The sequence below is a fragment of the Trachurus trachurus genome, assembly GCF_905171665.1.
Source record: "Trachurus trachurus genome assembly, chromosome: 14".
Taxonomy (NCBI): Eukaryota; Metazoa; Chordata; class Actinopteri; order Carangiformes; family Carangidae; genus Trachurus; species Trachurus trachurus.
In genome coordinates, this window is record NC_139903.1 from 30487783 (window position 1) to 30540069 (window position 52287).

The 52287-nt window shown below is 43.3% G+C and overlaps 6 protein-coding genes across 6 annotated transcripts; all 6 read right to left on the minus strand.

Moving 5' to 3' along the window:
* Window positions 1–775: 775 nt before the first annotated feature.
* On the minus strand, window positions 776–1723 carry LOC310997264 (olfactory receptor 52N5-like; the record flags this gene model as incomplete). The annotated part of the gene is made up of 1 exon (XM_083986940.1): window positions 776–1723. One exon carries the CDS (start codon window positions 1721–1723, stop codon window positions 776–778), a length of 948 nt encoding a protein of 315 aa, XP_083843066.1.
* A 2558-nt stretch (window positions 1724–4281) lies between these two features.
* On the minus strand, window positions 4282–5232 carry LOC310997266 (olfactory receptor 1500-like; the record flags this gene model as incomplete). The annotated part of the gene is made up of 1 exon (XM_083986944.1): window positions 4282–5232. One exon carries the CDS (start codon window positions 5230–5232, stop codon window positions 4282–4284), a length of 951 nt encoding a protein of 316 aa, XP_083843070.1.
* Window positions 5233–14465: 9233 nt separating this feature from the next.
* Window positions 14466–15416, minus strand: LOC310997267 (olfactory receptor 10H1-like; the record flags this gene model as incomplete). Its single annotated transcript, XM_083986945.1, has 1 exon — window positions 14466–15416. The coding sequence occupies one exon, from the start codon at window positions 15414–15416 to the stop codon at window positions 14466–14468; it is 951 nt and encodes a 316-aa protein (XP_083843071.1).
* Window positions 15417–22379: 6963 nt separating this feature from the next.
* On the minus strand, window positions 22380–23330 carry LOC310997268 (olfactory receptor 1500-like; the record flags this gene model as incomplete). The annotated part of the gene is made up of 1 exon (XM_083986946.1): window positions 22380–23330. The coding sequence occupies one exon, from the start codon at window positions 23328–23330 to the stop codon at window positions 22380–22382; it is 951 nt and encodes a 316-aa protein (XP_083843072.1).
* Window positions 23331–32022: 8692 nt separating this feature from the next.
* LOC310996579 (olfactory receptor 52N5-like) lies at window positions 32023–32970 on the minus strand (the record flags this gene model as incomplete). Its single annotated transcript, XM_083986001.1, has 1 exon — window positions 32023–32970. One exon carries the CDS (start codon window positions 32968–32970, stop codon window positions 32023–32025), a length of 948 nt encoding a protein of 315 aa, XP_083842127.1.
* A 5505-nt stretch (window positions 32971–38475) lies between these two features.
* or70b1 (olfactory receptor, family 70, subfamily B, member 1) lies at window positions 38476–39429 on the minus strand (the record flags this gene model as incomplete). The annotated part of the gene is made up of 1 exon (XM_083986793.1): window positions 38476–39429. Exon 1 carries the CDS (start codon window positions 39415–39417, stop codon window positions 38476–38478), a length of 942 nt encoding a protein of 313 aa, XP_083842919.1. The 5' UTR covers window positions 39418–39429.
* Window positions 39430–52287: the final 12858 nt, after the last annotated feature.

Genomic DNA, 52287 nt, shown 5'->3' on the forward strand with positions numbered 1-52287 from the left:
CCTTTAGAAAAATAAATATACCATTCATACCATTTGGGAAAACACCATGTTGAAATGATTGGTTACATACATATATAATTTATCATTTGTTTTATATTTTAGTTTTCTTATTGTTTCAGTGACATCAATTACATTAACCCTACAAAGGAACATAGAAATAATATTGCCGTTACAGTAATTAAGTGTTCAAACATATCCTGTTTGTCATCTGTCACAATTATTTTGCTGGACAGTGTAGGACCAACATTCACCAATTAATTGTCGAGATTGTTCACAATGTTTTTTTTAAATTGTCCACTGCAATATCAGATTTGTTCCAAAAATAACAGGGAATGTCTGATTTGTAATTCCCCTTAATTCTCTCTCTATATATATATATGTATATATACTGTATATATACACACACACATACATATATATACACTATTACTTGTAATTACTTCCCAAGTTGTTTTAATATTATTTTTAATGTCCTCTAATATTTTATAATAATAATAATAAGTCACTTCTAAATGAGTAATTTTTTTTTTTAACCCTAACCCTTAAATATAATACATATAAATAATAAAATAAAATAACATAAAAAACATTTCGTATACAAATAATTATAGTGCACTAAAAGGCATTAATATTCACCAATGAGAATGAGTTGTAGTGTCATTTTTGTGAACTTTCTATTGTGTGGACTACTTTCACTGAAACAAATTGATTTTGTTTGAATATCTCATTTTCACAGTTGTGGAAATCTTCCTCAGCTCTCTGATCTAAAAATGCATCATTTGAAAAGCATCAATACAGCTTTATTTTGAAACATGGCCATAATTCTGTGCCTGATCTCTTTGATCTGCAGCCCGTAGATCACAACATTCAGAGTGGGAAGAATCACTTCTCCAAGAATGGCCGCCACTTTCCTGTGGTCCGTCAACTGAGGGAAACGGTGCATGATGATGATGATGAAGGCTGACATAATCAGGAGGATGTACACGGTCAAGTGTGTGGCGCAGGTCTGCAGCGCTTTTCTGTTCAGTGCCTTGTTTTTACTGCGCAGACACACGGCGGCGATCTTCAGGTAGGTGAGCGTGACACTGCCGATGGAGGAGCCCAGCAGCACCACGGTGTAGCCGAGGCCGTAGATCTGGTTGATGAGGACGCTCTCACAGGAGAGCTTGAACAAGGAGGCATTGTCACAGAATGGGTTGGATATGACCGACCTGCAGCGGGACAGGCGGATAGTGAGGCCCAACAGGATCGACACCATGACAAAAGCCACCATCCAGGCAGCAAGCGACAGGTTCAGCACCATCCTGTTGGTCATGATGGTGGCATAACGCAGTGGGTTGCAGATTGCCAAATATCGGTCAAAGGCCATGATCATAAGCACAGTGTAGGATGTGCTTCCATAGAGGTGATTACAGAAGGCCTGAGTGACACAGCTGATGTAATGGATGTACCGCTCCGAGCTTGACGACAGCAAATCTTTGAGGACGTGAGGGATAATTATTGTGGCTCCAAATGCATCATTAATACTCATGTTGCAGTAGAGTAGGTACATTGGCTGGTGGAGGGTCCTGCTGCTGAAGATCAGGACCACCAGGCCCAGGTTGGACACCATGATGAAGACGTACATGAAGAGGAGGAGGATGAAGGCAGGGCTGGAGAACTGAGGGGTGACTTTTAAACCCTCCAGCATTAAAATATCTGTAATGAAAGTAAGATTTTCCATAATTAAACTGTAATGAACAGTGATGATAAGAGCTGCTAGGACCTGTTACACAGCTCTAGTTACATACAAGCAACAACATTATTTCATGATACCACAAATCAAAAACAACTCATAACTTGACAACAGTCAAAATTATTTGGGCTGATTATAACTTCTCATTGTTTCATTTAAAGATTTTAAAAGGACGTCAGAGTTATTTTGTCACAGTTGTTTTTCAGCATAATTAAGAAGAGGAACTTAAATAGAAGCTGTTAAACATTTACACATAGTGATCAGTCTTATAGTCTGGTTTCTGAAAAAGCTTAGACATCACAGGGTATGACTCAGCTTTGTTTGTGACCATCACTTTGTGCAGCACATGCCGCACTCCACCCCAGACCAGACATGAAGCAGCACAGTCTTTTATTTAGTTCCTCTGTGGCTGTGAGCTGCAGTGTCTCATGCTGGCGGGTCAAATGTTGCTTAGCAACCTGTTTCCCAGCATCTTACATGGGTCTCTCTTACAGGTTCAATCATAATTTGCCAATGCTTATACACACCGGTTACATGCTGTCATTCCGACATCCCACCAATTGGACATCCCACCATTTAGACATACCACCATGTAGACATATCGCTATTCCGATATGCCATCGTCCCACCATTCCGACAAGGCTTTCAATATAAGGAAATGTGCATGTCAACAGGTGACTCCCTCCTACTTATCTGGATTCTCTACTGTACTTCTGGACTCTTTCTGGCCTGTCGAGCCCCTACCTGGTCTTTTTACTAAACTTAACCAACTCCTTTCATCATTGCCTGAGCCCAACCAGTGCAAAATATTTTGGGGACTGGGCAAATCTGTCCCACTTGCTCCGCTCGAGCGCAGCTGAACCCGTATTCCTCCACACAGGCAGGCTCCATGTCGCATTGTATCACTCCGCCTACCAGCTGTTTAGATCAGCGGCGTGCGGGAGAGGCAGAGTGATACAGTGCATCAAAGAGCCTGTCTGTGTGGAGGAATACCATTACTAACTCTGTTACTTTTTGGGGAAAGTAACTAGTAACTATAACTAATTACTTTTTCAAAGTAACGTGCCCAGCACTGATTCACACATTATGTCACAGCATTATTTCTTGTAAATTCTCAAATAAAAGTCGAGTCTTGAATATACATGGGGTCTATTTCTATTTTAAATGGTTGATGAGCTGATAGACAAATGAATTTCCCTTTGTGGATTAATAAAGTAATTTGCATTCGTATTCATATTCGTATTTTCTGTGCAGTTCTTGTAACTGTACAAAGCCCACTAGATTGCCCATTTAAGCAGTTTCGAAGTTGCTTCATTCGTGCATACAATAGTTAGATGGCACTTAAATTGCGCTTTTTCCCTCTGAATAACTTGTCAATGGGCTTAATACACATCATTTGATCGCTTAGATTCTCCACAGTTCAGTCGTTCAGTTAAGTGTAAAGAAACAAACTGGTCCTTTCTGAAGACTCTTCAGTTTAGTCCAAATAGCATTCCATTTATTTAGAAGTTTAATCAGCATCGACTAAACTTCTTCTAAATAAATACGTGTTCCAGCTCTTTCCATGGGTCAGTCATTTTGAATGGTACAGCGCAAGTGTTGTTTAATGTACTTCAGGAGTAATATTATTACCTTTTAATACAATCAATTTGATAGTATTTTCCCATCTTTGCTGAGCAAAATATAGACGCCTCAAAATATTGTCTCAAATATAAGCATGTTTAGTTGACAGAAACACAATGGCTGTGATTATTGAATCACAGCCATTATTTATATATATATATATATATATATATATATATATATATATATATATATATATATATATATATATTGTTGTCATCTTCCTGTGGTCTGAGGGAACTGAGGGAAACAGTGCAGGATGACAATTTGTGGTGTTAATACATGCGCACTTACATTCTAAAGTTTTGTTTGTGACACTCAATGTTTCAGCATTGATTCATTTCTCAAAGGTCTATGGAATCCATTTATCCATTTAGCCTTACAACTTTTACATTTACATTTACATTTATGGAAGGCCAGGACGACCATTAATAAAACATACGTATTTGAGGGGGTGTGATCATTTTTCAAGTTTTCCAGAGCATTCAGCATTGATTCATTACTGTGGCTCCACATGGTGCTGGAACAAAAGAAAAAACTGGCGCCTGAGAAATGCAGAGGAGTGTGGTGACACAGGGGAACGGAATATGAAGAAACCAATTATTTATATCAGCAACTTGTTGTACTGTGCTGAACAAATAAATTATTATTAATTAATTATTTTATAACATCTATTACCCATGATTGAACACTTCAAGGGGAAACATCTGCATTATTCAACAACAAAACCACAAAGAGCTTAAGTTTATAAACTTTTATGTCAAATTGAAAAAAGGCTGCTATACTGACAGTCATTAATATTTACAGCCTGACAAGTCATTGTGATGTCATCTCACAGAACTCACTCCATAGGTCTAAATATAACATAATAGATCAAAATATAATGTGTGCAAAGGATTTTAAGAGTTTGATTGTGAATTGTTTCATTTCTGTTGAATTGCTTTGGTGCAGTGAAACAATGCAACAATTCTCTGCTTGATCTCTTTGATCTGCAGCCCATAGATCACAGCATTCAGAGCTGGAAGAACCACAACACGCTGAATGGCCACCATCTTCTTTTGGTCTGTTACCTGAGGGAAACGGTGCAGAATAACAATAATAAAACCTGAACCCAGCAGTAGGACATACACAGTCAGGTGTGTGGCACAGGTCTGCAGCGCTTTCCTGTTCAGTGCCTTGTTTTTACTGCCTAGACACACAACAGCGATCTTCAGGTAGGTGAGCATGACACTGCCGATGGAGAAGCCCAGCAGCACCACGGTGTAGCCGAGGCCATAGATGTGGTTGATGAGGAGGCTCTCACAGGAGAGCTTGAACAAGGAAGCATTGTCACAGAATGGGTGGGATATGACCGACCTGCAGTGCGACAGGCGGATAGTGAGGCCCAACAGGATTGACACCAGCACCAGGATGCTTCCCCAGGCAGCAAGCGAGAGGTTCACCACCATCCTTTTGGTCATGATGGTGTTGTAACGCAGTGGACTGCAGATGGCCACGTAGCGGTCAAAGGCCATGATCATCAGTACGGTGTGGGAAGCACCTGCATACATGTGAACCAAGAAGGCCTGAGTCACACAGCTGATGTAGTGGATGTACCGATGTTCCGAGTGGGTAGAAAGTAACAGATTTCCAAGCAAACTAGGGATAATTACTGTGGCTCCGATCAAATCATTTATATTCAGGTTGCAGAGGAGTAGGTACATTGGCTGGTGGAGGCTCCTGTTGCTGAGGATCAGGACCACCAGGCAGATGTTGGATGTTATGGTGAAGGTGTAGATGAGGAGGATGAGGATGAAGGTGGGAAAGAAGAACTGGGAAGAGACCTTTAACCCCTCTATGAGCAGCATGTCATCTCTGACAGTCTGGTTTCCCATATCTGTATAAAACTGCATACATGCAATACATTAGGAAAAGATACAGCTGCAAACATCTGTGATCTTGTGAAAAAACGAAATGTCCAACAGGTGTGACGGACCTATGATAAATACAATATAGTGTGTCACATACTGTATCAGTGTCCCCAGTTATTTACATACAGTGAAATACAGGTTTATGCTCCTGTAAGATAAGAGCTCAATATCAAACATGCACTAAGTTTAGGCATCAGAGTCAAAGAAAAGAGACAAGTTCAGAAACACTTGGGGACTTTTTCAACTTTTCGACGTGATAAAAGTCAAAGATTTGATTAAATGGGAGCAGGCTTTAACCTGAGAACTGTGTGATATGATGGGGTAAAGAAAGTGTAATATTAAGTATAATTACACAGAGAACCAAATCAAAAAACCAAAATCACATGAACTCAAACACATTTCCCAGCTGCCGATGGTGTGTGTGTGTGTGTGTGTGTGTGTGTGTGTGTGTGTGTGTGTGTGTGTGTGTGTGTGTGTGTGTGTGTGTGTGTGTGTGTGTGTGTGTGTGTGTGTGTGCTTCAGAATTACCTAGTGCAACTCCAAACCAACCTCCACCCTAGACATCAGCCAACAACTCATACTTTTATGTGTTGACCATGAGCTGCATGTCACATGCTGACAGGTCAGCTGACTCAGCATCAGCCATGCTCTCCAAATCCCCTGATCACAGAGAAAGCCTAACATATCAATGGTGAAACTTTACCTCTGAAATATCATGATGTCATTCATTGGCATCTACAGGTTAGGCAAGGCAAGGGCAAGGCAATTTTATTTGTATTGCCCGTTTTTACAAACAGTTTGTCTCAAAGGGCTTTTCATGTCATCACAACAACATCCTCTGCCCTTAGACCCTCACATCGACTGAGGAAAAACTCCATGGAAAACGCTTTTAACAGGGAAAAATTGGAGAAACCTCAGGGTGAGCAACAGAGGAGGGATCCCTCACCCAGGACGGGCAGACGTGCAATAGATGTTGTTTTATACAAGAAAACAGTTTATAGTTTATGACACAGAATGTGGGAAACATGGAAATGTTAACAAGAGTTGATGAAGGAAGCTTCTGGTGGAGGGGGCAGGGAGAACTGGCCAGCTTAATGGGGGGACTGGGTGGCAGACTGGTTCATGGGAAGGAAGGGCAGGCCGGTCTAACAGCAGGGGAAAGGGCAGGAGGGGGGGCAATGCAGGCGGCGGCTGGTGCAGAGAGACGGAGCTCCGGTGGATCTGTGGAAACACAGAGAGAGTGCGAGACACCAAGGCCAAACTACAAAGTACAACAGAAAATGACAGTTCAAAAATGTACTGAGAGGAGAGGAGAGGAGAGGAGAGGAGAGGAGGAGGGGGGGGGGGGGGGGGGGGGAGGGCTCTGTGTAACCAGATGTGTCCCCCAGCAGTCTAAGCCTATAGCAGCATAGCTATAAAATGGTTCAGAGCTACCTGAACCAGCCCTAACTAAAAGCCCTGTCATAAAGGAAGGTCTTAAGCCTATTAAATGTAGCTAGAGTGTCTGCCTCTTTGACCCATGGAGAGAGCTGGTTCCACAGTAAAGGAGCCCGGTAACTGAAGGCTCTACCTCCCAGTCTGTTTCTAGAGATACTGGGAGTCACTAACAGACCTGCATTCTGGGAGCGGAGTGCTCTGGTAGGACAGTAAGGAATGATTAGTTCTTTCAGATAGGACGGAGCTTTATCATTAAAAGCCTTATAAGTCAGCAGAAGGATTTTGAAGTCTATTCTAAATCCTACAGGAAGCCAGTGGAGAGAAGCTAAAGTGGGAGATATGTGCTCTCTCTTCCTAACTCCTGTCAAAACCCTCGCTGCGGCATTCTGGACCAGCTGGAGACTCTTTAGAGAGTTTTTCGGACAGCCTGACAGGAGAGAGTTGCAGTAATCCAGCCTAGAAGTGATAAATGCATGCACCAGTTTCTCAGCATCACTCTGGGAGAGGATATTCCTAATCTTAAGGTGTGTTCACACCGGACCTTTTGTTTTTGTCGCTGCCGCTCGTATCGCTCCGAAAAAAACGCTCCGTCGCTCAGGTGCAGACGCTCGTCAATTTGACACAGAGCCAGCAGACTCGCATTTTCGCTTCGATGACGTCATGCCCACTGCCATGTGTCTCTGTTTACACCGGCACCGACGGGACGGCAGCCAATCAGAGCTGAGCGACGAGCGACTGACGGCCGGAGAGTTGGGATTTCTCATCTCGAGCGACGGGAGCGACTCGAGCGAAAAAACGCTCCGACGCTCCGTCGCTGTCGCTCCGAGCCCCAGCGTTTTTTCGCCTGGGCGATTAAACGCTCCACCGCTCGTTTGCATTGACTTAACATGTAAACTCGTCGCTCGTTCTAAAAACAAAAGGTCCGGTGTGAACGCAGCTTTAGCGATATTGCGCAGATGGAAGAAGGTGGTCCTAGTCACATGTTTTATGTGGGAGCTGAAGGAAAGGTCCTGGTCAAAAATGACTCCAAGGTTCCTCGCAGTTGTACTCGGGGTCAGGGTGATGCCATCTAGAGTAGCGATCTGATTAGAGAACGAGTCCCTGAGGTGTTTAGGTCCAAACACGATGACCTCAGTTTTATCTGAATTCAGTAGCAAGAAGTTAGAGGACATCCAGGATCTAATGTTTTCCAGGCAGTCTTGCAGATTGATGAGGCGGCTTCTGTCATCTGGCTCCATGGACAAGTAGAGTTCCGCATAACAGTGAAAATTGATTGAGTGCTTCCGGATGATGTCACCTAATGGGAGCATGTAAAGAATGAAGAGGATTGGCCCTAAGACTGAACCCTGTGGTACACCATACGTAACTCTGCTGTACTCTGAATGGTCGTTATTAACATTAACAAATTGAAACCTGTCAGATAAGTATGACTTAAACCATTTTAGGGCAGGTCCTTTAATCCAAATTTCATGGTCCAGTCTCTGCAGCAGGATTCTGTGGTCGATGGTGTCGAATGCAGCACTGAGGTCCAAAAGTACAAGTACAGAGACGAGACCTCTGTCTGAAGCTATAAGAAGATCATTGGAGACTTTGACCAGTGCTGTTTCAGTGCTATGGTGTTCTCTGAATCCAGATTGGAAAGCTTCAAAGAGCTCGTTGCTGTGCAGATGTTCGTGTAGCTGATCCAGGACAACCTTCTCGAGGATCTTAGAGATGTAGGGGAGGTTGGACATAGGCCTATAGTTGGCTAGGACATCTGGGTCAAGAGAAGGTTTTTTAAGTAAAGGGTTAATGACAGCCACCTTAAAGGCCTGTGGCACATAGCCTGTGACTAAGGAAAGATTGATTTGGTTCAGAAAAGAAATGTTAATTAAGGGGAAGACATCCTTAAGTAGTCTTGTCGGGACTGGATCCAGCAGACATGTGGCTGACTTGGAAGAAGTAATTGCAGAAGTTAAGTCTGACAGGTCGATGGGAGAGAAGCTGTCCAAGTGTGCACTAAGTCTGGGAGGTGCTTCTATGTGTACCGTAATCTGTGCTCCATTTACTGGCAATCTTCGTTCTAATATTAACAATCTTTTAGAAAGAAAGTTAGGAAATCATTACTGCTGAGAGTTGGAGGGATGGATGGCTCAACGATACAATGGTTCTTGGTCAGCCTGGCCACAGTGTTGAAGAGGAACCTGGGGTTGTTCTTATTCTTTTCTATTAAAGATGAATAGTAATTGCTTCTAGCGTTATGGAGTTCTTTTTTATATATTAATAAACTATCCTTCCAGGCTTGACGGTCTTCCTCATGTTGGCTGGAATGTGTTTTCCTTTCCAGCTGTCTGGTCTTCTGTTTCAAAGCGCGCAGGTTTGGGCTGTACCAGGGAGCTATTCTTTTCTGGTTGATATCTTTCTTTTTCAGGGGAGCTACTAGCCTCGTAAACCAGCCTCTCGCTGAAATGCATTTCATTTCATTTCTCGGGAGAGTCTGGCCTCATCCCCCCTGTAAGCGTTTGGGGTGGGCGGGAGCTGGGCGGGAGTAGTAGCAAAGACGGTTTAATATCTTTGGTAGTAGCGTTGACAGACAACCCCATTCAGCCAATCAGCAAGTTGGTGTAGTGACGGGGCGTTGCACCAGTCGGTCCCTGATTGGCCAACGTGCTGTGTCAATCACAGCGGCGACGCTGATTGGCTCGGCCTTCTGAGGGTTTCAGGCCAAACGCTTACAGCGGCAATGAGGCCAGACTCTCCCTCGGAATGAAATGAAATGTTCCTTGTTCGGTCGGTGTACGACGTCCTCCCGAGCCCATCCAACCTCTTCCGCTGGGGCTTGGCTGAGACTCCACTGTGTCCTCTCTGCCAGAAAGGTGGATCGCTGGAGCACATCCTGAGCTGTTGCCCCAGGGCGCTGGGAGATGGGCGCTACCGCTGGCGACATGACCAAGTGCTGCGGGTCATCGCAGAGGTCATCAGCACAGCGATCTCCACCAGCAAACACCAACAACCAGCAAAGCAGTCCATCACCTTTGTTAGGGCTGGGGAGAAGCCACAGCAGTGCCGGAGTCAAACAGGGGGGCTGCTGGCAACAGCTCGGGACTGGCAGCTGGAAGTCGACCTAGGGAAACAGCTGAAATTCCCGGAGAACATCGCAGTGACCACACTTAGGCCAGACATGGTCCTGGTGTCAGCAACAACAAGGCAAGTGGTCCTGCTGGAATTGACTGTCCCCTGGGAAGACCGGATGGAAGAGGCCTTTGAGAGGAAGAGAGCCAAGTACGAGGAGCTGGCAGGAGAATGTCGAAGCAGGGGATGGAGGACCCGGTGCAACCCCATCGAGGTCGGATGCAGAGGATTCGCCGGCCAGTCTCTCATCAGGGCACTCAAGATGTTGGGAGTGAAGGGACTGCAAATAAGGAAAGCCATCAAGAACATCACGGACGCGGCAGAAAAGGCGTCGAGATGGCTGTGGATCAAGCGGGGAGATCCGTGGGCTACACATGCTACTTAGACACAAGCTGGGGCTTGATCAACCCCGGCTGGGTCGCCTGGGTGAGGGTGTATGATGTTGCGAGACCCGAAACACCCAGTGAACCCAGGTTACATCACTGATGATGTGTCTAAGTTGCACCGAATGTGTATATTAGAACAAATGCATTTCCGCGAGAGGCTGGTTTACGAGGCTAGGGAGCTACAGCATCAAGTGTCCCAAGGAGTGCTGCTTCAGTGCTATCCACAAGATAGTCCACCTATGTGGGGGTGAAATCAGCGTAACTGCCCATATATTGTTACAAGATCTGGCAGCAAGCTCTGCTGGAATAAGCTCTTCAAATCTAGAAACAGCAGTGTCAGATAAACATCTACTGTAGCGGGATTTTTTCCCAGGTAGGATATAATTTGTTAAAGTAAATTCAAACATTATTAAAGAATGGTCAGACAAGACGGGGTTCTGAGGAAGAACTGTGACATGGTCGGCTTCTATTCCATAAGTAAGTACTAAATTAAGGATATGATTAAAAGTGTGAGTGGGTTTGTTTACCCTCTGAGAGAAGCCGACTGAATCCAAAAGTGACTTGAATGCAGTAGCCAGACAATCATCATCAACGTCCACATGAATGTTAAAGTCACCTACTATAATGACTTTGTCTGAGCTCATTGCTAAATTTGACAGAAAGTCAGGGAATTCTTCTAAGAACTCAGAATAAGGTGCAGGAGGACGATACACAACAGAGTGGTTTTTCTGCTTTCCAGTCTGGGTGAGAGAGGCTGACAGTAAGGCTTTCAAATGTATTATATGAACTATTAGGTCGAGGGTTGATAAGCAGAATTGACTGATAAATAGCAGCCACTCCTCCTCCTCTGCCAGTGTTACGAGGCACATGACAGTTAATGTAACTAGGAGGGGTAGATTCATTTAAACTAACATATTCATCTTGCTGCAACCAGGTCTCAGTGAGTGTTAATATATCAATATGGTGACTTGTAATTAAGTCATTCACTAGGAGAGACTTGGACTTCTCATTGTATCATTTCAGATTTTAAAAGGACATCAGAGTTATTTTGTCACTGTTGTTTTTCAGCAGAAGAGGGACTTAAATAGAAGCTGTTAAACATTTACACATAGTGATCAGTCTTATAGTCTGGTTTCTGAAAAAAGCTTAGACATCAGTCACATTCACATGATCACAGGGTATGACTCAGCTTTGTTTGTGACCATCACTTTGTGCAGCACAAACCGCACTCCACCCCAGACCAGACATGAAGCAGCACAGTCTTTTATTTAGTTCCTCTGTGGCTGTGAGCTGCAGTGTCTCATGCTGGCAGGTCAAATGTTGCTTAGCAACCTGTTGCCCAGCATCTTACATGGGTCTCTCTTACAGGTTCAATCATAATTTGCCAATGTCTATTCATGGGTTGCAGTGACGTCACGTCGAAGGGACCGCCGCCATATTTGTGTCCGATTTGACGTCTCCTCATATGTCAGCATGCAAACCGCAGGATGGAAATGACAGTTTCTTGACAAAATGACAGGGTTTCATACATCCTGTCTGGGTTTATATCTCTATAACAACAGACTAACTCTATATTATCCCACATATTACACAGTTTATGAATTAATTAATTAATTTGAGACGTAATGTTGATCAAAGGCCTTAGTCCGGTCACTCCGCTGTTTGCTCCTCACCCTCCTCTCGGTCGACTCGTGTGTAGTTGTTTTCAACAGCTTTTGATAATCAATCAGTAGATTGATGAATTATCATGTAAATGTTACGATGTGGCATTTATGTCGTCCTGTCTGTCATAAGAGATGACGATACGGGACGTTTGTGTCACGGACTCGCGGTGGCACAGACACAGCTGGTCACAGCTGTGACACTGCGCTGGCCCGTCCGCTCTGTCCGCTCTGATCGCAGGTTTGATTCCAGCAGCGGTGAGGGAGGCAGAGAGCCTCCACTCTCCCTCTAACAAGCTACAAGTCATTTTTCTAACATCACAATTAGTCTGAAGCTGTTTAATGACGGTAAAAATGAAACACAAGGTAAAAATCCTTGATAGTTCTTCTGCCCTGCTCCGCTGATCAGAGCGGCGTCCCTAGCAACGGCCCGTTTTACTTAGCAACGGTCTGTTATACATAAATAAAAGACCCTAAATGCAGAATCAGTGAGTAATTAATAAGAAAGTAATCAAAATGCAGAATTCAATATATCCATGTTATTAAAAAAAAAAGTGAATCCCCTCTTTTTGTGAGACTTGTCACAGCCCACGCTGCCACTGATAGACTGCCTGCAGTCAACTATTTATTCCGCCTATAACTTTACGTCTTTTGGGATGGAATAAAACTGCAGTCCGGGGTTTTTTTTGGCGACTGCTATCACAGTCAACAGCACAATATAATCCTGGCATCTTTCAAATAACGTCAATTTTCGGTCTCTTGCTGATTTCCTCCTACTACTCCACTTGTTCTGGTAACGTGACATGCTGTGATCTGTGCCCAGATTGCCCTGATTCGGACACAAATATGGCGGCGCAGAAACACAGTGACGTCATGTGAATCTAATGAATACACACCGGTTACATGCTGTCATTCCGACATCCCACCAATTGGACATCCCACCATTTAGACATACCACCATCTAGACATATCGCTATTCCGACATGCCATCATCCCACCATTTCCATATAAGGAAATGTGAATGTCAACAGGTGACTCCCTCCTACTTATCTGGACTCTCTACTGTACTTCTGGACTCTATCTGACCTGTCGAGCCTCTACCTGGTCTTTTTACTAAACTTAACCAACTCCTTTCATCATTGCCTAAGCCCAACCAGTGCAAAATATTTTGGGGACTGGGAGTGATACAGTGCATCAAAGAGCCTGTCTGTGTGGAGGAATACCATTATTAACTCTGTTACTTTTTGGGGAAAGTAACTAGTAACTATAACTATACTTTTTCAAAATAACGTGCCCAGCACTGATTCACAGCATTATTTCTTGTAAATTCTCAAATAAAAGTCGAGTCTCGAATATACATTGGGTCTATTTCTATTATAAATTGTCGATGAGCTGACAGACAAATGAATTTCCCTTTGTGGATTAATAAAGTAATTCGTATTCGTATTCATATTCATATTCGTATTTTCTGTGCAGTTCTTGTAAATGTATAAAGCCCACTAGATTGCCCATTTAAGCAGTTTCGAAGTTGCTTCATTCGTGCATACAATAGTTAGATGGCACTTAAATTGCGCTTTTTCCCTCTGAAAAACGTGTCAATGGGCTTAATACACATCATTTGATCGCTTAGATTCTCCACAATTCAGTCGTTCAGTTAAGTGTAAAGAAACAAACTGGTCCTTTCTGAAGACTCTTCAGTTTAGTCCAAATAGCATTCCATTTATTTAGAAGTTTAATCACCATCGACTAAACTTCTTCTAAATAAATATGTGTTCCAGCTCTTTCCATGGGTCAGTCATTTTGAATGGTACAGCGCAAGTGTTGTTTAATGTACTTCAGAAGTAATATTATTACCTTTTAATGCAATCAATTTAATAGTATTTTCCGATCTTTGCTGAGCAAAATATAGACGCCTCAAAATATTGTCTCAAATATAAGCATGTTTAGTTGACAGAAACACAATGGCTGTGATTATTGAATCACAGCCATATGTCATTTCTCAAAGGTCCATGGAATCCATTCATCCATTTAGCCTTACAACTTTTACATTTACATTTATGGAAGGCCAGGGCGACCATTAATAAAACATGTTTGAGGGGGTGTGATCATTTTTCAAGTTTTCCAGAGATATTATTATTATTATATCCTGAAGTACTACATACTACATACAGCATTGATTCATAACTGTGGCTCCACATGGTGCTGGAACAAAAGAAAAAGAAAAAACTGGGGCCTGACAAATGCAGAGGAGTGTGGTGACACAGGGGAACGGAATATGAAGAAACCAATTATTTATATCAGCAACTCGTTGTACTGTGCTGAACAAAGTTAATTAATTATTATATAACATCTATTACCCATGATTGAACACTTCAGGGAGAAAAATCTGCATTATTCAACAACAAAACCACAAAGAGCTTAAGGTTATAAACTTTTATGTCAAACTGAAAAAAGGCTGCTATACTGACTGTCATTAATATTTACAGCCTGACAAGTCATTGTGATGTCATCTCACAGAACTCACTCCATAGGTCTAAATATAACATAATAGATGAAAATATAATGTGTGCAAAGGATTTTAAGAGTTTGATTGTGAATTGTTTCATTTCTGTTGAATTGCTTTGCTGAAGTGAAACAATGCAACAAATCTCTGCTTGATCTCTTTGATCTGCAGCCCATAGATCACAGCATTCAGAGCTGGAAGAACCACGACACGCTGAATGGCCACCATCTTCTTTTGGTCTGTTAGCTGAGGGAAACGGTGCATAATAACAATAATAAAACCTGAACCCAGCAGTAGGACATACACAGTCAGGTGTGTCGCACAGGTCTGCAGCGCTTTCCTGTTCAGTGCCTTGTTTTTACTGCCTAGACACACAGCAGCAATCTTCAGATAGGTGAGCGTGATACTTCCGATGGAGGAGCCCAGCAGCACTGCAGTGTAGCCGAGGCCGTAGATCTGGTTGATGAGGAGGCTCTCACAGGAGAGCTTGAACAAGGAGGCGTTGTCACAGAATGGGTTGGATATGACCGACCTGCAGCGCGACAGGCGAATAGTGAGGCCCAACAGGATCGACACCAGCACCAGGATGCTTCCCCAGGCAGCAAGCGAGAGGTTCACCACCATCCTTCTGGTCATGATGGTGTTGTAACGCAGTGGACTGCAGATGGCCACGTAGCGGTCAAAGGCCATGATCATCAGTACAGTGTGGGAAGCACCTACATACATGTGACTCAAGAAGGCCTGAGTCACACAGCTGATGTAGTGGATGTACCAATGTTCCGAGTGGGTAGAAAGTAACAGATCTCCGAGCAAACTAGGGATAATTACTGTGGCTCCGATCAAATCATTTATACTCAGGTTGCAGAGGAGCAGGTACATTGGCTGGTGGAGGCTCCTGTTGCTGAGGATCAGGACCACCAGGCAGATGTTGGATGTTATGGTGAAGGTGTAGATGAGGAGGATGAGGATGAAGGTGGGAAAGAAGAACTGGGAAGAGACCTTTAACCCCTCTATGAGCAGCATGTCATCTCTGACAGTCTGGTTTCCCATATCTGTATAAAACTGCATACATGCAATAGATTAGGAAAAGATACAGCTGCAAACATCTGTGATCTTGTGAAAAAAATAAATGTCCAACAGGTGTGATGGACCTATGATAAATACAATATAGTTTGTCACATACTGTATCAGTGTCCCCAGTTATTTACATACAGTGAAATACAGGTTTATGCTCCTGTAAGATAAGAGCTCCATATCACACATGCACTAAGTTTAGGCATCAGAGTCAAAGAAAAGAGACAAGTTCAGAAACACTTGGGGACTTTTTCAACTTTTCGACATTATAAAAGTCAAAGATTTGATTAAATGGGAGCAAGCTTTAACCTGAGAACTGTGTGATATAATGGGGTAAAGAAAGTATAATATTAAGTATAATTACACAGAGAACCAAATCAAAAAACCAAAATCACATAAACTCAAACACATTTTCCAGCTGCCAATGGTGTGTGTGTGTGTGTGTGTGTGTGTGTGTGTGTGTGTGCTTCAGAATTACCTAGTGCAACTCCAAACCAACCTCCACCCTAGACATCAGCCCAACAGCTCATACTTTTATGTGGTGACCATGAGCTGCGTGTCACATGCTGACAGGTCAGCTGACTCAGCATCAGCCATGCTCTCCAAATCCCCTGATCACAGAGAAATCCTAAAATATCAATGGTGAAACTTTACCTCTGAAATATCATGATGTCATTCATTGGCATCTACAGGTTAGGCAAGGCAAGGGCAAGGCAATTTTATTTGTATAGCCCGTTTTTACAAACAGTTTGTCTCAAAGGGCTTTTCATGTCATCACAACAACATCCTCTGCCCTTAGACCCTCACATCGACTTAGGAAAAACTCCATGGAAAACGCTTTTAACAGGGAAAAATTGGAGAAACCTCAGGGTGAGCAACAGAGGAGGGATCCCTCACCCAGGACGGGCAGACGTGCAATAGATGTTGTTTTATACAAGAAAACAGTTTATAGTTTATGACACAGAATGTGGGAAACATGGAAATGTTAACAAGAGTTGATGAAGGAAGCTTCTGGTGGGGGGGGCAGGGAGAGCTGGCCAGCTTAATGGGGGGACTGGGTGGCAGACTGGTTCATGGGAAGGAAGGGCAGGCCGGTCTAACAGCAGGGGAAAGGGCGGGAGGGGGGGCAATGCAGGCGGCGGCTGGTGCAGAGAGACGGAGCTCCGGTGGATCTGTGGAAACACAGAGAGAGTGCGAGACACCAAGGCCAAACTACAAAGTACAACAGAAAATGACAGTTCAAAAATATACTGAGAGGAGAGGAGAGGAGAGGCGAGGCGAGGCGAGGCGAGGAGAGGAGAGGAGAGGAGAGGAGAGGAGAAGAGAGGAGAGAGGAGAGAGGAGAGGAGAGGAGAGGAGAAGAGAGGAGAGAGGAGAGGAGAGGAGAGGAGAAGAGAGGAGAGAGGAGAGGAGGGGGGGGGGGGGGGGAGAGGAGAGGGCTCTGTGTAACCAGATGTGTCCCCCAGCAGTCTAAGCCTATAGCAGCATAGCTATAAAATGGTTCAGAGCTACCTGATCAGCCCTAACTAAAAGCCCTGTCATAAAGGAAGGTCTTAAGCCTATTAAATGTAGCTAGAGTGTCTGCCTCTTTGACCCATGGAGAGAGCTGGTTCCACAGTAAAGGAGCCCGGTAACTGAAGGCTCTACCTCCCAGTCTGTTTCTAGAGATACTGGGAGTCACTAACAGACCTGCATTCTGGGAGCGGAGTGCTCTGGTAGGACAGTAAGGAATGATTAGTTCTTTCAGATAGGACGGAGCTTTATCATTAAAAGCCTTATAAGTCAGCAGAAGGATTTTGAAGTCTATTCTAAATCCTACAGGAAGCCAGTGGAGAGAAGCTAAAGTGGGAGATATGTGCTCTCTCTTCCTAACTCCTGTCAAAACCCTCGCTGCGGCATTCTGGACCAGCTGGAGACTCTATAGTGAGTTTTTCGGACAGCCTGACAGGAGAGAGTTGCAGTAGTCCAGCCTAGAAGTGATAAATGCATGCACCAGTTTCTCAGCATCACTCTGGGAGAGGATATTCCTAATCTTAGCGATATTGCGCAGATGGAAGAAGGTGGTCCTAGTCACATGTTTTATGTGGGAGCTGAAGGAAAGGTCCTGGTCAAAAATGACTCCAAGGTTCCTCGCAGTTGTACTCGGGGTCAGGGTGATGCCATCTAGAGTAGCGATCTGATTAGAGAACGAGTCCCTGAGGTGTTTAGGTCCAAACACGATGACCTCAGTTTTATCTGAATTCAGTAGCAAGAAGTTAGAGGACATCCAGGATCTAATGTCTTTCAGGCAGTCTTGCAGATTGATGAGGCGGCTTCTGTCATCTGGCTCCATGGACAAGTAGAGTTCCGCATAACAGTGAAAATTGATTGAGTGCTTCCGGATGATGTCACCTAATGGGAGCATGTAAAGAATGAAGAGGATTGGCCCTAAGACTGAACCCTGTGGTACACCATACGTAACTGTGCTGTACTCTGAATGGTCGTTATTAACATTAACAAATTGAAACCTGTCAGATAAGTATGACTTAAACCATTTTAGGGCAGGTCCTTTAATCCAAATTTCATGGTCCAGTCTCTGCAGCAGGATTCTGTGGTCGATGGTGTCGAATGCAGCACTGAGGTCCAAAAGTACAAGTACAGAGACGAGACCTCTGTCTGAAGCTATAAGAAGATCATTGGAGACTTTGACCAGTGCTGTTTCAGTGCTATGGTGTTCTCTGAATCCAGATTGGAAAGCTTCAAAGAGCTCGTTGCTGTGCAGATGTTCGTGTAGCTGCTCCAGGACAACCTTCTCGAGGATCATAGAGATGTAGGGGAGGTTGGATATAGGCCTATAGTTGGCTAGGACATCTGGGTCAAGAGAAGGTTTTTTAAGTAAAGGGTTAATGACAGCCACCTTAAAGGCCTGTGGCACATAGTCTGTGACTAAGGAAAGATTGATTTGGTTCAGAAAAGAAATGTTAATTAAGGGGAAGACATCCTTAAGTAGTCTTGTCGGGACTGGATCCAGCAGACATGTGGCTGACTTGGAAGAAGTAATTGCAGAAGTTAAGTCTGACAGGTCGATGGGAGAGAAGCTGTCCAAGTGTGCACTAAGTCTGGGAGGTGCTTCTATGTGTACCGTAATCTGTGCTCCATTTACTGGCAATCTTCGTTCTAATATTAACAATCTTTTAGAAAGAAAGTTAGGAAATCATTACTGCTGAGAGTTGGAGGGATGGATGGCTCAACGATACAATGGTTCTTGGTCAGCCTGGCCACAGTGTTGAAGAGGAACCTGGGGTTGTTCTTATTCTTTTCTATTAAAGATGAATAGTAATTGCTTCTAGCATTACGGAGTTCTTTTTTATATATTAATAAACTATCCTTCCAGGCTTGACGGTCTTCCTCATGTTGGCTGGAATGTGTTTTCCTTTCCAGCTGTCTGGTCTTCTGTTTCAAAGCGCGCAGGTTTGGGCTGTACCAGGGAGCTATTCTTTTCTGGTTGATATCTTTCTTTTTCAGGGGAGCTACTAGCCTTGTAAACCAGCCTCTCGCTGAAATGCATTTCATTTCATTTCTCGGGAGAGTCTGGCCTCATCCCCCCTGTAAGTGTTTGGGGTGGGCGGGAGCTGGGCGGGAGTAGTAGCAAAGACGGTTTAATATCTTTGGTAGTAGCGTTGACAGACAACCCCATTCAGCCAATCAGCAAGTTGGTGTAGTGACGGGGCGTTGCACCAGTCGGTCCCTGATTGGCCAACGTGCTGTGTCAATCCCAGCGGCGACGCTGATTGGCTCGGCCTTCTGAGGGTTTCAGGCCAAACACTTACAGCGGCAATGAGGCCAGACTCTCCCTCGGAATGAAATGAAATGCATTTCCGCGAGAGGCTGGTTTACGAGGCTAGGGAGCTACAGCATCAAGTGTCCCAAGGAGTGCTGCTGCAGTGCTATCCACAAGATAGTCCACCTATGTGGGGGTGAAATCAGCGTAACTGCCCATATATTGTTACAAGATCTGGCAGCAAGCTCTGCTGGAATAAGCTCTTTAAATCTAGAAACAGCAGTGTCAGATAGACATCTACTGTAGCGGGATTTTTTCCCAGGTAGGATATAATTTGTTAAAGTAAATTCAAACATTATTAAAGAATGGTCAGACAAGACGGGGTTCTGAGGAAGAACTGTGACATGGTCGGCTTCTATTCCATAAGTAAGTACTAAATTAAGGATATGATTAAAAGTGTGAGTGGGTTTGTTTACCCTCCGAGAGAAGCCGACAGAATCCAAAAGTGACTTGAATGCAGTAGCCAGACAATCATCATCAACGTCCACATGAATGTTAAAGTCACCTACTATAATGACTTTGTCTGAGCTCATTGCTAAATTTGACAGAAAGTCAGGGAATTCTTCTAAGAACTCAGAATAAGGTGCAGGAGGACGATACACTACAGCAAGTAAGAGTGGTTTTTCTGCTTTCCAGTCTGGGTGAGAGAACCTGGCAGTAAGGCTTTCAAATGTATTATATGAACTATTAGGTCGAGGGTTGATAAGCAGAATTGACTGATAAATAGCAGCCACTCCTCCTCCTCTGCCAGTGTTACGAGGCACATGACAGTTAATGTAACTAGGAGGGGTAGATTCATTTAAACTAACATATTCATCTTGCTGCAACCAGGTCTCAGTGAGTGTTAATATATCAATATGGTGACTTGTAATTAAGTCATTCACTAGGAGAGACTTGGACTTCTCATTGTTTCATTTACAGATTTTAAAAGGACATCAGAGTTATTTTGTCACTGTTGTTTTTCAGCAGAAGAGGGACTTAAATAGAAGCTGTTAAACATTTACACATAGTGATCAGTCTTATAGTCTGGTTTCTGAAAAAAGCTTAGACATCAGTCACATTCACATGATCACAGGGTATGACTCAGCTTTGTTTGTGACCATCACTTTGTGCAGCACAAACCGCACTCCACCCCAGACCAGACATGAAGCAGCACAGTCTTTTATTTAGTTCCTCTGTGGCTGTGAGCTGCAGTGTCTCATGCTGGCAGGTCAAATGTTGCTTAGCAACCTGTTGCCCAGCATCTTACATGGGTCTCTCTTACAGGTTCAATCATAATTTGCCAATGTCTATACACACCGGTTACATGCTGTCATTCCGACATCCCACCATTTAGACATACCACCATCTAGACATATCGCTATTCCGACATGCCATCGTCCCACCATTTCAATATAAGGAAATGTGAATGTCAACAGGTGACTCCCTCCTACTTATCTGGACTCTCTACTGTACTTCTGGACTCTATCTGACCTGTCGAGCCTCTACCTGGTCTTTTTACTAAACTTAACCAACTCCTTTCATCATTGCCTAAGCCCAACCAGTGCAAAATATTTTGGGGACTGGGAGTGATACAGTGCATCAAAGAGCCTGTCTGTGTGGAGGAATACCATTACTAACTCTGTTACTTTTTGGGGAAAGTAACTAGTAACTATAACTATACTTTTTCAAAATAACGTGCCCAGCACTGATTCACAGCATTATTTCTTGTAAATTCTCAAATAAAAGTCGAGTCTCGAATATACATTGGGTCTATTTCTATTTTAAATTGTCGATGAGCTGACAGACAAATGAATTTCCCTTTGTGGATTAATAAAGTAATTCGTATTCGTATTCATATTCGTATTTTCTGTGCAGTTCTTGTAAATGTATAAAGCCCACTAGATCCATTTAAGCAGTTTCGAAGTTGCTTCATTCGTGCATACAATAGTTAGATGGCACTTAAATTGCGCTTTTTCCCTCTGAAAAACTTGTCAATGGGCTTAATACACATCATTTGATCGCTTAGATTCTCCACAATTCAGTCGTTCAGTTAAGTGTAAAGAAACAAACTGGTCCTTTCTGAAGACTCTTCAGTTTAGTCCAAATAGCATTCCATTTATTTAGAAGTTTAATCACCATCGACTAAACTTCTTTTAAATAAATATGTGTTCCAGCTCTTTCCATGGGTCAGTCATTTTGAATGGTACAGCGCAAGTGTTGTTTAATGTACTTCAGAAGTAATATTATTACCTTTTAATGCAATCAATTTGATAGTATTTTCCCATCTTTGCTGAGCAAAATATAGACGCCTCAAAATATTGTCTCAAATATAAGCATGTTTAGTTGACAGAAACACAATGGCTGTGATTATTGAATCACAGCCATATGTATATATATATATATATCTTGTTGTCATCTTCCTGTGGTCTGAGGGAACTGAGGGAAACAGTGCAGGATGACAATTTGCATGTGGTGTTAACACATGCGCACTTACATTCTAAAGTTTTGTTTGTGACACTCAATGTTTCAGCATTGATTCATTTCTCAAATGTCCATGGAATCCATTCATCCATTTAGCCTTACAACTTTTACATTTACATTTATGGAAGGCCAGGGCGACCATTAATAAAACATATTTGAGGGGGTGTGATCATTTTTCAAGTTTTCCAGAGATATTATTATTATTATATCCTGAAATACTACATACTACATACAGCATTGATTCATTACTGTGGCTCCACATGGTGCTGGAACAAAAGAAAAAGAAAAAACTGGGGCCTGACAAATGCAGAGGAGTGTGGTGACACAGGGGAACGGAATATGAAGAAACCAATTATTTATATCAGCAACTCGTTGTACTGTGCTGAACAAAGTTAATTAATTATTATATAACATCTATTACCCATGATTGAACACTTCAGGGAGAAAAATCTGCATTATTCAACAACAAAACCACAAAGAGCTTAAGGTTATAAACTTTTATGTCAAACTGAAAAAAGGCTGCTATACTGACTGTCATTAATATTTACAGCCTGACAAGTCATTGTGATGTCATCTCACAGAACTCACTCCATAGGTCTAAATATAACATAATAGATCAAAATATAATGTGTGCAAAGGATTTTAAGAGTTTGATTTCATTTCTGTTGAATTGCTTTGCTGAAGTGAAACAATGCAACAATTCTCTGCTTGATCTCTTTGATCTGCAGCCCATAGATCACAGCATTCAGAGCTGGAAGAACCACGACACGCTGAATGGCCACCATCTTCTTTTGGTCTGTTAGCTGAGGGAAACGGTGCATAATAACAATAATAAAACCTGAACCCAGCAGTAGGACATACACAGTCAGGTGTGTGGCACAGGTCTGAAGCGCTTTCCTGTTCAGTGCCTTGTTTTTACTGCCCAGACACACGGTAGCGATCTTCAGGTAGGTGAGCATGACACTGCCGATGGAGCAGCCCAGCAGCACCACGGTGTAGCCGAGGCCGTAGATGTGGTTGATGAGGAGGCTCTCACAGGAGAGCTTGAACAAGGAAGCATTGTCACAGAATGGATGGGATATGACCGACCTGCAGCGTGACAGGCGGATAGTGAGGCCCAACAGGATCGACACCAGCACCAGGATGCTTCCCCAGGCAGCAAGCGAGAGGTTCACCACCATCCTTTTGGTCATGATGGTGTTGTAACGCAGTGGACTGCAGATGGCCACGTAGCGGTCAAAGGCCATGATCATCAGTACAGTGTGGGAAGCACCTGCGTACATGTGCATCCCAAAGGCCTGAGTCACACAGCTGGTGTAGTGGATGTACCAATGTTCCGAGTGGGTAGAAAGTAACAGATCTCCGAGCAAACTAGGGATAATTACTGTGGCTCCGATCAAATCATTTATATTCAGGTTGCAGAGGAGCAGGTACATTGGCTGGTGGAGGCTCCTGTTGCTGAGGATCAGGACCACCAGGCAGATGTTGGATGTTATGGTGAAGGTGTAGATGAGGAGGATGAGGATGAAGGTGGGAAAGAAGAACTGGGAAGAGACCTTTAACCCCTCTATGAGCAGCATGTCATCTCTGACAGTCTGGTTTCCCATATCTGTATAAAACTGCATACATGCAATAGATTAGGAAAAGATACAGCTGCAAACATCTGTGATCTTGTGAAAAAAAGAAATGTCCAACAGGTGTGATGGACCTATGATAAATACAATATAGTTTGTCACATACTGTATCAGTGTCCCCAGTTATTTACATACAGTGAAATACAGGTTTATGCTCCTGTAAGATAAGAGCTCTATATCACACATGCACTAAGTTTAGGCATCAGAGTCAAAGAAAAGAGACAAGTTCAGAAACACTTGGGGACTTTTTCAACTTTTCGACATGATAAAAGTCAAAGATTTGATTAAATGGGAGCAAGCTTTAACCTGAGAACTGTGTGATATGATGGGGTAAAGAAAGTGTAATATTAAGTATAATTGTGTGTGTGTGTGTGTGTGTGTGTGTGTGTGTGTGTGTGTGTGTGTGTGTGTGTGTGTGTGTGTGTGTGTGTGTGTGTGTGTGCTTCAGAATTACCCAGTGCAACTCCAAACCAACCTCCACCCTAGACATCAGCCAACAGCTCATACTTTTATATGGTGACCATGAGCTGCATGTCACATGCTGACAGGTCAGCTGACTCAGCATCAGCCATGCTCTCCAAATCCCCTGATCACAGAGAAAGCCTAAAATATCAATGGTGAAAGTTTACCTCTGAAATATCATGATGTCATTCATTGGCATCTACAGGTTAATGCTTTTGTTAGCTTGTTCTGTTTTCTTTATCCTTTATGTACCCTTTATTAGGGCCACGGGCAATTGCACCGGGCACTGGTCACACTACTCACACTACTGTTATTGTGTGGATTTTTTCTTATTATTCTCCTTCATCTTCCGGACGCTTTTCGGTCCGCAACTAGTCCTGCAACTCGAAGAGGACAAATTATATATCAAAACGTGCGGTTCGATCGGGATCGGTGTGCTATTACTTTTCTCAACAGTGTACGAATTTTTCGCGACGTAAGTTGCGAAAAACTGCGCAAAATTTTGCATTGAAGTCTATGGGACGGGCGGGAAAAAAAGAGCGAAAAAGACCAATCATTGGAGTTTAACAAATGTCTACTGCTCAGGCATACTTTCACCTAGAGACTCCATTTAAACTTTAAACCAGGGGTGCTCACACCTTTTCAGCCTGAGAGCTACTTTTTAAGTGACCAAGTCAAAATGATCTACCAATTTTTGGTCGTCCAGTTGGGGGGGGGGGGGGCGCTGCAGCTGCATTTACCGTGCGCCCCTGTCTGTATGTGAACCTGTGTCTGTCTATGTGCGGGCAGAGATGAGATATGGTGTTTTTTTTAATAATCATGCTAGCGTTTCACCATCTCTCATCTGTCAGCTGTCAGCCTCTCAACCTGCCGCCTCTCTCGCGTGCGGGCGCACCGCACGTAAACACACGTGAGGAGAAAAAAAAAAAACTTTTTTTTTTTCTGTTAGTGAGAAACACTGATCAAGCTGTGCGTACGCACAACTCTGCGCAATATTCCATTGATAAATCACACCGGACCCAAGAATGGTGCGGACATGAACACACCTCATATTCCACCCCCAGAATGCCTCAGCACAACCATATGTGGTCAGCACGTGCATAATTAAGTAGCCATGTGCGCTCTGGAGCGGCAACAAATTAACAACAAAGACAACGGGGGCGGAGAGCTTGATTCACCCGGAATGATGCTTCGGCGGACCTGCCCTCGCTTTTGAGGTCGGTTCTTTTACAGTCTATGGGTCGGTTGTCGTCGTCGCGATCGACGTAATGAGCACCCCTGCTTTAAACAGTAGACACAAGTCTTGTGTAGCGTATTACTCCACGTTTCGATAGGTCATATAGTTTTTGATCAATCCATGATCAATGACCATGATCATTTTTGGAGAAATTATTAGATTATAATGGTTGTGTATTGCATGGAATGTTCGTGTCAGAGTGCGTGACATCATCGGTTAGAGTGGGAGAGATGCCAGAAAAACTCCAGATTTTTTCTCTTTCCAAACTCCTCCTGGCCACAATTTACACTCCACACACATAATTTTTTCAGAATTTGTAAGACAAACTTATTATCTCTCATATCATGTGCTCAAAATATCAGAGAGACTTACAGAATTTAAACTCAGAGCCTCTAAGTGCGGCCACGTCTGTCTCTGCTCCTCATTGACTCCAATACAAATATTTTCTGAGAGAAGCAGAACGGCCTGATGTTTTAAAACTGCCAGCGTCGCTAAAATATTTACTGTAGAAACACCAAATCGTACCAAAATTTTCAGTAAGTCCTTAGAGCAACGTTGATCTGTGTTTTGTTCTGATAGGAGTTACCGTTTTGTCATGCTAAGCCTAAATGTGAGACCGGTGCAGAGGCAGAAAATGGCTCTTTTTCTCCACGTTTCTGTCTGTCTCAGCCTGCGGGGGCCCCTATCGCCGTGGTAACCTCTTTGATCCTCAGGCCAGAGCTCGTTAACTTCATAAACAATCCACCTGGCGCTCGTTTAAATGTTTATAAACACAGACACAGCTAAATCAGACTGACACAGGATGCAGCTACTAACTAACTATGTGTCAAGTCAGTCACACACACACACACAGACTCTAGAGCCAGCTTCATGTGATTACAGTCACACACACACACACACAAACACACACACACCTTCACAGTTAACGTGCAACAGAATTTAAACTTAAACCATGATTTAATCTGGTTTTAAAGTTAAACCTTGTTGGTGTCAAATGCGTCAAATGCCTCTCGTGGGAGCATCTGATAGAGTCCCCCCCCAGCTGAAAGCAGCCCACCCCACCAGCCAGAGGGTCCAGGACCATAGGGACTGCAGTGGAGGAAGGCTGCCTTAACACCCTGCACAATGGCACCCAGTACACAGAAGTTAGACAGGACCAGTCAGCCCATCACCTGGTCCGTTCAACAAATCAGTTTATGCTACTGTGATTTATGTAGCCTAGTTAAATACTACAGTAATCATCATAGTGTATTGGCAGGAAAGACCATTTAAATCTGTATCAAATATCGATTAATTAATTAATCGATAATTTGCATGTTGGTCTTGGTTAAGTACCACCTTGAAAAAAAAAACAATGTTTTGTTGCTTAAGCTATTCAGTCATTCAGTGGTATACTAAAATCCATGTGAAAAAAATGCTTCTCACTGTTCTCAGGTCAAATATTTATATGCGATTAAAATGCAATTAATTGCGATTAATTAATTACAAAGCCTCTAATTAATTAGATTAATTGTTTTAATTGAGTCCTGGCCCTATTACACAAGATAAACACACACACACACACACACACACACACACACACACACACACACACACACACACACACACACACACACACACACACACACACACACACACAGTTAACCTAATGTGATTACAGCACCTCCATATCAGTGCTTATAGAAAGATGATCATGTGTCTGTCTGATCAGCTCTGTCTTGACCTTAAAGGGATAGTTCAACATTTTTGAAAATTGGCCCATCGCCATGATCCCCCTAGTAATAGCAGTAGGTTCGTTACCTTTAATTGTTGGTCCAAGCTGCTTTTAGATCGGGGGAGAAGAATACCGAGCGGCGCAGCTACACTACGGAGGCTAATGGAATTTCTTGGTTTTGCTCATCAAACTCAGCAAATACACAACCAAAAAACTCAAAAACGCTGTGGTGGACAAGTTGTGACCTGCACATTCACCACGCTATGAGATAATAGCGGAAAGTTGCGAGATGGAGTTGTTTTAGAGGCAAAGTCGGACTTTACACTCTAGACGGCTGCTCGGTGGAGTGATTTCAAAAGCGCCTGTTTACTGCAGATACGTCCGTATACTACGGCACTGGCTGAGGTGCGTACACTGCAGAGATGGGGACTCGAGTTTGCGACTCGAACTCGAGTCGCACTTAAGTCGCACCCACAGAGACTTCAGACTCGACTCGGACTCGTGTTTTGAGACTCGTGAACAATCATTATTTTTTTGGCTCGTGCCTCCCTCCTGACAGGACGACCGACAATCTTTTTTTTTTTTTTTGCCGTTAACACACCACTAGCGGAGCAGCGCCACATGGCCGGTAACGTTATTCAGATGGAGGTTAGATCTTCATATTGAACTCCTACAGAGTGCAGCCAAACACCAGTGTCTAAAGAGAGAGGAGCAGCAGAGCTCCTCTGACAGCGCAGCATGCAGCGCAGTCAGCTGCTGCGGGTGAGTGACAGGTGACTGTGAACCGGCTTTTTTTTTTTTTTTTAATAGCGGCACCGTCCGTAGCCATGTGAGGTACAATGTCCGTTTGTTGTCAGACCTTCCTTCACGGGGACTAGCTGCTGCATAACTGGCACATATCAGGCTACTGTAGGCTAAATCCTCCTGTTTATTTATGTTTTTGCTGCGAAATATGACTGAAGGCACCTATAGAAGTCTGGACGTGTCGACACGCACCCATGAGTTGACGGAGCTAATTAAAAAAATAATAACAACCAGTTCTTCTCTCAGAAACATGCGGTTCCAGAAAGGTTTTGCTGCACATAAAGATGTGAACTATAGGTACCATACAGATCTAATGACCTATGATTAACAGCCTAAATCATTTTCCATGTTGTTCATCTGGGTTTTCTGAATTCAACAAAGCAAAAAAAAAAAGAGAAAAGGCCAGTGCAGAGGAGCAGAGCAGCTTTGATTCTTTCTTGACTCAGAATACAGTTTCCTTTAAAGGAAAGCTTTCATTGTGTGTTTTCTTCATATTGCATTGCAATATCCTGTTTAAAGTGATCATATAATAAACAACTAATCAATACTGTATAGATAAAGGAGTGATAATAACCTACAGTAAATGCTTTGAATCTCTTAGATAAAGCTGTGCAGTATCTTTAGTAGACCGGATAGCAGCAGATGATAGAAGAGTCATTACAACCAGAAGAGACAGGAGACTTTTATTTTTTAGAGACTTGAGACTTGACTTGGACTCGTGACCAAAGACTTGAGACTTGATGAAGTCTCACCCCTCAAAGACTTGAGACTTGACTTGGACTCGTGACCAAAGACTTGAGACTTGACTTGGACTTGCAAAAAAAGACTTGTGAACATCTCTGGCACACTGTGTCCCTCCGACCAGTGGTTCACTGAAGAAAGTAGTTCCGAGTATTTGCTTCACTTCTCTTAACTTTCCGCTATTATCTCATAGCGTGGTAAATGTGCAGGTCACAACTTGTCCACCACAGCGTTTTTGAGTTTTTGGGTTGTGTATTTGCTGAGTTTGATGAGCAAAACCAAGAAATTCCATTAGCCTCCGTAGTGTAGCTGCGCCGCTCGGTATTCTTCTCCCCCGATCTAAAAGCAGCTTGGACCAACAATTAAAGGTAACGAACCTACTGCTATTACTAGGGGGATCATGGCGATGGGCCAATTTTCAAAAATGTTGAACTATCCCTTTAAGATCGTGGGTTTGATTCCCATGTTGACAGAGATGGCAAAATCGGCAGTAGCCGTGGCCCATTCAAAATTTCCCGAGAGGAAATTTTCTAGTCTTATGTTACAGTTTTACTTTCACTATTTGTTTAAGCAAAATTAGTTAGTTGTTTTCCAGAGACCAGGAACCCTGCAGAGCTGGAGGGATTGCCTGAAGATGAGAGTGATGCCAGCCAGCCAACTCCTCTGCACAGTTCTTCAAAAGCCTACCACCAATGTTGTCTGGTCCAGGGGTCTCATTTATAAAACTGTGCGTGGGATCGTTACTAAAAGTGTACGTACGCACAAAAGCCAGGTTTTGCGTGCGCCAGTAAATATTCAGACTTATAAAACCCTGCGTACGCACACTTGCAGGCAAACTTCCCTTTATAGATCACAGAGTTCCTACAAGTGTGCGCAGCTGAATCCGCTTCACGTTCCGCCCTGTATACGCCCTGTTTTAACCCTAGATGGTCAATGCAAACCACCACATGAATGCGATCTGCATGTCAATGAGCCTGACGTGCTGTTGTTCTGTCGGTGTTGTGAATTAGCTGCAGGTGTGAAAGTGGCGACGTGACGTGTTGCTGCAGCTGTTAACGGCGTCAGCGGCTCAGAGCGCACGCGGTGTTGTTTTGGTGCACTGCCGTCTCACATGCTGGACCCGGTTCGGCACATTTACAACAATGACAACAGTTTTAATCTGAAACGAGTTATTATCCATTCATCATGGTCTCCCTCTCCCTCCTTTCTCCTTTCTCCTCCAGCGGTGCCGTGGTGCAGAATTACGCACGGGGCTCACCGCTGTATTATTTACAGTAATTAGACTGATCGATAAAACTTTGAATAATTAGCAGAATCAGTTACATTCTGAGGAATGATCAAACATGACACTTCTCTTGATAACAAGAAAACAGAATGTAACAATTGTGCGAACGATTACTGGATTTTTTTCCCAGGGTTTGAGATTTAATTGACTCTCGATCATATGTTCACAGTATCATAGGAACATGTAGTTATTTACACCATGTATTTATCCCATGCAGCCACGCCTCCTCTCCTCCTCCTGCGCTCTGGGAGTGGACAATATGACGGAGAGACGGTGGTGATTAAATATAGAGAAGGAATTTTGATTTGGAATTTTAAGTTAGATTCTAAGAAGATGTTTCTGAAACACGTCCGATGCAAAATAACGCTGTTGAATTAAATCACCGTGGCAATATGGATCTAACGCATAGGCTACGGGTTGAAATTAAATGTGTGACGGCCGATAACAAAAACATAATCGTTCTTCTCAATCATCATTTCCTGAGTCTGACTTCAGTTCACCACCACACCGTCTGTGTCGCCAATTCCCCTTTTCCTTCAGACCATGCGTACGCATGGGTCAGAGTTTGCTTAGAGCTGCGCACGTTCTCCCGTCAAGTTTGTTTTTTATAGATCACAACCTTGGCGCGAAAAGTCACGTACGCCACAAAACGATTATAAAAACTATTTTAATCCCTCGTGAGCTCATTGTCTGACAAGCGAGGGAAATAGGGCTCCCATTTGATTGTATGCCCATAATTGATTTGACCCCCTCCCATGCAGGTCTAGAGTTACCTGAAGTGAGCTGGGATTGCACCTTATTTTTGTATCACATTTTGGCAAGTTTAAGTTCACGCTTAACTTCCTTTTGTAACTCCCCGCTATGGGTGATGTCACCTTTATTAAAACTGATGTTTCTCAGGTCTGCACTGTTCTCTGGTTCTTAGGGCCTAAGTAGAGTCTACTTCCCCAGGAAGTACAGACTAACACTGGGGACCAGGCTGGAATATGAAATTAGCACTGTTCTCCAGTCCTTAGTGTGTATTTTGGCACTCAGATGTTTACTTTACTTCAATGCTTCACAAGATAACATCATCTGAAAATAATACAATGGGGGTATGCGTACCCCCATTTGAGAAACAAGGCTGTAGATCAGGGTTGCCCAATTTTTTGGGCCCTCTGCCCATGCTTTAATTTTAAATTTTTTAAATTTCTATTATTTTCCCACTGTGATGTATGTTGCATGTATGACTCCTACCACTAGGTGGAGTCTGTCACCAGTGTTGTTGTTAACGTGCTGGGAGTGTTCATCGAAGAAGAAACAGGAAGTAAACACACAAGTTATTTTGACTGTGTCCAGCCGCTCCAAGCTCCAAAGAGCTTTAGCACCGGGAAAGGTGACGGCAACGGCACCGGTAGTGGTAGCAGTAGTGGCAACGACGACGGCAACGGTGCCGACAGGGCTGTTGCCCCCGTCATCATCATTGCTGGTAACGTGACCGTTGCTACCGTTGGTACCGTGCCGTTGCCGTCACCTTTGCCAGGAGCTTTAGAACTTTTTCCAGAGTTACGGCGAGCTCTGGAGGGGAGGCTTGCCGGCCGTGCAGCCCAGTACAGGCCGCTGTGTGTGGGTGAGAGGAGCAGGGAGACGGGGCATTAGCTGACTGGGCAACGGCAACAAATTCACATGCTACTCTGCTACACAGCATTTTATGTTTTTATTGGATAGGACTGTACCAACATGGGATGTGCTCTAACCACTCGACCACCGAGCATCCCAGATGTACCATAAGCATTTCACTGCACATTGTACCCTGTATGATTGTGTACTTGACAAATAAAATATGAATGTGTTCTTTGAGGAAATACAAATGTTTCCATTTCATGCAACATTCCACCTTCACACCTGTATTTCAGTAGGGAATATTATACTTTCTACTGCACTGCATTTATTTAACAACTTTAGGTTTACATATAGTGTTAACATATCCAAACGTATTAAAACACAATATGCTACAGTAACTTTGATGATATTATGTTTTATGATACAGTTAATATCATAAAACATAGTACAGATAATACTGTGAAAAGCAGTAGTTTATGTCTGAGCAGATTGATATGTTTAAACTTCATACATGCATTGATGTCTGTTTATATGTAATCATGACTTTAATAGAATAAGTTATTTAGAGTAAAAGGAAGTTTGAACAGTTTGAAATACTTGTTAAGAAATGAAATAGCATGCAGTTTAGAAACAGCTCTTAAATAATATATACAAATACTTATATTGTACTGAAAGGCATGAATATTTACAGCCCTCCTGTCAGCACCATTCACGGTGAGAGTTGTAGTGAAATTCTTATCTCCTTTCACTGAAACAAATGGTTTGAATATTTCATTTTCATGGTTGTGGAAATCTCGGTCAACTCTGATTTAACAATGCATCATTTGAAAAGCATCAATACAGCTTTATTTTGAAACATGGCCATAATTCTGTTCCTGATCTCTTTGATCTGCAGCCCGTAGATCACAGCGTTCAGAGCAGGAAGAATCACTTCTCCAAGAATGGCCGCCACTTTCCTGTGGTCCGACAGCTGAGGGAAACGGTGCAGGATGACAATGATGAAGGCTGACAAAACCAGCAGGACATACACAGTCAGGTGTGTGGCGCAGGTCTGCAGCGCTTTGCTGTTCAGCACCTTGTTTTTACTGCGCAGACACACAGAAGCGATCTTCAAGTAGGTGAGCGTGACGCTGCCAAGGGAGAATCCCAGCAGCACCACGGTGTAGCCGAGGCCATAGATTTGATTGATGAGGACGCTCTCACAGGAGAGCTTGAACAAGGAGGCATTGTCACAGAACGGATGGGATATGACCGACCTGCAGCGGGACAGGCGGATAGTGAGGCCCAACAGGATCGTCACCATGAATAGAGCCACCATCCAGGCAGCAAGCGACAGGTTCAGCACCATCCTGTTGGTCATGATGGTGGCATAACGCAGTGGGTTGCAGATTGCCATATATCGGTCAAAGGCCATGATCATAAGCACGGTATGGGAAGTGCTTCCATAGAGGTGAACACAGAAGGCCTGAGTGACACAGCTGATGTAATGGATGTACCGCTCCGAGCTTGACGACAGCAGATCCTTGAGGACGTGAGGGATAATTATTGTGGCTCCAAATGCATCATTAATACTCATGTTGCAGTAGAGTAGGTACATGGGCTGGTGGAGGGTCCTGCTGCTGAAGATCAGGACCACCAGGCCCAGGTTGGACACCATGATGAAGACGTACATGAAGAGGAGGAGGATGAAGGCAGGGCTGGAGGACTGAGGGGTGACTTTTAACCCCTCCAGCATTAAGAGATCTGCAATAAAAGTCTGATTTTCCATAATTGAACTGTAAAGAACAGTGATGATGAGAGCTGCTAGGACCTGTTACACAACTCTAGTTATACACAGCAACAACATTATTTCATGATGCCACAAATCAGAAAAAACTCATGACTTGACACCAGTCAAAATTATGTTGGCTGATTATAACTTCTCATTGTTTCATTTAAGGACTTTAAAAGGACATCAGAGTTATTTTGTCAAAGTTATTTTACAGCATTATTAAGAAGAAGAACTTAGATAAAAGTTGTTTGGTTTCAGAAAAAGAGTTTAGACATCAGTCACATTCAAATGATCACAGGGGATGACACAGCTTTGTTTGCCAGCAACACCTTGTGCAGCACGAGCTGCCCTCCACCCCAGACCAGACATGAAGCAGCACAGTCTTTTATTCAGTGCCTCTGTGGCTGTGAGCTGCACAGGCCAAATGTTGCTTGGCAACCTGTTGCCCTGCATCTTACGTGGGTCCCTCTTACAGGGTCATGGTCATACTAACATATTTTGCCAATGTGTATTTATACATAACGTCACAGCATTATTTGTTATCAGTAGCATGCGGTGGCCTTTCAGTCAGGGCCAGCAGTAACACCCTCACCCCCCCCCCCCCCCCCCCAAAAAAAAAATTAAATGTAAAAAATTCAAGTCCACTATTGTGCAACAGTACTTAATCAACACCAACGACCGCTGAACAACCACAACGCATCAAGACACCACTGTGCAGCATCGCCATCTTATCATCTTCCCTTAGATCACTCACCACTTTACAATGCACATGACACAAAACATCAAAAACAGCACCTACTGCCCGACTTCTTAATCACTTCATAAATACAATTAATTTCTGTAACAGACCCACAGACCAAGAGCGTGCCCACAAAAATTAAAAATTAACAATCTCTTAATGGTTGAGACACACCCCCCCCCCCCCCCCCCACACACACACACACACACAGTTTTTGACCCAGAAGCAACACCAAAAGCATACAGCTAGCCTATTAGCCCAATAGTATGCAGCGCCAATCTGAGAAAGTTAAAAAAAAAAAAAAAAATAGCACTCACCCATCAACACGGATCATCACCTCCGAGCTAGCTGTCAACCAGTTGTACCATAGTTTCCCACCTTATGCCACACAAATCTTGTTGGTTTGAGCTAGCATCCATTTTAGGCGTCTGTCTTGCAAAAAATCATTTTTTTCTGCAAAGGTCCGCAGTCATATCACAAAATCTTGCTGTTAAATCACCCGCCATCACCTTTCCAGAATAACAGACTACGTGCGTCATCACGCAGCTGCCCATGGGCCAATCAGTCAGGCTAATTTCAATGACAACACCAAGGCCAGCACTAGAAACTCCGCTGGCCCTAGGGCGTTCTGTCAATAACACATCAAAATCTGATTGGCTGATGATACTGTCACTCAACGTTTTAACCCAATAGCAGCGTCCAGCTTCGACCAAAGGCTAGCAATGCAACTACTGCTGGCCCCAGCCGAACGGAGCTGTGATGCGTTTATAGGAAATTTGAGTTCCACAAAACCAATCGTTTTCTGGATAAAGTTGCATACTGAACAACTCCAGACACATTTCAGAATCACTTTTTAATTATGAAAAAAAATAATTATTTCATTTTTGACAGGGCAAGCAGTGCTGGCCCTGCTACTCCTGACTGCACACCACTGTTTGTTATACACCCTACAACCCATTATATTATACAACGATACATTTTACATTCATGCAAAATAATGTAAATTTAAAAAAGAAATTGATATGATGCCCATGAGATCAAAATTTAATTCTTTCTTCTTCACTGAAAGATAACTTTAATTACATTTTGGTTTAGCCGCCAGGTGCATTGTGGGTTATTGTTTGTCTTTCCTACTGAATGTGAGCCACGAGTGCCTGAAATGTTTCACCGAACAGAGGAGACTGTTGTTCTGTTTAATTGGTAGGTAAAATACGCACACATTGTAAGAGACGCCATAACAGAATGTGACAATATAGTCTCATTTAGAGATATTGGTGATTTATTTCAGAGGGTAGCATGCCAGCCGTCGACCGGGGCTAACGGCTAGCTTCAGGAAGCTCGAGCTCCCGTGTTCCACGCTGCATGGCGTGTAAGTGACTGTGGTAATATTTTGAATGCACATTTTCGAGTTAGGTGACCGTGTCATGATTTTAATGACGTGTGTATTTTGTTGTTTCTGTAGACCTTCATAGCCCACTGCCGTATTTTGTCCCCTATTCTATTTTGTTCCCATGACAATTTGTGCTCTTTTTATTTTTGGTTTCAGTTCTCTCTAAGTCTCAGATGAGAACGAATGACTTTGAGTTTAGAAATTCGGTCAAACAAGCCTTTTTGCAGCTGATGTGAAATAAATAAGAAGGCTACAAGAACCGTAATTGTGTCCTGTGTGCTTCTAATTCCCGGGCTACAGTAGGCCTGGTAAAAAAAAAAGAAAAAAAAAAGAGTGGTAAATAGGCGATCGCAGGATTACGTGATGATCGAGACGGCTTTTTTTTTTTTTAGAAAGCAACTATACTGACAGAAAAAAACAACAACAACAAGAGCAGTACAAAAAAAAAAAAAAACGCTGCACAACGACCACGCAATGATTGAAACTGTTGCACGTCGCCATAAGAGCCCGGTGGGTCCTGTCTGCAGTGACACGGCCACCGAGAGGGCCGAGTGAGAGGACGGTTCCTGTAGAAGTTCCTACCCCCTCCTTTTACCAGGAACTCCTGCAGTGGAAACGCGGCTTATGTGGAAACAGTTGAGCAAATAAAGGTGGCTGTGTTTATTTGACCCCTGACATAGGTGTTTGGCTGTATAAGAGAATCCATCAAACAGGAAGCTGTCCCCAATAGGAGAACATAACCTGGTTCCTCCTGTACAGACATTGTGTACACTGTAAAAAAAAAAAAAAAAAAAAAAAAAAGAACTTTCAGACTGTCAGACTTCTTTGGGCAGTGCCAGATGTCCTTAAACTCAGGATAAAAGTATTTTTGTGCATACCACATTTCATTGTGAATCCTTTGCTAGACTAGAACAAATATTTTTTCCTTGATTTACTGTCTTTTGGGCTCTGTGGATCTAGAGGTCTGTCCACATCTGAAGCCCAGAAAATGTTAAGGACAGTTTAAGGCGAGACACGGCAGGCAAAAACATCGTTTTTTCATGCACTTATCAATTTTGAGATTTTGGGCTATTTTGCTTCCATAACATGTCTTCTTTCAGACTAATACAAAAAAATTGTCTAAAATACACATTATGGGTGTTTATTTTACTTCACTTTGACTGGTGTCGCCTGTAGATTTCTCCTAAATTCACCAGAACTGAGCGTTCTATCGCGGAGCGAGCCGCGTCTGTTCAGACTCCTGTCATATCAGGTATCGCTGTGAAGCTCTCTCTCTATCTCTCTCTATCTCTCCCTCTCTCTCTCCTGCACTAATGTGTCAGTTCCAAAATGGTCATTTCCTTTGTACCAGCGACGAATCGTAAAAGTACGAGGGAGGGTCTCATTGGCTGGTGTCGTTTTCCGGCAGCGTGATTCGTTTAGAAGCATCACGTGACGCGCTCTGAACAGCGGAGGGACTTTTAAAAACGGGGAAAGGAAATCGATTTAAATCCTCACATAAAATAAAACAGCAACTCTCACTTGTTAGACAACAAAAGACACAGCACAGAAACTCACCGAGCGATAAGATCCCTTTACAAAGTGCGTCATCGCGGAAGCTGTCACCCGTAAAAAAACGAGTGTTTGCCGCCGGAGACCAGCGCGATACACAGCGGTGGCCTTTTTTTTTTTTTATTATTATTATTTTTTACACATCAGACGTCTGAATGAACTGATCGGAGATTTAATATGTCCCTGCGCTGGTACAGGGCTTAAAATTAACATCGATCCTCAGAATCACGTGTTGTGCAGTAGTTTACTTCTCAGTGACAGAGGTGAAACGGATGTGACACTGACATGGGCCAGAGATGATTTTTAGCCAGACAGAGAGAAACTGAAAACACTGGTTGTCATATTACAGATGAGCCCAACTAGGCTACACCTAAAGTGTTTCTTATTTTTATTTTTATTTATTTTATTTTTTTCTCTGACCTACTGGCCCACACACCTTAAAATTCACAGTGGCCAGACACTCTTGTTTCCAGTAACAATGGGCTCTATGCACAGCTCCACTGCTTTCTAAATTCAAGGCAGCTCTTTTATTTACTGACAAACTGATTAATCCAGGTGTGTCTGAGTAGTCACAATGGTCAGACACACCTGGATTCATCAGTTTGTCCAATAATGTAATACAGGAAACAAAGGAGCTGCCTTAAGTTCAGGAAGTAGAGCTGTGCATAGAGCCAATTTGTGGAATTTTTGCAATAGAATCTTTAAAGGCCGTTTTCTCAAAATGAGCTTTTTCTTATACTCTGGACCCGAAATCTCCAGTTCAGCAGCACTTGTAGACACCAAACCTCCCAGTTGTATTCCTGCCTATATTCTGAAGGTTTTTACAGAGGGGATTGTTGATATATCATTCACAGCCTCATTTATACAACAATTTATACCTAAAAACAGGGCGAAATTTGATTTTTATGGGCTGGTGACAGTATTTTCTCATTTACAAAGTGATAAAAAGAGATATCCAAAATCCCCTCTGTAAAAACTTTTGACTTTAATATGTCAACAAAATAAAACAAGAATTTTGAAAGTGGCTTTATCCAATTTTCAGATTTCGGGTCTGGAAATGTACACAAATTCACGCATATTTAATTATAAAATGTCTAATTTCCATATGTAAGCATAATATTTAAGAAAACATGTAATACAAAAAATAATTGTCTCAATCTAAGTAATAAACATAGAAAGTTTCATGGCAATAGCTGTTAGTTAAATTTTTTACCCTATTCACCTGGGGTGTCTCGCCTTAAGTTTATATACATTGTACTGTAGTTGTATTTGTTGACTTCCCCTTAAGGATGCTGTTATTTTAGAGTGGAAATGACAGTCATCTTCATCTCTTCCTCTGTACCATCAGATCTTAAAGATATAATCTTTAGATTCTTGCTGGCATGTTCATCTGGACTCTGTATGTTGTCTGTACTCAGATTTATTTATTTTGTATTTTGAAACAGGGCATCTTTAATGTTCTACCTGAAATATTGATACATGTAAATCTTTATGTAGGATCCTGGTGAAAACTACGAAATATCAACAATAATAATGACAATAAGATAAAGGGAAAATTGTTTATTTTTTAATCTCTGTAGCCATATCTATACAGGAACATGCAGACACAGAACAGGGCTCCACCACTGTAACAATTCAGAAAATTGCACATGTGACTTAAAATTTGCAGCAGCTACTGTATTACTTTTACGCAACACATCAGTTTTTTGCTTTGTATTGGAAACATTTTAAATTGCAATGTCCCTATTAAAGTGCTAATGAAATTAAATTGTTAATGAAAAGTAAGTATGCAAAATTGCAGAAAAAAACATTTGAATTGATGTTATGATGATGAAACCTTGCTGGACTGGAACAGATTTGAGAGAAACTTTTTTATCTCTTTCGACTGAACCCCATAAATGATGGGGTTGAGGCTGCCAGGGATGATATGAAACAAAATAGCAGAAAGTTTCCTGTAGTCTGAGTACTGAGGGAAGCGATGCAGAATAATAATGAGCATCCCACACAAGAACATGATTAGATATACAAAGAGATGAGTGCTGCAAGTCTTTAAGGCTTTACTGTTCAGAGACTTGTTCTTACTGGTCAGACAGACCACAGTTATCTTTGCATAGGTGAGAACCATGCTGCCTATAGAGGCTGTGAACAGGACCACAGTGAAAGTGAGGCCATAGACATTATTAATAAACACACTCTCACAGGAGAGTTTGAACAGGGAGGCATTGTCACAGAAGGGGTTTGTGATCAGAGTCCTGCATCGGTTCAGTCTTATGGTCAGACCCAGCAGAATCCCGACCAGAACAAAGGCCACTCCCCAGGCAGAAACTGTCAGCTTGATCACCATCTTGTTGCTCATTATGGAGGTATAACGCAGCGGATTGCAGATGGCCACATATCTATCAAAAGCCATAATCATGAGCACAGTGTGTGAAGTTGTGCCGAACATGTGTGTGGTAAAAGCCTGGACCACACACTCATAGTAACTGATGAGACGTTCAGAGGGAGGCAACAAGATATCTGACAGTAGCCGGGGAACCATGATCGAATTCCCTACAATGTCATTTACTGGCAGGTTGCAAAACAGTAGATACATTGGCTGGTGAAGGCTCTTGTCAATGAAAACCAGGACAACAATGCCAACATTGATTAATATAATAAGTAGGTAAGACAAAAAGAAAAAGAGAAAGACAGGGTACACAGAAACCTGTGTGACTTTCAGCCCCTCCAGCTGAAGGGTTAAACTATTGAGCGTGTAGTTTTCCATCAATCTGAAACAAAAGAGATAAAAGGTTTAATGCCAATTTGTCATAGGCCTATGCACAATTTAATGAGAATGAGAATATGTCCAAAACCATTACCTGGCTGACAGATCAGTGAATCATTGGTTTGAAGAGATGAAATTTTACCTTTTGCTCTTCTTTCTGTGCCTGTGCACCCACCAGCCAACGTCTGTCAGAAGACCACGACATGCCACAGCTTTTATGAACAGATCTAGTCTCTTGGGAGGTGACACATGATGCAAAGACATGAAGACATCAAGTAGGTTGAGGCAAGAGTCTGGCAACGCATAGAGACAGAGTTTGGCAATGCTGCTTAGCTGACTAATGAAGGTTGGCTGTGATCACATTGATCGGCTGATCAGTTTGTCCAAATGATAAAGTTCCAAACTTCCAGCTGCCCAGATAAGGGAGGGTACTGCCCTATAGGATCTAACGGTGTCTACTGGAACCAAGGTTATTATAGCTTTGAAATTTTCATTAGTTTTTATTTTTATTTGTGACCCGCTCTGGTGAAATGAGTCAGAAGTCACAACGTTCTATTTTTACATAATCAGCTGATAACGTGGAAAACCAATACTTTTTTTTTGCTATTTTCAAAGAAATGACTTTCAAAAACAATCTCCCAAAGTTTCAAAGTCCAGATAATTGAGAAAAGGCACGGAAATGACGATTAAATTTGACCTGCAACTTTTAACCCTCTAGACGAGCACAACATTAAATAACTTCTGAACCGTTTATGATAGAGACGAGCTGTAAACTGCATCTGAATTGCAGGATTTCCCGCTTTCTGAGCGTCCTTGAATGGTTTATTGTTTATTGTTTATTATCAAGATCCCCATTAGCTGCAGCAAAGCCACAGCTATTCTTCCATGGGGTCTAAATGGTTCCTTTATGATAACAAACATATGGGTGCAGATCCCGGGGGGAATTTCTGAAAAACATGAATTGGCCCCCCCCAATAAAAAAATACCCTAAATTATTCGAAATTGAACAATATTTTCAGACTTCACATTCTTCACATTTTAGATTCACATCTAAAAAGAAATGATTGAAATGGTGGAACCATAGACTGTAAAAAGAATGGACGTAGCATCGTTTTTGTGACTCAAATATGGCGGCCTGAAGAGCGCCATGTTGGATTGGCCGGCCGAGAACCCGCCCACTGGCCTCGAAGCAGCCTGTCTCCGGCCCGCTCCGGACCTGTCACTCAATGTTTCCGCGCCCTAATTGGCCAGAGTTTTAACCTAATAACAGTAAAACGAGTTAAAAAAAACATTCACCCCCCTCAGAGTGTGTGCGGGGGTAGAAACTATCGGTTGAGAAAAATACGTTCTGACACCAGGCTTTGATCATGTTTAATGAGGATGTAAAGTCGGCGATTTTAACATGGGGGTCTATGGAGAATGCTCCCTTCTGACACCAGCCCCCAGAGGAAGCCGGGGGGATTGCAGTTTTTTGAACGCGGAAGTGAGCTTCAATTCTCAGACCGACAACTGCCCCCTTGGGTGGAACACATAATGTTTGACAAATATATTTCTGACTCCACATTCCATCTCTGGTCTACTCCACTACGATGCAAATGAATGTGTAGTTTCTTACACAGACGCTGATGACATCAGCAGGCTTTAAAAACACGACCCCCTCAATCTTTCTCTGGAAAGTGGCTGCAGCCTGGGGCTCTGGTAATTTGCTGCAGAAGCAGATGCCTGTGAGTAATTTTGATCGAAAATAGAATACTAATACTAGAACAGTAGTGTGCCCATAAATTATTTAAAAACGTAATCAGACTCTGTGTGCCACCTGTAGTGAAGTAACCTTGCTAGAAGCTAGTTCAGCAGCACTAGCTTGCTAGCACTATTTTCCTGCTAGTGGTTGCTGGCTAGCTAGTTGGATAAAGTTTGCGGCGGCGTGGAGTGCAGCGGTGCGGGTCTCTGGCCGCAGCGGAGACAGCTCTGTGACACTACTGTGTGACTGACCGCCAGTGAGTGCTTTGGGACAGGGGCGGCCGGCTCACAGTGCCCACTGCACGTTGAAAAAAACGGGGTCATCCCTATGTTCCCCACTTTGTATGGGACCGGGGAACATAGAACCCTTTTTCTAAAGAAGGGTCCTATGTTCCCCGCTTTTCCCCAAAAGGACCAGGGGAACATGCAATTTTTGGTACCTGGAAGTGGAGTTGTGACTTTGCAGATTTTTGCCTATTTTTGAGTGAGAAGTTGAGTTGTGATTTTGAGTGAGAAGTGGAATTGTCCCATTGGTTGGGTTTAGGCAATAAAGAAAGGAGTTGGTTAAGTTTAGTAAAAAGCCTAGGTAGAGGCTAGACAGGCCAGATAGTAGTAGTAGTAGTAGTAAACCTTTATTTTACCAGGCAAGAATTGCTAAGATAGATAGATAGAGTCCAGATAAGTAGAGAGAGTCCATCGACCAGCAACAGCGGGAAACATAGGACTCTTTTTTTTTAAAAAGGTCCTATATTCCCCAGTAACAGTGTAATAAATTTTGTTGTTTAAGATGTTTAGAGTAGCGTCAAGCTGCCACCACCTTTGTTAACCCGGTCTGGTCCGGTATTAGAGGTCAGAGAGCACCCACCACAGACAGATATGTATAAAAATAGACAAATCTTTATTTCCAATTAACTCATTGAGTGCCGTGCTCCTTTCCAAAGTTTTAGTCAAGTGTACCGGCAATTTAGACCATTTTTGACTTTTTATGTAGAGCCACAGTGTATTCTATATTATTGCCACCAACACATACTGTGGCTCAATTGAAAGGTTTACCTTAATGCTTCAAGTGGCCACAAACCGTTTGTTTCTACGTGCCTCTGTTCCTGAGAAAAGTCAAGCTAAACATGGCTGGGTTTCACCAAAATCCCTCCTTTTTTTCTAGAAAAGGAGATAGAGCGTCTTTTATGAAAGGTGCTCTGTTTGTGCCTGTCGCTCTTCTGACACTCGCATTTCTGGATCAAAGGGCTCGTATAAGATAAATATATACAACAATTGTTGTTCTATTCATAAAACCACCATCGGGGGCGGGGGGGCGCCACTAAACAACAATAACACAGACGCACCGTGCCGTGTCACAGCCTCTAGCCGCGGAACGTGAGGGTCTGTCGGCCACAGCGCCGCGGGAAGACCGGTCCCGCCGGTGGTCGTGGTCCTTCTGTGGTACGGGTCGGTGATGCCGGTCTGCTTTGGCCCAGAGACCATCAGATTTTACCGCGGGGGGACTTTGGGGAGGACACGGTGTTGCTCCAGATGAAGACCGGGCGGGACTGTGGGCTGAGAGCTTCCTGTTTCAGCTCCGAGCTGCTGCAGCCTCGCGGGTGAGAGCAGAGCAGCTGCGCTGCATCTGCGCTGCATCTGCATGCAGAACTCCGTTTGCAAAAGCAGAGTTATGATAAAAACTTCCAGATCATGAGCTGTCATGTGACTTTGATCGTCATCTATTTCAGTTCTCCTCGTCGTAGAGTCCCCAAATTTACATATAATGTGTATTAAAGTGTCTATTTTCATAATTAAAAAAAAAAAGCAAAAAACGAAAAATCTCGTTTTTGGCACTCAACGCATGGGAACGAAAAACGAGAAATTACGTGGTTGGCACTCAATGAGTTAATTTTTAGGTTAGGGACGTCTGCACCCAGCAGGCCAATGAGGGCAGCTCCAGCAGGACAGGCAGGTACTCCACCATCCGGCGACACCAACACTGCACACAAGAGAACACACCCAAAAAGGGACACTGCACACAAATCACTGCACAGCAACTGGAACAGGTATCACACTACATATACTACATATACTACCTATATTCCCCTGTAACAGGGGGGAACATAGGACCCAGTATGTATTGCGACCGGGGAACATAGGACCCTTTTTGGGGAAAACGGGGAACATAGGACCCTTTTTCAAAAAGAGGGTCCTATATTCCCCTATGGGGGAACATAGAACCCGGGGAATATAGGTACGCTCCCGTTGAAAACAGCAGTGATAACGTGCTTTCAGGTCCGAATCTCCAAACCAGAAACGTTTGTAACAGCACCAGAAAAAGTCGCTAGATTTGTCACTAGTCACTTTTGACAAAAAAAGTCGCCAAGAAGGTTTGGAAAGTCGCCAGATTTAGCAAGAAAGTCGCCAAGTTGGCAACACTGTCAAGTGGATGTAGAGAGGGAGTCTCCGATAAGGTTTCACAGTTATAGTAAGATAAGCCCTGTCATTTTGAGTAAAAGTTGGTATTGATTTTATTTCTTTAGGCAGAATGTTCTCAGTCAGGGGGAGAGGCAGACGAGGACATCAGGGAGAGTGGCGTGGTGGAGTGTCCGGCTCAGAGTTCAGGTTCAAGCTGCAGACCCAGGGAGCGACCAGTGCCAGGGAACAACCAGACCAGGCCAGAGCCCAGATGCAGTACAGTTGTAGAAGGCGGCACAAAACCTTATCAGCCACACCCAAAACACATAGAAACACAAAAGTTGTCAAAGAGGGTTTTATCTTTTCAGGAAAATGGTTTCAAGAGTACACCTGGCTACATTATAATTCGCAGTCAAAGGGGTCTTGTGCTTTTATTGTAACAAAGTGTTTACTGAGAACAGGTCTTCTTTTGACAAAAAAGGGGATGCTGCTTTTGTAACTGAATGACTTGGTCTCACACCTAATACAGCCAAAACACAGGTAATCAAGATCCACTCCAAAACCAGCAACCCGATTTGCATGAACAGCACTGCCTTAAAGGAGGTAGAGGCATTTACCTACCTAGGCAGTGTGGTGGGACAGATGCTTATGTGACAGTTGAGGTTCCTGTCACTATGCCTCCAATTGATCATGTGCCCTGGCTACTTGGCCAAAGGGATGTCCCTTTGGGTGACTGGCAAGCGCGCGTGTCTCTTACCCGGGAGGTGTGGGTTCAATCCCCGCCCCGGGCCTTCTTCACCTTGCCACACTGACATAAAGAGCAGAATCAACAAGGCACGAATGGTGTTCAACATACTCAGGAAGATCTGGAGCTCCAAAAACATCTCAGCAAACACTAAAATATGCATCTTTAACTCCAATGTAAAACAGGTGATGCTGTATGGATCTGAGACTTGGAGGACAACAAAACACAACACTCAGGCTGCAAACATTCATCAACACCTGCCTCAGAAGAATACTGCACATCTGGTGGAGAGACAAAGTGAGCAATGTGGACCTGTGGAAAAGAACAAGCCAGGATCCCATTGACTTACAAATTTGAAGGAGAAAGTGGAGCTGGATTGGCCACACCCTAAGAAAACCTGCCACAAAGATAACCCGATAAGCCCTGCAATAGAACCCCCAAAGGAAAAGGAAACGAGGTCGCCCCAGGAACAGCTGGAGAAGAAGTGTTGAGGCAGAAATGTCAGGGAGTGGGATCAACTGGGGTGACCTCGAAAGAATTGCAAAGAACGGTGAAGTGGAGGACATTCGTTGACAGCCTATGCACCCAAGAGGAGCAATGGGCTTAAGTAAGTCAAAGTCAACAGTGAGTGCACATGACTCTAACCCTGTTAGTGTCCAACTAAAACAACTGTCCAACTAAAACAAAAGGAGGCCAAGCCTTTCGTTTGGTGGCCGCCAGACTTTGGAATACTCTTCCCGCAGACTATACGCCGAAGCTGAGCGGCCGCAAAAATCGCGCACGTGCCGTCTCCCTCCTGTTCACACCTGACCCTAATTTCTCTGCGGCGGTCGCAAGCGCTTCAGCTGTTGTTTACTCACATTCGGAGCTGTTTTTTACATCATGGATAAGTAAATAACCTCATATGTGACCCGCTCTGGCGAAATGAGTCCGAAGTCGCAACGTTCTATTTTTAGATAATCAGCTGATAACGTGGAAAATCAATAAAAACTCAAAAAAAAATTTTTTTTGCTAATTTCAAAGAAATGACATTCAAAAACAATCTCCCAAAGTTTCATAGTCCAGATAATTGAGGAAAGGCACGTAAATGACGATTAAAGTTGACTCACAACTTTTAACCCTCTAGAGAGGAGCACAACATTAGGCTAAATAACTTCTGAACCAGATAGGGACGAGCTGTAAACTGCATCTGAATCGTGAGATTCTCCGCTTTCCGAGGGGCCTTGAATGGTGCATTTATGACAACAAGGGTAGCCACGTGAAATCACGTAGTACGGGGCCAGAGGCTCAGCTGAGCGGTAGCAGCGATGCTAAACTGAGCGTTAGCATCGATGCTAAACCAAACGTAGCATGCTAACGCTTGCAGATGTTTTACTAAACATGAAATATCTTCTGAACCGTTTATGACAGAGACGAGCTGTAAACAGCATCTGAATTACATTCTGCTTTCCGAGGGTCATTGAATGGTGCCCCTACAAGGTACGTGTAATCACATGGTACAGAACAGACGCCAGATTCATGGAAGGCTTTAAACCAGAGACGTTCTAAATTGTTTGAACGCATTTTTCTCAGGTTTTCAATCGAAAGCAGTGAGTGGAAGACCATCATTAAAATCGCCATATCTTAAAAACTATCCAATGTATGACTTTGACTAGGGTATCATTTTAAAGCTTATTTTCTCTTCTTTCCATTGATACCAAAATCTCAATTTTGAAATTTGGGTCACTGCGACTCATTTTGCTGGATCAGGTCACATATAATTATAACGCCGTGTGCTGTGGGTCAAACAACTCCCTGTAGGCCTACTTCTCCACTTCCAAGATTAATTTCACATCGTCCTTCACTTGACAACTTGTCTCTGCCTCCTATCTCTCGCTCTTTCCTGTGTGTTTTGACCCCCCCGCCCCCCTGCAGCCAGCCCATTCCGTGTCTCCCTATCCTGTGTGTGTGTGTTTTCATTTCTCTCGCTCTCTGTTGAGAGTCTGACAAATATAAATATGATCGCGTTTGTCAATCGCTGTATTTTATTTTGAAAACTGACCGGATTCTCTCGTTGTTTCATGTGTGACTTCCTGCCAAGATTGACGCGATCGCTCGCGGCTCGCGCACAAAATAGAATAGACACCAAAACGATCGCTGCAGGGCGCGAGCGATCGCGGCGCTTCTCGTCCGGTCTGAACTACACCATCAGTTAACAAGGGCGCCGAAAGGAAGCGGTTTCCGTTCCGCGGCTATTTGCTGCGCTTCCGCGTCAGCCTCTGCATCCGTCAAAGTTTTCAAGGCGCAGCTAAAAACTCACCTGTTTCGACAGGCCTTTGAACTGCATGGTAACTAATTATTGTCATTGTTTTATTTTTCTCTTCTCTTTGTCCTCTATGTATGCTGTGTTGTTTTAATATGTTTTGTGAAGCACATTGTGACTTTGTGCTGCGAAAAGTGCTATATAAATAAAGAATTATTATTGTTATCCAGCTCATTGGCTAAACAACAGGAGGAGGCCAGGCATAGCCTCCTAAGAATCGCCAGCTCTGTTCAGTACCTGGAAAGACAGGGTCAAGCCTTGAGAGGTAAATCTGGCAGTGGGAGTTTTGACCAACTGTTGACGCTGAGGTCAGAAGACCTCATCCTGTGCTGAAAAAGACATAACACTAATTACACCAGTTGTCATGCACAGAATGAGATACTTACTGAATGTAATGGCTACACTGTCATGCGTGACATAGCAAACACCATCAGGTCTCTTCCCGTTCTGCAGTTTTCTATAATTGTAGACGGTACACAAGATATATCTGGTGCAGAGCAGGAGTCTATCTGCCTCCGCTATGTCGATCATGACCTAATGCCACATGAAGAGTTTATTGGACTCTTTGTGGTGTCTGAGACGACTGGTCAGGCCATTGCTGATATGGTCACTGATGTTTGGGTGAGGCTCAACCTACCGATGGCTGGTTTGCGGGGGCAAGGCTATGATGGGGCAGCCAACATGGCTATTCTGAAAAGACGGCAGCCACTAGCGCTGTATATCCACTGTGGGGCACACTGTTCCAATCTTATTACACAGGCTGCCTGCTCGGGGTCATTCCTATGTTCCCACAGCCCTATGTTCCCACAGCCCTATGTTCCCACATTTCTAACTTTTGTTGTCACTGAAAATTAGGCCCTATGTTCCCACAGCCCTTTGGTCCCACCATTGGTTGGGTTTAGGCAATGAAGAAAAGAGTTGGTTAAGTTTAGTAAAAAGACCCGGTAGAGGCTAGACAGGCCAGATAGATAGAGTCCAGATAGGTAGAGAGAGTCCAGTGGGAACATAGGGCCTAATTTTGAGGAAAACCTTAGAACTGTGGGAACATAGGGCCGTGGGAACATAGGGCTGTGGGAACATAGGCACGCTCCCGCCTGCTCAGCCTCCCCACTGATCCGGGACTCACTTTTTTGGGGGTGTTCTTTGGTCAGTCAGGGAAATTCAGGGCCATGTTTGCAGACATCGCAACAACAGACAACCAGCCTAAGCCAATGACAACCTTTAAGGGCGCACTCACACTAGGCAATCGTACCGTGCCCAAGCACGTTTGCCCCCTAAAGTCCGGATTCTATTGCTGGTGTGAGTGCAAGTGTTCCGTGCCTGAGCACGGAACACTTCCCTGGCTCGGCACGGCTGGGAGAGGTGTGCTTGGGCACGGTACGCTTGGCCAGGAATGTTCACAAGCAGGGTTACTACGCGACGTGTGGAACGTAACCATTACGTATTTATAAAGGGACTTTCACATCACATAATATCACATCCAGCACAACAACATCAAAAACAATGGCAGCGGCTAAGGGATCGCGTTGGTCAGAGGAGGAGGTGGACTGTCTGATAGAAATCTGGGCAGAGGACGGCATCCAGCAGCAGCTTGACAGGACTCACAAAAATTCAGACGTCTTCAGCAAAATCCGCGACTATCTGGTTAGTCGCGGATATCAACGGTCTGTGGAACAATGCCGGGACAAACTTAAAAAACTGAGGGTGCAGTACTTAAAGATACGTGATGCCCTGAGAAAGTCCGGCTCTTCCTCCGACGAGAAGGACAAGTGTCGGTGGTATGACGCTATAGATCAGATAATCGGCCGAAAACCAACCAGCCAACCTGTGGTTTTGGAGTCCAGTTCTCCGTCGGAAGAACCGTCAACTGACGAGGATACTCCACTAAACGGTAAATACATTGTGCTGTCTCTTGTCGTGGAAGTAGATACTGTATAAACACGTAGTGATACAGAACGTAAATCTAATCGTTTTTATTCGTATGTATTTTGTAAGTTATGTAGGCTAGTATGTGTGCTGTGTCCATGGTAAAATCCGGCCCTGAGTTAACGTCTTTGTCTGTGAAGTGAAGTTGCAACAATGTGTCAACCGTTACTTCCTCTTTGTTAAAAGAGCAACAAATGTGGGGCGGTGTTTAGCTCAGTTGGTAGAGCACCCGCCTCATGTGTTGAGGCTGTAGTCCTCGCTGCAGGCGGCCCCGGTTCAAATCCCGCGTCGGACGGCCCTTTCCTGCATGTCATTCCCCCCATCTCTGCCTCCCATTTCCTATCACACTCTCAACTGTCCTATCGAATAAAGGATGAAAAGCCAAAAAAAAATATATATATATATATATAAAAAAAAAAAAAGAGCAACAAATGTATCATTCTAAAAGTGCTTGGCACTGCTGAACACTGACTCCCTCACTTTTTTCCCTATATTTTCCACTTAAAATAGTAATTGGATTCATGTAATTGGATTATATGGCCAAAAGCCACTGATAAACTAGATTTACATCATGTCTGCTAAATTTTGAGCTCTTGACTCTAAGCTTATATCGGTGTTAACATTGTTTCCTACTTCTTTCTTTGAAAGGCACATCAGAGGAGTCCAATGGCGACCAGCAGGCAGATAACACATCTGATGCCACCACCTCTGCCTCTGAAAACTCCATCAAAGCCCCAAGTCAATGCGTCTCTGTGGGGCCATCCACATCCTCAAGCCGGAAGAGGAAGAGGACAGATGTGACGGACATGATGGAGGCCTTCATGGAGATGCAAAGAAAACAGCACGACGACTTCATGCAGGCAGAGCAGGTCCGTCACAGTCAGGAGGTGGAGATGTTCAGTGGCTGGATAAGTGCACAGAGGGAAATGGAGGAGCGTCGGCTGCAACAGACTCATGGGATGTTCCAGCAATTCATCACGTCTATGCAGAGGCCCTCACATCCACACTCCACACCTCTGCACTACTCCTTCTCTGCCCTCGATGACTACCAGCACCTCTGACTTTATCATTCCAATTTGTTTATAACTCAAATATTATTTTATATATTATTTATATTTTCTAATGATTTGTAATTGATGTAGTACTTTATCTTTATCTATTTTGTTGTTTGGTTTTGCACTATCTCCATGTTTGGTTAATAAATGAGTTTTAGCAACCTATTTGGTTTAAGTTCATTTACAGGAACGGTTCAAAGTTCAATTGACATTTTTTCACAAGACATAAAACAAAATCCAGCTAAAATTTTGATTTTAGGAGTACAATATTATATAAGTGGGCAATGGATTTTATTATTTGATTGCTGAGAATTGTTTTCTTCTTTTTTGGCAATTATTCCACTTCAGTATGAGTAAAAAAACACATTTTGAGAAAATGAATTAAACGTTGTAAAAATCAGGTTGACTTATCAACTTATAATACCTTAAAGAACATGAAATGACTTGAAATAGAAAAATAAATATAAATAAATAAATAAATATATATATATATATATATATATATATATATGTATGTATGTATAAGAAATACTCCAAATATTCAGGGTCAAATCAAAATTTATTCACAGCATCAGCAAGTTTCTCAAGCTTCTTTCAAGCTTCAAGGTTCAGATAATAACAATGCAGTTTCTCATGGCCAGGCCACTAGCTAGCACTACAGACTTGCAAAATATGCACACAAAGCATCTCTAGTGGTGTGTGAAGTTGTCGCACAAACATGGTTGCAGTCCTGTCCCTCATGATGGTCCTCTCGCACATCTGTGCCATCGTAGCCCTCGCTGTTCTCCTCACAGAAATTGTGAAGCACGCAACAGGCTGAGATCACAGTGTTGATGTTGTTGATGTTGCAGTCATATCTTTTCATCAGACACCGCCATCTACCTTTGAGTCGCCCAAATGCCCTCTCCACAGTCATCCGAGCCCTGCTGAGACGGTTGTTGAAAGTCAGCTGTGCAGGGGTAGTGTGTTGGTTTTCAGGGTATGGTTTCATCAGCCATGGTAGAAGTGGATACGCTGCATCTCCCAGCATCGTCACTGGCACATTTACACCTCCAAACCTCTCTGTGAAATGAGGGAACAGTGTACCACTCTGACCCCTCTCATACAAAGATGAGTTTCCAAAAACTCTGGCATCATGGACTTTGCCAGGCCAACCTACATTAATGTCCCAGAACCGAAGACGATGGTCGACAACACCTTGCAGGATGACCGAGTAGAAACCTTTTCGGTTATAGTAGTCTGCAGGACTGTCAGGTGGGGCTAGGATCCCAATATGTGTTCCATCAATAGCCCCTCCACATTGTGGGAAACCCCAACGATCTCTGAACCCTTGAATAATTGTCTTAAATTCATCTTCGGATGGTGTTCTGATGTAGTGGGGCAGCATCTTGTTAACGATGATGGAAGTAACATGATTTGAAATTGTAACTGCAGTAGACTGGCCAATCCCAAATAAATGAGCGATTGTCCGGAACTCCACATTTGTGGCCAGTCTCCAGATACATATTGCCACACGTTGCTCCACGGGTACTGGTTTCCTGAAGGTGGTTGGCAGTCTTTGAAGGTGTGGTCTGAGGATGTCACACAACTGCTGGAATGTGGTCTTTCTCATTCTGAAGTTTAACTGCCACTCATCATCTGCCCAGTTGGTTGAAATGTGCTCCCACCACACACCACTTCTCTGCCGAATCCAGATGGTCCTAAAGCAAAAGGAGAAGACATGTAAATTAATCATGCAGTGATGCAAACTACCAGTCAACCAGTAGATACATAAATAACATTATCATATAAAGATTCTAGGTATAAACAGAAAAGTTAATTAATAGGGAAAATGATTCAGATTCAGTTCATTTGGCACTTTCATAAAAAAAACTCTGTTCTCCCTGTCATGTTGTTTATTTATAAATATCAATATAAAAAGGAGACACATTTTAAAGCAAAACAGCATTTCTTAAGAAGAGACAGCACATGATCAACCGTTTAACCATTAAAAAAAAACTTTGAAAACGTACATTCCAAGTCCGCTATGCTTAACAGCCTCCAGAAACCCTCCATAATTATCATCTAAAAACGCATAACATTCACATTAACAACGATGACAATGTGTCTCTCCTCAATTAATTTGAGCATTTGAATTATTAGTTTTAACGACTGGTCAGTTCTTACCTTTTGGCTGGAGGATGTGAAGTGTAATTCGCAAGAAGAGCTTTGAAAGCCTCCCCTTTTTCCTGTTGCCTCCGCAAAAACCTTTTAATTCGTGCAGCACGATTAACTGCGAATCGCCGCCTTGCAAAGTCAATGAATCCAGACGCTGGTGAGGGCTGACTATTTTGAAGATGGTTCAAAAAGAAAAGCAATGCCATTGCAGCCGTGTTGTCGGGTTCGCTCTCCATCTCGCTGCTTAACCGCAGATAAACAACAGTCACTTTATGATGACGTAGCGCAATGCGTATGACGTATATATCAACGTGATGACGTACGTGTCGGAGGCAACCGTGCTTGAGCACGCTTGGGTTCGAGGTAGTGTGAGTGCGGGCCAGCGGGGGACAGAGGAGGGGGGGCATTCGGGCTTCAGCACGGTACGGAACAACTGGCCCTAGTGTGAGTGCGCCCTAAATCGCTGTGCCCAACCAGTGGGCTGGCCAGGACACAGCCATTAAGGCTGTGCTTACTCAGTATGACAGAGTTCTCTGCAGCTTGGATAA